This window comes from Aphis gossypii, chromosome 2, assembly GCF_020184175.1.
Source record: "Aphis gossypii isolate Hap1 chromosome 2, ASM2018417v2, whole genome shotgun sequence".
Taxonomy (NCBI): domain Eukaryota; kingdom Metazoa; phylum Arthropoda; class Insecta; order Hemiptera; family Aphididae; genus Aphis; species Aphis gossypii.
In genome coordinates this window covers 61,086,180-61,148,631 of record NC_065531.1, presented here as the reverse complement: position 1 = coordinate 61,148,631, position 62,452 = coordinate 61,086,180, and the positions used below count along the sequence as shown (strand labels likewise).

The following is a 62,452-nucleotide window of genomic DNA, read 5'->3' as shown; positions in this document are numbered from 1 at the left end:
GAAAAGTGCAAATTGTAACCAGGAATCTAATAATTACAGTTCTCTACTGTATGCCTGGTTTCGGTAAATATTATAACATCTAAATTTAAAAGGTTATTTTCACTATTTATAAACAGGACAAATTCATCAAAATGAGCATTAATGCTCCTAATATTACAACAAAAAACACTTATAAACTTATTACCTATTAATAAACTCATACCTTTTTATGAATTCCGTAAATGATTCGAAATAATTGGTTTTATAACCTAGATAATTATTTAATACATTAATATTATTCATGATATAAAGATAATTATTACAATTCGACAAATATTGTTTAACATTTTAAATTATAATAGTTTGGATAGATCTAAATCGTCCTGTACAATATATAAGCTTCAGAATTTTCATCTTTTTTTATAAATATTTTTAAATCCTTAAACCATATAAATTTGAAATTATTAGATTTTGCAAACATTCTAGTCTTAAAAAATAAATCTCTATTAAACGCTGTCAGCTCATTATTAATGAAAATATTACCATTTTCCTAGTTTTTATTCACGTGTTTAGTGTTTAGTTTCCTTTTCTTGGCGAACTCCATTAATTGTTGCTTATTTTCTAATGAGTTTAGCTTTGCAAAAATTTTTTTCGGTCTATTACTAAATTTCGAATACATCCGGAAAGCATTTAATACTGATAACTTAACGCCCAGTTTGGTAGCAATATTTTCGAAAACTTCCACACAATTCTCATTTTTTTGTTCAGGCACTCCGATTATCTCCACATTGCATATAATTGCGCCGCATTTTGTTCCAATACATTAATTTTTTTAGTCAGACTACCAATATCAACATTTAATTTGCAGTTAATTTCTTTTAGGCTTTCATTTTCTTTTTTAAATTTTTTGATAGAATTCAGGACCTCCGATAATTGTTTACCAAACATATCAAATTGATTTCTCATAAATTTTACCGACTCAGTTAAGTTTGATAAAGTTTCATTAGAGCCTACAAAAGAATCGTCCTCTAGCGTAATACTCGTGTTAATGGCCAACGACTTGCATTTTGCACAGCACCACTTCTCTTTATTTACTTTTGCCATTTTTCTGAAGTTATAGTTTCTCTCATTCCACCACATGAAAAATGTAGATAATCCTTGCTTATTATTAATATTATTATCAGTCATATTTTTTAAGTATATAGATACCTGTATTTTTGAATACTGATGGTTCTGGCTGTATAGAATTATCAGCTGCTATTGGTATAGCAATAATTTTTAATAACTACAAACAAAAAACTAGGCTAGGTATAATATTCCTTATTTTATGACAAGATGTGACAATCGCTACCTGTTTTATACATAATACATTATATTTATTTGTAATTTTGTGTTTTATAATTTATGTATGTGTTGCTTGAACAATGTTTTACCTATTGATTGATTGACAATTTTAGATTTTAATTAGAACAATGAATGTATTGATTTTACAATGATATGTTTATAAAAGTATGATTTACATTTTATAACATACCTGCTATTATATAAGTTTTTACTTGATATTACTACACGAGAAAAAAAGATTTTAGACTGTTATTTGTTAAGTATCAAAACTTTATGAATATTTTATTTTAAATAATTTCATTAGGCATTTACAATTTTAGGTTCTAAGCAGAACGATGAATGTGATACTAAATAAAAAAGTTTTAATTTAAAATGTATTAATCTATTTATTCATAATATCCACTTAATTAGTATAAACAGTATGAAAATACTATCTAATACTTAATTTATTGTAATACTATTAACATAATATTATAACATATTATTATACATTACGTGGTCTGTATCGTCCGTGCATCATGATTTCCATAATATATAGTTACTTAGGTAGTCACTATACTAATTACTAATTACTAAGTCATATTTTTTGCGACTGAATGATTAATATAGGGAATGTCTAACACTCAAACGTCAACTGTGTAATGTGTATAGTTACTGTAGATAGTGTTTAAAAGTTTATAATATATTTGGGTTATTTTGGTCTTCCGAATACTGAATACCCTGATAATCACTATTTAATCAGTAATAATGTAATAAGTATTCTGATGTTATTGTAAATATTATTTCTACCATAATTTATAATTATTAATTACCTATTGGCTAATGCCTATTTATAATTATAAACTTATATTATATTAAATATTATAATATTTTACAGAATGGACTGTTTCCTACAGTATCTCACCATGAGCCCAATTAAATTCCTATCTGGGATTTTTTTTAATATTCGAGGTTGGTAACAAAACATAATCCTTATCACGTTGGGGACACGAATTAAGATATACCTTAATAGTATATCTTAATTCGTGGTACACAGTCGAGATGGGCATGGCTCCATCCATAGTATATGATCTAAGGTTCGTGGCAAGTGGCAACACTAATACTCGCCGCCGGAATTGAGGCATTATATAGTTGGCTCGTGCGTTTATTTTATGATAATTGATAATTCCATGAAAATTATTCTGCCTGTTATCACGGGGCAGAGCTGTATTAGCCCCAGAACAATCGTAGTCTATATTAGACACTATTAGTGTATTCTATGATCGTAATTCGTAGTGTTGTGGTCGTTACTTGTTAAATAATACATTATTTTTCTTGTAATTCTTAAGTCGTAAGCTTTAACTTACAATTCGAAAATCACTAAAGCGTATATAGAACAATATTTGCAATTCGCATGACCCATGATTAATAAATTAAAAAATTTATTCAACTCTAAAAGTATATAATATTACAATAATACTGTATACTATATTAAATATTACATTACTACTATACTAGAGTATTTGATTCTAATTTTCTACGTTTATATACATATCAGCTTTTGATTTACTATGAATGTTAACTAAGAAAACATTTGTTATTTTATAGTGCATAGGTACCCAATTTACTGAGATAGGAGCTCTATAGTGAGATGATGAATTGAAGTTAAAGGTTTAATCAGGTTTATAGCAATGGGAAAAATGCAAAAAGACAAAAACAAAGAACCAACTCATGATTTATATGGAGGCCTTGGCAAAACTTCTATTCTTAATATACTTGTGCCTCGCGATATGGTTAGTGTAATTATTGGTCGAGGTGGTTCAACAATTAATGAAATTACAGAACAAACACAATCCAAGTAAAATAGAACATATTAATTAAAAAAAAAAATTTTGATTAATTTTAGGATTTTGAATTTATTAATAGCAATATTTAATTATCTTTTAGGATCAATATTAGTAAAACTAATATTGTTGGTTCTACGGAGGAAATAATAACAATCAAAGGTAATCCAGAAAATTGCACCAATGCATGTCGCACAATTTTGGAAATCTTGCAACAAAAAGCTTCCGTTGCCGATAAAAGGTAATTGAGTTTTAACTACTTTTTGTACATTTACAAATTTGTCTATATGTTTCTTAATTATATTTTTAGCGATATGACACTGAGAATTTTAATTCATGAGAATCTTATAAGTTTAATAATTGGGGAAGAGGGTAACACAATCAGGAATATAATGTCTGACACTGAAACAAAAATTAATGTATCTGGGTTAGTGAAAGTACAAACATAAAAATGTTTATGAAATATTTTAAACCGTATGAATAATTTTAGTATTTCCGACATTACAATTGCCAATATCAACTACAAAGGTGTATGTACAGTAGAAGGTTCAATAGAAAATATATCTAAAGCAGAGGCTCAAATTAGTGCAAAACTCAGACAAGGTATTAGAAATGATCTACAATTCATAGCTATAAGTATTAACATTAAACTGTTATGTGAAATAGGATATAGAGATGTTTTGTATAAAAGGTCAGAGACCACTCCTGCTATTGAAAATGAAACAGAATTTGTGTTACACATACTTGTGCCCAGCGATAAAACTCATGTTATTATTGGCGAAAAAGGTGCTATAATCAAGAAAATTACCCGAGAGACAAAAGCTTGGTAAAATGTTTTATTAATTAAAAAAAATGTTTTGTTTAAGTGTACTGCCTATTGTTTAGAATAAATTAATACCGATATTAAATTATCTTTTAGGATCAATATTAGTAAAACTAATAGTGTTGGTCCCACGGAGAAAGCAATAACAATCAAAGGTAATCCAGAAAATTGCACCAATGCATGTCGCACAATTTTGGAAATCTTGCAACAAAAAGCTTCCGTTGCCGATAAAAGGTAATTGAGTTTTAACTACTTTTTGTACATTTACAAATTTGTCTATATGTTTCTTAATTATATTTTTAGCGATATGACACTGAGAATTTTAATTCATGAGAATCTTATAAGTTTAATAATTGGGGAAGAGGGTAACACAATCAGGAATATAATGTCTGACACTGAAACAAAAATTAATGTATCTGGGTAAGTGAAAGTACAAACATAAAAATGTTTATGAAATATTTTAAACCGTATGAATAATTTTAGTATTTCCGACATTACAATTGCCAATATCAACTACAAAGGTGTATGTACAGTAGAAGGTTCAATAGAAAATATATCTAAAGCAGAGGCTCAAATTAGTGCAAAACTCAGACAAGGTATTGGAAATGATCTACAATTCATAGCTATAAGTATTAACATTAAACTGTTATGTGAAATAGGATATAGAGATGTTTTGTATAAAAGGTCAGAGACCACTCCTGCTATTGAAAATGAAACAGAATTTGTGTTACACATACTTGTGCCCAGCGATAAAACTCATGTTATTATTGGCGAAAAAGGTGCTATAATCAAGAAAATTACCCGAGAGACAAAAGCTTGGTAAAATGTTTTATTAATTAAAAAAAATGTTTTGTTAAGTGTACTGCCTATTGTTTAGAATAAATTAATACCGATATTAAATTATCTTTTAGGATCAATATTAGTAAAACTAATAGTGTTGGTCCCACGGAGAAAGCAATAACAATCAAAGGTAATCCAGAAAATTGCACCAATGCATGTCGCACAATTTTGGAAATCTTGCAACAAAAAGCTTCCGTTGCCGATAAAAGGTAATTGAGTTTTAACTACTTTTTGTACATTTACAAATTTGTCTATATGTTTCTTAATTATATTTTTAGCGATATGATACTGAGAATTTTAATTCATGAGAATCTCATAAGTTTAATAATTGGGGAAGAGGGTAACACAATCAGGAATATAATGTCTGACACTGAAACAAAAATTAATGTATCTGGGTAAGTGAAAGTACAAACATAATAATGTTTATGAAATATTTTAAACCGTATGAATAATTTTAGTATTTCCGACATTACAATTGCCAATATCAACTACAAAGGTGTATGTACAGTAGAAGGTTCAATAGAAAATATATCTAAAGCAGAGGCTCAAATTAGTGCAAAACTCAGACAAGGTATTGGAAATGATCTACAATTCATAGCTATAAGTATTAACATTAAACTGTTATGTGAAATAGGATATAGAGATGTTTTGTATAAAAGGTCAGAGACCACTCCTGCTATTGAAAATGAAACAGAATTTGTGTTACACATACTTGTGCCCAGCAATAAAACTCATGTTATTATTGGCGAAAAAGGTGCTATAATCAAGAAAATTACCCGAGAGACAAAAGCTTGGTAAAATGTTTTATTAATTAAAAAAAATGTTTTGTTTAAGTATACTGCCTATTGTTTAGAATAAATTAATACCGATATTAAATTATGTTGTAGGGTCCATATTGATAAAAATTATAGTGTTAGTCCCACGGAGAAAGCATTAACAATCAAAGGTAATCCAGAAAATTGCACCAATGCATGTCGCAAAATTTTGGAAATCTTGCAACAAAATGCGACCAACCCATGTATAAGGTAATACAAAATAATTTATAATTTTACACCTTTTATAAGGTAATATAACTAATGACTAGAGTCCGGATTTTTATGCAAAAACATATTTTTAACTAGTGTGTACTGTTTGACAAGAGTAAGAAATGTTTGTGCTTCATACCCTTTAAAATCTATCAAAAAAAGTTTTTTGTGCATATTAGGGCTTATTTTAACAAAAGAGAAAATTTCAGAATATTGTAGTTTATGGTACAAATTAAAAAATATTTTAGCACATTTTTGTTGTATTTGGTTATGTTGTAAAAATATTTTCGAGTTTTTAACTTAAAGCTTTAAAAATAAAGGATTTAAATTAATGATACAAATTTTCAAAGTTTGGTCCAAGGACAACAACTTGACATTTCCTAAAAATGTATCTTCTGGTATAAATACTGTCCTGAAAAATACTCCTATAATGTTTGTTGTCTGAAGATGTTAGTTTGTTCAGTATGTGCATGTATAAGATAATAATCACAGATCACATTGCTAACTTTATTCTTGAGTATTTGGAACAAAAAATTATTGTACATTCCTTTAAAAGCATTGTATAGTAATAATTTTTTTTCTGATGTTAATTTATTGCATATAAATAATCATAATTATTGTGCATGCTTAATTTAACAAAATAATGAATAATATAATATTTGAAACCATCCATAGAAATATATTATATCTCTAAATAGTGGACGACTGATTGGGTATGGGGAAAATTTTACTATTTATTTATAGGAAAACCTCTAAATACAGGACACACCCTAAATAACGGACATTTTTATAGCTAGATTTTGATTATTTTATCATAACCATCTAATAAGTATATTTTATTGTGAATATTGTGATGTATTTCACATTATAAAATGATCAAGATATTCCACTAATAGAGATTTGTTTTGTCAGTATTCGGCAGTAAATAAATTGGTTCTATTGAGGTTTACAATACTTCATTATTATTTAGCACAGTTGAATTAAAAAATGATACTAACCGTCAAATCACTAAAACAAGCGAAAGTAGCTAATTTTTTTTTCTTAAATGCTATTTTTAGATTCTGAACGGAGTGATGAATGTATTGATTTTACAATGATGTATGTTTTTTTTATTTGTTTTTTTTTGTGTCTGTGTACAGCAGGGGTCGCCAACCTTTTCAAACAAGTGAGCTATATTTGAAATTTTTAGTCCCAGGTGATCGACATCTAGGATAATTTAGTTTTATGAGCAATTTTATTTGGATTCATTTTATTTGTTGTAAATTCTAAATAAATTTGGAACGTAATAACGAAAATATACGGAACATATACGCGTTGCACACGTCTTGCACAAGACGACTAATTGACAATCGAGTTATAACTAACAATAATTCTGACCATTTATTGTAGCCGAGGCATTTATTTTCAAATAAAAAAAAAAATTCTGACTATTACCGATTGACCGATAATGGTAAATTCCTAGAATACAATTTAGCAATCCACATTATCCGATTATTTATTACGCGATCGACCGATAATGGTAAAATTAATTTTTATAACGATCGACATATATTCATAGAAAGATCGACCAGTCGATCGCGATCGACTGGTTGGCGACCCCTGGTGTACAGCATAACTAATCGAAATAATGCTTCAATTTCAAACTTCGGGGGTGGTTTCCGATGGAAAAGTAAATATCCTTGGTGCATTATAGAGGTAAATAGTAAACATTTTCCAACAGTTTTAAAAAAAATGGAGAAAAACAAAAAAAAAAAAAATGATGGAAAAACGGAAATTTTTACGCAAAACCAGTTTTCGACCGAATCAATTTTTTATATGGTTGTAATTCAAAAACAAATCACTGTAAATCCCAGAAATTTCCACCAAATGTTCATGTTAGTATTATCTATATACAGTTAAATTTTCAAAAAATTTTGACTTTTTTGAGTTATTTATAGACCACTGAAATTTTCGATTTTTATGAGAATTTTTTTTAAAGGGTTGGTAAAAAAATTTTGGATGACCAAAAAAACTTGAAAATTTAATACAAGGTTCCTTATGAGTTGTTCTTATTGTAGCTAAAAAAAATTAAAAATCGTAAGTCACAATTTTTTTTTTTATAAGCGTTTATAGTTCAAATTTTTACAAAATCTGTCAAAAATGAGAAAATTTGCAAGTCATTTTGAAGTTGAAAAATCATTAAATGTTTTGTGTTCATAACTAAGGATTAAAATTATAACACTTAGTTTTCCATAGGTTTTTCTTCAAGTAGCTATAAAGAAAACTCGAAGCATCATTATAGGAAAAATTTTAAGTGCGTTTGAATTTTAAATTTTTACGAAATCGCGTAACGATAACGATTTATCTTCAAACGATTTTAAATATTTGTTATTATTCAAAAAGTATAAGTCGTAGATACTTAGATACTTCAAAATATTTTGAGTATTTTTAAGCTATTTATAGACAACTGAAATTTTCAATTTTTCTGAAAATTTTTTTTTGAAGTGTCGATATTTGAAAATGTTATACAAAGTTTCTCATATGTTATTCTTATAGTGATTAAAAAATTATAAGAATACATAGTCACAATTTTTTTTTATTAGCATTTGAAGTTCAAACTTTGACAAAAATTTGTCAAAATTATGAATATTTGAAAATTATTTTGTAGGTATAATTCATAAAAATGTTTGTATAGGTAGCTAAGAGTTGAAAATTTAATACAAGATTTTTCATAAGTTTAGCTTATAATAATTATAAATATAAATTAATCATTGCATTCAAATTTAACCTACCCTAGTCCGAGGGCCACCCTATCTCCTAATGTACAGCAGAACGGTACCCAATTGCTCGCTTTTTTTGTTTTTTAAGTTTTCTAATACTTTATTGAAAATTCTCATGGTAAGAAAAATTAAAAATTAAAATGGAAGATTTTAGACTGTTTAGGTAACCTTTGCGTATTTTACAATTGGTGCGATAATCTGTGGCAGAAAAATCAAGAACACTACAATATATAATATTATGTATTAATTAGAAAACTTTAAAAAAAAAGAAAGATAAATGAGATCGGTAAAGGCGTTCTCAAATTATGACGTGACCAAGGGAAAGAGGGATTGATTTTTATATGTAAAATAATTTTTAAAAAATTACTAGTTTTGATCAAAAATTTATAGATTATCTAGGACCTAATATATTTAATTTATTAGATTTTGACGTAAAGCAGAAATAATTATACTATAAAAACAAAAATAAAAAATAAAATATTATAATATATGATAATATGAATGGTTATTGTGCAACCTATACCATAAACTTATTTCAATTGTTACTTTACTTTATAGTATGTTAATTTTTTTTCTTTTCCTCATATTTAATATATAAGAAGTACATTTGTATATATTTTTGTATGATGATTATTTCTTATAAACGGTTCACCAATTTAAAACTAAATTTTTATCTCATACAACATTTTGTTGCTTAATTGTACAGTGGTACCTCCATCACTCGAATTGGATTGTGGCGGAAAAAAATGCAAGTTATCAAAAATTCGACTTAAAAAGGTTTGAGTTATTGATGTTCCACTGTATTTGTTACTAGTTTTATAATTTACACAATCTATATTATAAACAAATCTCTAACTCTCTATCTCCAACACAAGCCTAGCTTTAAGGTTTAGATTAATCGATAAAATGTTATATATTTTTATTTGTTATGTATATATTCTTTTTCGATCAATAAAAAATAAAAAATAAAAATAATATTACAAAGAGGTAAAGTTGTAAGTTAGTGAATTAATTTGTAGGAAATATTCTCTAGAACTATTGAACCGAATTTAAAAACTTTTTCAGTTGTAGAAAGCTACATTATTCTTGAATGACATAGTCTATATTTGCTTGTGATTAATAATATTTTAGTATTTTTTAACATGAAATAACAATATTTGTCAATCGATTTCGATAAAAACTGACTGATGCATCGATTTATTGGCATGTGCTGGCTATAGGTGAACATTAATAAATGTTCTAGGTGAATATTAAAAAATATTTTTCTTTGATAGTTTTATAAAAAATCAGCGACACTATGTATCTCTTAAAATTTATATTGTATATAAATGTGAAAATGGAAATCTTTGTCATGCATATTGTCTGAAGCTATTCATTTGATTATCTTGATTTTTTTTTTTTTAAAGAATATATCGCAGAGCAGGCTTTAAGTCTATTTTTGATTTTAAAAGTTAATAAAAAGTTGAGTAATTAATTTTTTAAATAATCAAAAAATACACGCATAAAAATGTTTTTCGTCTGTGTTACCAACTACTGAAATGATTAGTTATTATTAGAAATTAGTAGGGATGGGTCAAATTGAAGTTTTCACAAACTCAAACCCGAACTTGAACATAATATTTTTCGAACTTCGAAAAATTAAAACTTAAAACTTAAAAATTTGAGTTTTAAATTATCTGCCAACACACTCATTTTTCGAACATATTAAATTACTATGCACGAAAAACTTTATGTAGTATGTTTAAATTCGAACTTAACCTTTTCTCGAGACTTCGAACTGTTCGAATTTCTTAAAGTTTGAGGTGTTTGAGGGTTCGAAGTGTTCGAGAACCCATCCTTAGAAATTAGTATTTTAGTGAATAGATGAGGTTGTATAACAGACAACAGTACAAAACATTTTCATTGTTTTTGGTTTACAGTGTATGAGTTGTTTGACTTTGATCCAGAATGAAAAGAAAAGAAAATTTGGATCGTTCACACAAAACAGAAAAATAAGAAAAATAATTTCAAAAAAATGCTGCTTTTAGATGGCCAATAAAAAAATAACGCTAGGCTGAATAGGTTAAGATTAAGTTTATATGTCGGCATTATCATCTATACACTTGAACAGAAAACCAAAAATATAATTAATCCACATGCATTACGCTATATGTTAGCATTAGGCGAACAAATTTAACACGGATGCATTTTAAATGTTCAATCAAGTGCACGGGAATTATGCTAGTGAATTATGATAATGAAGTTATACATTTTGATTAATTTATTAATTACAATCAATTTTGTTTTAGAATATTCGTAAAATTTAAAAAACATTTTGGGAATATTTTATTGAGTTTTGCTGCATATAAACACATTTCAACAATTTTAACAGCATATAAATTCAGATTCTACTGATGAATAACTAATTAGTTTTGTACAATCTATAAATTAATATAATACATTAAAAAAATTAGACTTATGTGTCTTAATAATGTGTTCTAGTGATATGATTTTGAAGATTTTAATTCATAATAATCTAATTGGTGTAATAATTGGAAAAGGCGGTAATACGATGAGGAAAATTATGTCAGAGACTGAAACAAAAATTTATGTATCTAGGTAAGTTTTAGAAAAAACATCAAATATTGATACATGTGTTAAATACTGTTAGTTGTGGGGTTGGTCAGCCTGCTACAAGGCCGGAGGGTGCATGGTACTGATGGAACGGTCGAGTCAGTCAGTCGGGTCCGGTCCATGCGTCTCTCGGTCCTCGGTAGTGAGTTGTGATGTTATTTGTAATTGGATTCTTTAATTATGAAATATAGAGTTGTTTTTATAGCATTGTTGTGTTTTATAATTTATATTTAATACATGGTTATGTTTATTAGTTAAAAATCAATAATTAAAAATTATAGCATTAGTAACGTCATAATTAACAACTTACATCATAAGAGAATATGTACTGTCAAAGGCTCGATTGAAAATATATCTAAAGCAGAAGCTCTAATTAGTGCAAAACTCAGACAAGGTATTGGAAATGATCTACAATTCATGGCTATAAGTATTAATATTCAACTGTTATGTGAAATAGGATTTAGAGATGTTTTGTATGAAACCTCAGAGACCATTCCTGCTATAGAAAATGAAACAGAGTTTGAGTTACGTATGCTTGTGCCCAGCGATAAAACTCATGTTATTATTGGCAAAAATGGTGCTGTAATCAAGAAAATTACACAAGAGACAAAAGTTCGGTAAAATGTTTTATTAATTTAAAAAATGTTTTGTTTAAGTATACTGCCTATTGTTTAGAATAAATTAATAACGATATTAAATTATGTTGTAGGATCCATATTGATAAAAATAATAGTGTTGGTCCCACGGAGAAAGCAATAACAATCAAAGGTAAACCAGAAAATTGCACCAATGCATGTCGCAAAATTTTAGAAATCTTGCAACAAAAAATGACCAATTCTCTTTTAAGGTAATATAACTGATGAAGTAATAACTAACTAATTAATTGTATAGAATCTATTAATGTCAATTTAACACGTTTACAAATTTGAATTTGGATTCATTAGTAATATGTTCTAGTGATATGATTATGAAGATCTTAATTCATAATAATCTAATTGATATAATAATTGGCGGAGAAGGCGATACAATCAGAAAAATTATGTCAGAGACTAACACAAATATTTTTATACCTAGGTAAATAAAAAACATAACTATTATTATGCTTGTAATGTATTATTGAATGTTAATCAATTTAATTCTTCAAAATAATTATAGCATAACTGATATTACAATGGATAGTTTCAATTATGAAAGAATATTTACTATTAAAGGGTCTATAGAAAATATATGTAAAGCACAGGCTCAAATTAGTGAAAAGATTAGTCAAGGATTTGGAAAAATGTCTGTGAGTATTATCAATATAGGAACATAATATTTAAAAAGTATACTACTAATAGTAAGTAATTATAATAAGTGCATATCATCAATAATTTATCATAACTTATAATCATATCAGTGGTGTCTATTAACATATTTTATAATTTATTATTATATGACTTTGATTTTATTTGTTATTAAATAAATTGTTTTATGGTGTACATCAGAGGTTCCCAAACTTTATTATACGACCCATTCTGGGAATTTTTTTAAATTTGGCAACCCACACATCAATTAATAACCTTTTTTTTAGTGGATCAGTTGCTTACAACAAAAAATATATACCTATTTTTTTTTTATTACAAAAATATAGCGCGACCCACCAAAAATATAATCCCGACCCGCAGTTAGGGAACCTCTGGTATGTATAAACATTATTTTTAAATTATGATTTAAAAGTTACCAATCTTGTTCACCTTCATTAACTAAACTAAGTTAAAATATTTATGAAAATTTTAAATTGTCATTGCCCATTGGGTTATTTTAAGTGTTAAAAATAATGGTTGATAATAAAATGATAGTTTTACTGTTTTAAATCAATTTATTTTTATAGATTCAATATAGACCAGTAAACTAAGTTAGCTTAGTAACTATGGTAAACTTAATTTTTAGGTATATGTAATTGTATATGATACGTAAAATGCAGTGAAAATACTTCTCTCGCTTTAAAGAAAGAATATTGTTGAAGAATAAATACTTACTACACACATCTTTACATGAAATGCATGTACTTTTCACTTCAAAAAGTGACTATAATGAAATCATTTAAAATGATCAATATTTAATACTCTTAAGTGTGATAGTTTATGATTTTAGAAATTCAGATATACTGATATTAGTTGTATTTGAGGCTAAAATTGTTTCTTATTATTAAATTATTTTTTAAAATAAAATCCATTTTTTATATTGTTGAAAGCACTACAAATTAATAAGAGTAAAGCCTGAGATGACAAATAAGAAGTATAAATTGCTCATAGTTGGCCTCTCATATGTCGGGAAAAGTTCTATCATTAAAAGATACTGTCAAGAAGTTTATCAGAACACTTATCAACCCACTTTAGGTACAAGTATAGTATTAAAATTAAAAGAAATGTATGATATAGAATAATTGTAAAATAACTTAATAACACATAATTAAAATATTTCTATGGTATTTAACTAATTAATAATGCTAATATATTTTTATTAGGTATGGACATTCATCCAATATTTATCAGATTTAAGAACGAAACCATCCACTTAGAAAACCGGTATATATTTTTTGTATCATAATTATCTTACGATGTTGTGTATAGTTCTATATAAGATCTTTTAGAATGTAGAATTACTAGAATTACATTTAAAAATATTCAATATTACAACAAATTTACTTTTCTAACCTAAAATATGATTTAATATTATATTCAAAACTACGATTTGGATAACTAAAAAGTATGCTCATTTAACTCATTATAATACTAAATACCTTTGGATAGCTAAACTATATCAGAAGATTAATATTTGCTTATTGATTATTAAATATTTAAAATTAAAATGTACTTTCTCTTAAATAGTTTAAACCAAATGTAATTCAAAGTTTTATTAATGAGTAACTCTATACTTTCATGTTCCATAATATTTTAGGGACATGGCTGGGACAGAAAAACATTGCACTTTAGAAAATTCGTATAGAGGAGTCCATGGTATTTGTATTGTGTATGACATTACAAATTTAAATTCTTTAATTCAATTAGATGATTGGATAAAACATATTGAAACTGTAAGTATATAAGTTTATTTATATATTTTATTAAATGTGTATTTTTTTAGTAATTGTCTTAAAATGTGTTAGTATACTGGTTGATTTTTAAATTGAATACTCATTATTATAAAATCTATTAAATTTTTTGAAAATATTGTTTTTACATAATTTCTAGTTTAAAGAACATTTTTTTTTTTGTAATGTATTGATTTCACAATGATATGTGTTTTTTTATGTGTTTGTATACACTATAACTTATTGAAATAATACTTCAATTTAAAACTTCAGGGGTGGTTTCCTGTGGAAAATTGATTATCCTTGGTGCATTATAAAGGTAAAAAGTAAGAAGCTGCTAGCAGTTTTCAAAAAAAAAATTACAGAAAAAGAAAATTTTTACACAATAACAGTTTTTGACAAAATCGATTTTTTTATGAAGTTGGTAACTCAAAAACAAATCACTGTAAATCCCAGAAATTTCCACCAAATGTTCATGTTAGTATTATCTATATACAGTTAAATTTTCAAAAAATTTTGACTTTTTTGAGTTATTTGTAGAGCACTTAAATTTTCGATTTTTATGAGAATTTTTTTCTAAAAGGTCGATAAAAAGATTTTGAATGACCAAAAAAAACTTGAAAATTTAATACAAGGTTCCTTATAAGTTGTTTTTATTGTAGCTAAAAAAAAATTAAAAATCGTTAGTCACAATTTTTTTTTTTATAAGTGTTTATAGTTCAAACTTTTACGAAATATGTCAAAATCGAGAAAATTTGCAAGTAATTTTGAAGTTGAAAAATCATAAAATTTTTTGTGTTTACCTATATCCAAGAATAAAAATTCAACATTTAGTTTTCCTTCAAAGATCTATAAAGAAAACTCAAAGCATTATTATAGGAAAAATTTTAAGTGCGTTTGAATTTCAAATTTTTACAAAATAGCGATTTACGATTTATCCTCAAACGATTTTAAATGTTTGTTATTATTCAAAAAGTCTGCCGTACATTTCTGAAAATTTCATCAGTTATGTAGATTGGAATTTTATTTACATAATCTAATTTTAAAAATAATTCACTCATTTTAAAGCTATTTATAGGCATTTGAAATGTTCATTTTTTTTTTTTATAAATGGCAATTATTTTTTTTTGGTTAAGTCATAAATCACAATCCTTAAAATTTGAATTTAGTGTAGTAGTGTTTTAAAAATTATAAGAATAAATAGGCACAATTTTTTTTATAGTGTCCGATGTTCAAATATTGACAAAATTCGTAAAATCATAAATATTTACAAGTAATTTTGTAGATAAAAATTTATAAAAAATATTGTATAAGTAGCTAAGAATAAAAAATGTTTATATTTTATATAACATATAAATAATGCATATAATATGTTCGGCTTACAATAATATTATAAAAGAAGTTGATCTTTGGTCAATTATAAAATTTTATCTAAAGTTTAAGTTTTTATAAAATCAAATATTATACTTACTATAAAGCAAATCGTTACCCAGTTAGGTAATACCCACTTGACCACCATTTTTTTAAAAATATTTTTACTTATTGAATAACAACATACGTTTTTAATTGTTTTATTTTTATATTAGGAAGCAAAATATTTTTTTGGAGTATACATATATTAATAGGACGAGTAGTTTTTAAGTTATAAGTATTTAAACAGCTTTGGTGAAAATTTGACTATAACATTTTGTGGATAACCCCACACTACTCAACTCCGCTTACCAAAGTATCAAATACTTATAACTCAAAAACTATTCTTCTGAAATTTGATTATTATGTATTAAAATATTCTGAAAAATAATCTGCTTCTGTATATGAAATTAAAAAATTATGTTGTCATTCAAATAATAAAAAACATTTTAAAAAATATTAAAAAAATGTATATTTTTAATATAAATGTTGTTTGACTAAAAATTGTGTAAAAACAATATTTTCAAAAACTTATCGAGTATTCGATACCAGAATCAACCAATATACTAAATTATTAATACATTTTATGATAATTACTAAAAAATAAGTAACTAACTTGAATGATTATAACAAAAAATATTTTAAAAAATGTTAGTAGATTTTCGAAGAATGAGTGTTGTTTGATAAAAGAATAACTCCGTATAATTCAATATACGATTTGAATCATTACTAATATAAATATGAATAAAAGTAAATAAATAATACATTATTTTTTTTAGTTTGCTGATCCGAACACAGTGAAAATTTTGATTGGTAGTAAATGTGATGATACATCAAACAGAATGATCTCAATCAAAGAAGGACAGATAGTAACTATAATTAAATATTAATACAGTAGAACCTCGATTATCCGGGTTAACACGTTAACTGCCACCTACTTTTTTCGTACATTGCCCTGAAGGCCATGTATACATTTTTGTGTACACGCCATAAATGCCAAACTTGCTTTCATGTACATTATTATGTACACTGACGTTTTTGAACTCACCATCTCCGTGTACAAAATTCTGACCCGGTACTGTTGATTTTAGATAGGAATATGAATCTCGTGGCCCTTAAGATCATTTCTATATTTTTAGCGAACATACAAAAAAATACCTATGAATGGCAATTTTCCCGTGTACAAAATAATGTACACATGGCAGTTAACCAGGGGGGGTCACATGGATAAATTAAAAAAACATGGTTATCCTAGACTTTTTATTTATTAACAATAAATAATATATATATATATATATATATATATATAATGTATGCATAATGCATATTTTATGTTATGGTAAAAGTGCGATTATCGGTAAAACCTAGGATACACAAAATAGTTTGGTCAAATCTCGAATAATTTTTGTAGTTCGGACTTTTACTAACGAGATTTCATAAATCTTAGGATAAACAACCAGTGTTGATAAATTATGTGGTATATATATATTTTTTATAATAATTATTATTATTTAACTCTACTACTCGAGGTCACTCGTATGACGTTCACGGTTGAAATTTATCAATAAACACTGATCTACAAATGATATACCAAAGGCGTTGGAACTAAACTAAATGGTCGTTTATCAACTGACGAGCAGAATGCTGAAAATTTATTTTCATCTTACTTTTCCTTCATTTATACATCTGAGGTTATTGATGTAGGTAGATCTACTCAACTATGTAGGCTTATATTTTGGATTTACAAATTAATAACATTATGTTCTCAGTAGATTACGTCTTTCGTAGCTTATCTGCATTACATGGCGTTCAGTCTATTGGTCCAGACGGTTAATCCGGAGAGTTTATTTTCCAATTAATATACAATATTATATCATACCATACCCCTCTTTTATTTGATTTTTAGCCATTCTCTAGATGAGGGTGTGTTTCTCTCTATATTAAAATGTAGTTTATAACACCAATTTTAAAATCAGGTAATGCCGCGGATATAAAAAATTATTGACCAATATCCATTCTATCACACTTATCAAATTTATTTGAATCCACAGTTTTAAACTGTATTAAACGATCAGTTAATAATATAATTATCGATGAACAACATGGATTTCGTTCCGGGCGATCTACTATCACTTGCAATCTAGTATTGAGTAACTTCATATTTGATGCCTTTCAAAAACGTTCTCAGGTTGATGTTGTCTACATTGATTTTTCTAAGGCTTTTGATTCAGTCAACCATAAAGTCCTATTGAAAGTAGGTTTAGGGGCATCCGGATTCGTTTAACCTCTACTCTCGTGGTTCAATTCATTTCTGCTCAATTGACAACATTGGGTAAAGGTGTTTGGTATTAAATCAAACGTATTCTCGTCTACCTCTGGCATACCGCAAAGAGGGCACCTATCACCTAAAATAAAAATCAGCTGAAGACTATTTATGTCAATAAAATAATGTTGATTCTTTCTCTAGGTGTTGTAAAATCTTATACAATTTTAGGTTTTATTATGCGATTTTCTAAAGATCTTAAACTTTTTAGATCACTTAAATCCTTGTATTGTGCTCTAGTTTGATCCATATTCTAATATGGATGGTCTGGAATCCTTATACGGCCGCCGGTTCAAACCATTTTGAACGTGTAAAACGTAAATTTTTTAGCTTTGTTGGCTTCTCTTTAGATATTCCTCACGAACCTCACGATTATTCTCTTGTTTCTGAAGCACTTGGGCTACATTCTCTCGGTTAACGTAGATGTATGCATAGTTTTAAGTTCTTTTATGATCTACTCAACAAAATTGATTCACATAATTACCATATATTCTTAGATTCTTACTCATAATTCGTCTGCATAACTCCATATTTATTTGCTCACAGTTTTATTTTCAGAAGTCATAGTTGCCTGTTACTTATTAATATTGTTTATTCGCTACTTATTATTTCATGTTTAATAGTCTATTTTCTTGATTCATGTTTATCTTATTTAGTTTACTTAATCACATACCTTACTGAATTTACTATTATAAATTATATCAATACAAAAGGAGTTTCCTTTGTATATATAATAAAATAAATATATAAAATATAAATCATGATTATTAAAGACCTTATTAATACGTGACTTACTCATGCAATCAATTAGTCAACTAAAAATGTACCTACTTATATGTGTCAGGTGATAAAAGTTATTAGTTATTGATTTAATTGATATAATTGAAAATAATTTTACGAATAGTATTCGTTTTATAATTGTTGCTAATAGTGCACTAAATATACTTTTAATATGTCACTTAAAGTATGTTTGTATGCTCTTTTTAATAGTGTAGTCGCAGCAAAAATTATAAAAACTCTTTGTACATCAAAAATAAAAAACATTATTAGCTGTGGTGTTACAAGTTGTGAATGTAGATTATTATAACGATTGGTAACGTCATGCGAGTGACCTCGAGTTATAAAGTCAAGTAAAGGACAAAGGAAAAAACATATTGCATAGATGTCGGAGTTTTACCGACGCTTGTTGTTTATCCTAAGATTTACCGAATTTCGTTTGTGAAAGTCCGAACTATAAATATCAATCGGGGTTGGACCAAACTATTTTGTGTATCTCAAGTTTTACTGGTATTCGTACATTAACCGTAACATATATGCGTACATTGTCTTGTTATCAAGTTATATTCCTATATCAGGGCGTATAATATTTAATAGGTAATTAGGTATTTATTTATTATACAGTCTACATATAGTTTAGTTAATTATTATTTCTATTGTTCTTAACCAATGTACAATATAATATTATGTACCTACTGCTTATGTATTTCATTTTATTACTTTTGGTACCTACCTACAAATTTTTGGAAGTGGAGCTCGGTTAATCGAGGTTTTACTGTACAACATAAACACCAAACCATTTTCAAATAATGTATTCTTCAGTTTTAAGGAACATTTCATCCTTTAATTTGACTTAAAAAATATTTTCTTCTTTATTTTAATTTTTCTTAAAGGCCATAAATGTTTTTAGGTATCAAAAAAGTATGGAATTCTTTTTTTTGAAGTGTCTTCAAAAACCAATGCAAATATAGACAAGTTATTCTACACAATGATTTCAAAAATACACGATCTCCAGAATCAACCTACAAACATTAAAGAAGAGGTAAATTATATAGGTTAGCTGGTCAGCGGTTCTCAACCTAATTATATCGAAATACCGACTTATATACAGTTTGAAAATGTTCATGTACCACTACCGTAATTTTAACATTTTTTTTATTGTTAATCCTAACCTAACCAAATAGTATTTAATATTAACAAAGATTCATTCCCACTTTTTTATAATGGTGGATTTTCTTCATGTATCACTAGTGAGCATTCCGTCTACCATAGGTTGAAAAACGCTGATATAAGTTATTATCACAAAAAAAATTTCGGGGGTGGGGGGTTCATAAAAAATTTTACAATAATCAATATTTATCGATGAATGATGATATAAATAAACCACACAACTATTAATTTTCGGGGGGGGGGGGAATGAACCCTCCTGTATACGTGCCTGTAAGTTATTGTTGTTTTAATAGCATTAAATACAGTAGTGTTTGCATTAGTTGTCAAATATATTTTAATATTAATATTTAATTCGAATTGCTGGAAGATTTTTAATTATCTTATATTGAATCACAAAAATCAATCTATATTAAATATTTATATTTAAATACACTAATTTATTAGAAATTGAAATCCTTAAAGGAATAGAAATGAAATATTCAATTATCAGCTATGTGTAAATCAATCATAAATGTAATTTTGTATTATATGTTTGTATAGTTAGACAGTATAAATGTCATACACAAACCCATGTTAGATTCTGATATAAAACCAAATACAATACTGGAACAGTGTCCTATAATTAAAAAGGAATTAGTGAAATTACCCGAGGTCCCGAACATACAATCACAGTTCCATGACCAAGAGCCCAAAGAGGTACCAATATTTTTACTATTCATACTTATAAAATGATTTAATTACTATCTTAACTTGTTAAATAAAATACATTTTTTTTGTTCTATTAAAAGCACAACCAATTGATAAAAATAAACTCTGACGTAACAGATGAGAGTTATAAATTAATTATAGTTGGCCCCTCGGGTGTTGGAAAAAGTTCTATAATTAAAAGGTTCTTCAAAGGTGTGTACAGTGAAGATGATTCTAGTGCAACAATAATAGGTACAGTATTAAAATTAAAAAAAAAATTTATGATAATATAGAATAGTTGTATAATATCTAGGACCCGGATTTATATGTTCTAAAAACCTAAGGAATACCTATGCATTTATATTCTTACTTTTTAGGAATATGCCCTATAAAATAAAAACTATGCAAAAATAAATCGATTAAAAAAGTATTTTATTTACAATATTTTTTAGATAGGTATTTACATAAAATGATATTATTTTTTATATTATATTTTTTGAAGTTATTTGAACATATTTTTATTTTTTTAAGTTTTTTTCAGATTTTCGAATGAAAAAAGAGAACGACTTCATCAAATTACACATACTAAAAATATAATTATAAATCCTACGTTATTTTAACTAAAATTAGCAAAATATTACATATTGTGTATTAAAAAACGTATATATGTATTTAAAACCCATATAGTATAAATACAATAAAAAATCGTAAATATGCAATAAAAAATGGTAAAATACAGAAATATGCAGTACATGTCAAAAAATGACAAAATATGCATAAATATACAAAATAAAAATTTATATTTCAGATCTACTGACTTTAATTCAAACTTGTAGCTTACCTAGCAATGTTTTGAACTATTAAAAAAAAACATGTAAATGCATAAAAATCCGGGCCCTAAATTAATAACATATAATTAAAATATTTCTCAGATATTTAATTAATATAGGTAACTAATGACTGTTAATGACTTCCACTATGTGTATTTTAATAGGTATTGACTTTCAACAGTCTGTTGTGAAGTTTAAAAACAAATTCATCAAATTACAATTTTGGTAAATATTTTAATTTAATATATATTATATCAAATGGCACACAGAATGCTGAATGCATGGTATATAACGTACATATTTTGTTGCATCTATTTTGGGTTCCGACCCTTTTCATGATATGAATAGCAATTTCATTCAGTTCACGAATCGGAACTTTATTTTTTACACATCGCGTAATTACACAATTTGTTTAACTTTCTATACAACTTTTCACTAAATAGACACGGATATAGTAGTACGAACTTGTTTTGTATATATACCCATGACGAAACAAATAAATGTGTATAAGATTTATTAATTGAAACAATTTGTTGTAACAAACTAATAACCATAATATGATACCTTATCGATATACTGCGCATTTTCTTCATGTGTACGTACAGCTGATTACGAACAAGTTTTGTACTATCTGTATCCGTGTCCGTTTTGTCTTGTAAAGTTATCCGCATTGTGCAATTACATGATGTATAAAAAATAATGTTATGTTTCTTGGATTGGATGAAATTTCTATCCGTTTTACAAAACTGATTAAAAAGCATGGTATATGGGTCATAACACTGTTAGTTTATTAAAAATGCTTTTTATTATCTTGCTATTTCAATTTAAAAATGAGTCAGTGCTGTCATATTTCTTATTGTTTCAGGGACACAGCTGGAACAGAGAAATATCGTTCTTTAACCACCTCATATTATAGAGGAGCCCATGGTGTATTCATTGTCTATGATGTTACAGATGTAAAATCTTTTCATTCACTACGTAACTGGATTGACGATGTTATAACTGTCAGTATTATATAGTAATTAAGTTACATTTAGTTCATAAATAATAAATTTTTTTTTAGTTTGCTGATCCAACTATAGTGAAAATTTTGGTTGGTAATAAATGTGATGATACATTAAACAGAGAGATCTCAATCGAACATGGTCTAAGGGTAATTATTATTAAATATTAATACAGTACACTCATCAAACTATTTTCAAATAATCTATTTTCCAGTTTTAAAGAAAATTTCATACTTCGGCTTAAAAAATATTTCCTTCACTATTTTAATTTTTCTTAAAGGCCATACATGTTTTTAGGAATCAGAAAAGTATGGAATTCATTTTTTTGAAGCGTCTTCAAAAACCAATGCAAATATAGATAAGTTATTCTACACAATGATTTCAAAAATACATGATCTCCAGAGGCAAGCTACAAACAATATGATTTTAGAACTTTATAAACCCCAAGAACAGCCAACACAAAATTCTCAGTCTACTCAGAATGTGATAAAACTGGTAAGTCCCAAGTATATAATATATACTGTGTATTATAAATAATGAATTTTATTAAAAAAATTCTATTGTTAAAGAATTATATATTTTTACTTTCTAAGAAAAACTAAAAGTAACTTTTTTTAAATACCAATTAAATATTATATTAGTTCTAATGATATTAAATAAACTTTATAACTAAACTTAACATAGCAACATTCAAAACGCATTTTTTGTTAGTTAATCAAAATATTTATCCCAGTCACCATTACACTTCATAATTTAGTATTCTAATAATTTCAACCTAAGCACATCAAGTTATTTCCAAAAGAGGTCACTGGCATAATATCAGATAGATTTTACATCTTCCAAATATTTTAAAATAAAAATTTTTAAGAATTAGATACTTATGCGTAATAGTTAAAAAACGTTTAGATTAACAGTAAGAAATGTCTAAAATATAAAGTATATTTGTGTTAAATTTGGTTGTCTAATGCTAATATTTAGCATAATGCGTGTAGATGAATTATATTTTTGATTTTCTGTTTTTAAGTATAGATTATAGATGATATTTTCGACATATTAACTTAATATAGCTGTCCAGCGTAGCGTTGCTTTTTTTTTTATTGACCATTAGTAACAAGTCAAACAATGCATTAAGTGTGAACCAAAAACAACGAAAACGTTTTTTACTGTTATACTACATTATTTATTCAGTAAAATACTAATTTCTAATAATAATTTATCATTGCCGTAGCTGGTAACATGAATGAAAAAATCTTTATGCGCGTATTTTTTGATTATTTAAAAAGTTAATTACCCGACTTTTCATTATAACTTATAGAATCAAAAATATGCTTAAAATCTACTCCGTGACGTACTCTTTTGTTTAAAATATTTACCTCTTTATTATGTTAGTATAATTATTCTGGTAAATCTATTCTAGATAAATATATAAATTTACCATGATCTCAATATTTATAGAATAATTTTATTTTTGTTGAATTATTTTTTTAGTTTTATTTTAAATTGAAATATTTTTAAGATTAATAAATCTTTTTTATTTAACAAATAAAAAAAAAATATTAAAAACTTATGAAAAACTTATGAAAAAAGGTTTTATATGTGAAACCGAAAGATCTAAATCTAAATGGAGGTCATAAAAATTATGATTTAATTATGGTCGTCGTGAACTATTCGTTTTTTATTATTTATCCATAGATATAGATAATTTGATTTTTTTGCCATTGATTATCGCTCAACAAAGTACCTTCTACAAAGCATTAGGAAACTTAAAAGAATTTATGAATTCGGTAAAGGTGTCCTCAAGTTATGCTTTGACCAAGAAAATAGAGATTCATTTTTTAAATATTATATAGATATGAGGTATTACGGCCAAATACAATACCAAAAAACAATTGTTTAAAAAGTTTCCATTATAAAAGTTTACATTAGTATGTGTTCTTCTAATTTCCATTTATTATTGACTAAAATAAATGAGAGTATACATTAATCAGATGAATTTGGTGTATTTAATAAAAGTATGTTAATAGAACCTCAAAAATTGTGAAATTTGAATTTAAACATTTAAAAAAACCTATTATAATTAAATCAATGAATACATGAATTATATATACTTAAAATGTATTTATTTATATTGCAGAAATCTACCACTTTTGAAAATGCTAAAACGATGGAAAAGAAGGACAATGATAGTTGCAGTTGTTAATGTAAGAAATATAAAATTGTTTTAAAAATTACATATTTTGTATGGTAATAACATTTTTACAAATATGAATTGATTTTTGTTTTATAATAAAATGAGTCATGCTCATATTTGAACTCTGAATGATTGATATTATTGATATTATAAATTTGTGTATTCTATAATCTATATATTATAATTAAAATAAGTAAATATACTATTTTTAATTTTATAGTATGAAGAGTTATCTTTCTATATAAATAACTGATGTATATGTGCTTGTAGTTGTCCATTTAACGGTCCAACCTCACCGTTGAATGATACAACAGAAAAACTTGGCTTGAATTCGTAATTGTTCTTGGCAATTATTAACCGTCTTGTGTCACCGATATGGGATATGATAATAATTGGGATGTCAAATTATATCAGCGATGATTATACCTATTGTAAGTATATATTTTCGCGAGTCCGGGAGTCCCTCTCTCTACAGTATGTGTAGTTTATAGTTCATGATATGGCGGTAGATACCTACCTATATATCTCTTTGTAATGAATACTATCGCCAATAGTCGAGATCCGCGATATTATTATATACACGGCTATCCGTCTTAATGACAATATGCCAGTCAGTTTCTCTTTCAAATTGTCTTCATTCGAACATAGTACTACCGTCCATGGCTAAGTATAATATACCGCTTACCTATAATATCATTATCTGAATAAAATACTTTTTAAAATTAAAATAAGTTACAGTCCATTTTTAATTATCGAACTATTCAAGTACTCATTTATTTATTATTATTATTATTATTATTATTTTTTTTTTGTACAATATAGTAAATTATTAATTACAGTTTTTGACATAAAACATTAAACTTTCCTATTCTCCTATACATAAGTACCTACAACTAATAGTAGAGGAAAATACAAAACTGTTGTTTTCGAGTGGTGTGGCATCTTATTACATTGAATAAAAAATAATTTTAGTGGTATGTGTTGAGCGCAATACAGCAACGATTTGAGTTGTAGTCAATCATAATATACATATTATTATAGGTCATATTTTAGTATACGATGTTATTGAAAACAATATGTATATGTATAATTGTATTTTAAGCAATACGTTCATCAACCACATCTTATAAATCTTATGATGAGGTAGTCTTTTTATCGAAAAATTGTTTTTTTCTTTTTAAATAAAACTGTACAGGTATTATAGTATTTGAAAGTGACATAATTTAAAGTTTAAAAGCATGCTTTGTTTTTAATTTTCAAATTCATAGGTATATTAGTAAACCCCCTCTCTCTTTGTAATTATTCGTTTCTAACTTTGGATCGGTCTTTTCTCCAAAACCATTTTTTTTTTTTTTTTTGAACCGTTGTGGTGTCGTTCAATAGATGTGCGAAATGTACGTGCTGTGTGCGTGCAAGAAAGATTAGGTCGTATATATAATATATAATACACAAAATGTCAAGAGTCCCGAGTCCGCGTTTACCTACACTCGAGTGTAGGTATATTATATACCTATATACGTATATATTATTATGTTGCATGCCCGGCAGCTGTAACGCTTGTGCGGTAAATGTCTTGTTTTTGTTGAAGCGGGGTTGAAGTAGAAATAATAAAATCAATAAAACGAGGCCTTCAGAATGCGAAGTAAAGGTCCGGGCAAAATATGCGTTTACCCCCTGTTACACGTATATACGCGTAATTATATACTCAAGCGTGTGCGCTCGCACACAAAATTATATTTGCACGCGTATGTCTCGTAAACGTTGGGAACAAATCGCGCACCGTTCGCGTCTCGACGGGGCGCGTATACTGAGCGTAATACGCGTATAATAATACTTTCGTATCGTCGGTACAACCGTGGGTACACATTACCGAGTTATTATTGTGGTATAGATACGCGTCTGCGTATAAAGTATAATGACTCGATGATGATGATGTACCTATACGCTCCCTCGTTCGCATAATATTCTATTACACATACTTTTGTCGTTCAGTCATAATATTGTATATACTGCACGCTACGACATAGGTGCGATGATAGATAGACAATATTTTCGGAGGGGGTTTTGGTACATTGAGTTTAATACACAATGTTAATTTTAAAATCGTTTTATCTTTAATTTCGGGGGGTGTTTGAAACCCGAAATCCCCCCTTATCCTTATGCTCTTAGTGATAGGAGGTATCTACGTGTATAATTGGTATATTGACAGAACCGGATCAATATAGTGAGTGGTCCTGTGCTATCCCATTTTTGAGGCTTCTAATTTTCACAAATGAAAAATGACAATGCGTACCTAATTATCGTTTACGCGTATTGATATTCTGCAGGAAGCATTTTTTTGGGAACCCTGAGCTATAGCCCTCTTATCCCCACTTTAATCCGGCTCTATATATTGATAAACGACGTTTCTAAAGTAATTTATTACAGCAATTATTAAAAACATAATTTCGTGTATGCGTACAAGTTTTGGCCTTGTATTTATAAAAAAAAAGACTTTTTTGAATTTTAACCCATACTTTTTGAGTTTGAATTTAAATGACTTTGGTTTTTTAAACAAATTTGTCTTATAAAGTTTTTTCTATGAAAAAATTGATTTTTCTTTTTAATTATTAAATTAAATTTTTAATTTTTACTAAAAAGCTATAATAATAATAACCTAACGAATCTACACACATTTAGACATAATTCCATATTTTTATTTTTTACACTTAAGTTTTGTAGCAATTTATTTATGTATTTGTTAATTATAATAAAGTATAACATTTATCTTATAAATTGCTCAACGTTGTTCTCGTTGTTTACAACGCATCTTTCACCTCGACTGATCACTTAATTTTTTCGAAAGTATTTGATTTTCTGTATGCTGTGCAATGATTATTTTATTCTTAAATTCTTGAAGATTATTTTGAAGATCAGAATAAACGACTATCTCAGATATTCCCATAAAAACATAATGGTATTAGATCAGGTGACTTAGGAGGCCATACTACTGGCCCATGTGTGCCAATTCATTTACGATTAAAAGTTTGTTTCAAATATAATATTGTCGTACAATTATTGCATTATGAACAGATTGAAAACCATTAAAATAATTGTGAAATGTTTCGATAAGAAGTCAAGATATCTCAAACCAGTTAATTATGTTAAGTATGTAAAGTATAAGAAAATAAATGTATACATTTAATAAGTAATAATAAGTATAATAACCGAATAGGTGTGGTGTATTACAACATTATTACTAATTAAGTTATAAATTAAATTATGTTAGAAATGTAGGTATGTATTAATAGGTAGTTAAGCGTATTAAATTTAATATTATTTAATTAAAACATAATAATAGGTATGAACCTAAATCTAGAAAATCAAAAGTAGGTACTTACCTACGTATACAGTATTTTACCATCTCTTTTGCAATAATAATAAATATTAATATTATTTTATTTACAAATATTAAAACTTAATAAATCACTATTGGGTGTATCTAAGAGTTTTATACTTTTTAGTTAAGTACCGCCTATGAATTTATTAATAAGAACACTGTTCGGAAAAAATATTAATTAGGACAATTTATTTGAAATCTTTTGGTGCCAATAGGCAATAACTATATTATATAAAATTTACACAAATTATATTATTGGCACCCCATGTCAATAATTAACATAATAGATATCATATAATTTAATATAGTTATTGCCATATATTAGATTATTTAAATGAAAAACACTAAAGTATTTAAAATTTTATAAGTAAATTGTAAATGTTTTTAAGATTCAAAATCAATTGAAAATTACTGTTTGCAACCATTTACATATATGAGTAAATGCTTATTTTCATAGCAGCACTTGTCACGATTTTAAGAAATGTCTTACTTTTTTTAAAGTTTTGTTCGCAGTCGGGTTTTTGAATAAAATGTTGTTATTTTACCAGTCTAAGAGCAATAATAACATTTGACGTAAATATAAATAGGACAGTGTGGCTGATTATTTAAAAAATAAATATACAGGCTTGGCATTCGTGTAACATTGCCTTATACCTACTATGTTTCGTTACGGATTTTCGTTCCTCGGGCTCATGTGTTACGATCCTTAAGGATCATTCGATTCTTACGCGTATAGAAGTTTCGCTTCAAAAATTGTTTTGTCGTGCATGCGTGGAAAATTTTTTAAACAATTTAAATTTTTACAATAAAAAGTCCTAAACGCAGTAAAAAACACCGAATTAAATTCAAGATTATGCGTTTGAAATACTTTGTATTACCTTTGTTACTGAATACATCAGTGTATATAAGACTGCTTGGTGGTTCATATCCCTTTATCTCCAATAATGCAGAAATTCAAAAACTAATTTTCAAAATATTAAAATATTGAAGTACCTATAGCTAAATTTCGAAGACGATATTTCCAAATTCTAGACATGTTTTGTACTACTTTTAAAAAGATTTAAGGAGTATCTTGTGGAGATTTAACTTCATGTACAAGCTGTCAGTGATCATTCTAATTATTATGTAACCTTATAGATTTAGAAGATATTTATTTATTTATTATAATTAAACGCGCGAGCTAATTTACAAAAGTTGTGAGGAAAAAAACCACAAAAATATTATACAGTATACTCAGTTACTCAGTTTAGATGTTTTGAAAGGTATATAATATAAATTTAAGTGATTAAATATTAATAAATTGCTTGGAAATAAATTAAAAGAAATAATAGAGTTACCTACAAAAAGATCAATATTAAAATTATTTACATATGTTGCATGGTTCTAATTAAAGGAAAGTTTTTACTATATAATGTACATTGGAATGACACATAAAAAGTGTTTGCCTGTCGAGTCGCGTGACCAAGAAGTAAAAAATTTTTACAACAGGTCTAGACAGTAAATAAAGCCTTTCAATAACTTGTACATAAAAACATATCCTGTTTTATCTTTCTAACTTGTTGAGTGCCTATGAGAGATATGTTAATTAAAAAATGTTTATAATCACTAATCAACATCAACATTTATAATTCGTAAAAATAGTTTGAATACTAAATGCAATATATTATATCTATTTCATATTTTTGTAAAACTTTTTTTAGGTACTATTATAGTCAGTACCTATAAACATACTATACTTAATATAAAATATAAACCTCTGAACATAATAGTGTACACGATGTACCTGTAATATATTAATATCATGAACTTAATAACAAACATATGATATTATCACATGCCTATATGTATTGATAAGCTGTCTATCGTATTCGTATTTCATAATTGGTACCTATATAAGTTGGTGTAATGTTATGTGATATTCACTCGTGTACTCGAGCAAAACACCATAGGTATAAAAAACATGTGTACCTACGGTTTATACAGTTATTCAGTGCCTTGTTTTAAGGGAATATGTGTTGGTCCTCTTCTTTAATAATTGAACTTTGTGTTGTTTTTTTTTTATGTTTTCGAGTGAACAAGTGTTTCTATAACAATTTAATGTTGCAGTTAAACTACAGGCAAAAGGTAAAATAAAAAATGAATATTACACCGTTCGGTAAAAAAATTCCAAGAAGACGGCTCACAGGTAGAATGGAGAACATTTCACATGAAAAAAAAAATTAATCGTCTATCCCCCCCCCTTTCTCCCATTTCGTCAAGCTTCAGATAGGTTTTGCGATCGCAGTGCTGTACGTATGCACAACACCATCGTCGTTGTTATTATTCGCATATATACGTCACGGACGCGGCTGCAAAGCGCATGGACCAGTCTATATATAATACATATATAATACGGCCGTGCCGGGTTGCTGCGTTCCCATGGCGACGGGACGATCGGCGGCGGCGACGAGTACGATGACGACGACGTGATCATTACATATTAGTCAACATGCCAACAGGCAAGTGACCGGACACGTAAATACACGCTCGCGCGAGTCAGACGACCCGCATATTATACGCTCGTCCACAAAACACAATACTATCGACATACTCCTGCAGTGCATCATCGTTGACATCGGTATTCGTTGTGGAACCCGTCGTTTGGTTTCCGGGAAAATCTGTTGTGAAATAATTTCAGCGTTACATCCGTGTCCAGCGATTCGGAAACGGAACGCAGTAGCCCGGCCGACTTGTCACGGCCGCTTCAGACGCCTCCGGCGCGTTATCGTGTTGTGTTATTGTACTTAGGATTTTGGTCTCCCAAAACGATGTCTTCCTCGACAGTATCTTCAGATTAGCAACCGACCTTCAGCAATTTTCAGGTAAGTAATTATATTACTAGTAGATTACGCTAAAACTATAAACTATACTGTATAATATATACATAGGTAATATTGTGTTATACAAATGAGCTGCGATCTATATGATATGTACAATGTTTCATGTGTTGTCGTGGAAAATATTATTGTTGTTGTTGTTGAGTTTTATTTCAACAGGTTATGTTATTGTATTTTGGTCCGTTTACGTATGTATTATTATGTGCATGCACATTGCACCGCGTTCCCCAGAAAATTATTGACGAATAACACTTGTGTTGTTATAGTAATAGGTATATGGATTCATTTGGGCTATTTTATAACCAGCTATTGTATGACTATATAATAGTATAAAAAAATGATATATATGACGTGATTTTTCTAATACCGTAATTAATCCTCTTTTGCATTGAATAACTGAAACATTGAAATTTTCAAAACGCTTATAAGATAAAATTAAAAGAAACATTTATAAACAATAGAGTAGACAGATAATTATTATAGGTTTATTCAAGCAGTACGTGTATAATATTTCTGAAAGGAGTAATTTATAGCCCGAAGGGTAAACATATTTTATTATGAGTTATGACGCATTCAATTCATATATGTAGTGAAATTGCCTACACAATGCGCCGTCTTAAGATTTCTTGTTTGTATTTACCAGATTTACTCACTACTACAACACTAGCATTATAAATTTAATATTTATATTGAAATATAATTTATTTAATAGAACTTTGATATTATATTAGCAAATATCATGTAAGAAAGAAAAAAAAATCACTGTAACATTAAATAACAACAGTTAAATAATAATATTACAATAAACAATAATAAAACAAATTAAAAACATTGCTTAACCAAAAATATATCATATAATAAGACATACTTGACATTTGTTGACTTGACTTGAGTTCATATTGAATTAAAATTTGTACATGCAATTAATGCTGTTTCAAATATAAGCCAGAATATTTTTATATTTTAGATTCTGAGCTGAACGATGAATGTATTGATTTTACAATGATGTACATATAGAATATTTTTCTATCTGTAATCACTAGGGCACGGGTTTTTATGCAATAAAAAAGTCAAAATATGTAAATATTTATTTTATATTTTTGGTAAAATATGTATTAAAAAACGTAAAATATTTGAAAAAAAATTACAAATTTACAAAAAAATCGGTAGCTTACATTAATTTTATTCAATTTAATTTATCTAATTGTCTATACATTGTTGTATTCTTCAAAACAACTGGATACAACGTACATTTGGAGATTTTTAAATTTAAATGTACGGTGGTTAGGTCTCAAAATCGATTTGTAGCGGCTGAAGGAGCGTTCAACGTGGACCGAGGTTAATGGGGCATATTTCATACTACATAATGTGTCAGATGGTGTTAATTCAATATCATTTGACGTATTTTCATTTGTATTTTGAAGGTATTGAATCATCAGTTTTTGGCTTTTGAGGGCAATTAAAATGATACAGTTTACAACTTAAAATGTGATTTGTGATAGCTAATTTAATTTAATTTAGTTGGTACTTTGAGGATGTTAAAAGTAACAATTTTCCAATACTTTTCTTATCAATCGTAAAAAAAAAACAAAATAATGGATAAATGGGAATCTTTATAACAAACAAGTTTTAAATTAAATTTATTAGTTTATTTTGCTTTAAAGTAAATTTTAGTGAAATTTCATGGTATAATTTTTAAAATATTTTGACTATTTTTGAGTTATTTATAGACTTTTTAAATTTCTTTTTTATAAATGCTGGTCATAAATTTATGAATAGATAAAAAAACTTGAAAATTTAATACAAGGTTCTTTAAAATATTTTAAACTTTTACTAAGTAAAAAATTTTACTAGAAATTAAAATTAATATTTTATAACCGTATTTAGTTAAAAATTTTACGACAATGTACATTTCACCTTTATAATAACTATTTCCAAATAAACGATTTTTGTTTTTTATTTTAACTCAAAAATAAATAATCATAGATAATTGATATTTTTATCAAATGTTTGTATAATCATCTTCTATACTTGGTTTAATTTTCAAAATATTTTTACATTTTGAACTATCTATAAGCATGGACATTTTTTATCTTTTTATAGGTGTCATCAATAAAAATTATTCACCTGGAAAACATTTTTGAAAATTTGATTTAAGTTCTACATATGTTGTTTTTTGTTATATACATATAAAATTGTTAAAAATACATGGGCTTAATTTTTGTTTTTATGTATTTGTTTCAAATGTGTACAAAATTATTAAAATTTAAAAAATACAACTTTTGTAATAAAAAGTTTATAAAATCTTCAGTTGGTATATCTAAGGCATAAAAATTTAATATAATGTTTCTCGGAAGAAGTACATACTGAAATTAAAAGATCAATAAAATGTGTTAACACAATTATTTTTTATATTTATTTATTGTAGTTCAAATTTAAAAAAAATTATGTATTTTAACATTGAATCTTAAGTTATTTTGTTATAATTCAAAAATATTATTCACGGGGATTTAAAATTTTTATGTATATTTTGTATTTCACTATACGCAATGAATTTTCAAAATATTTAGATTCACACTGTTAAACGTGGTTTCAATATATTTACTTTGAATTTCAGAAGTTAAGTAATTAAATAATTTAATTTAATTTTTCTGAAGTATATAATTCAAATTTAATTACGATTTTTCAAAGTTAATAAGTAAATACCCATGACCTGGAATTCGATTTTATTACATTTTCTGTAAATTACTAATAAAGTTATTTCAGAAATTAAAAATTGATTAACTCAATAATGAATTTAATTATGAGCTGAACAAATTTTGTGTGTACATTATTATTTTTTAATTCCTATAATTGTATTATATTATATATATTGTATTAGAAACTACGATAACGTTGTATATCGTTTTAAAAAGGTAATTATAAACTTGTATTATTTATTAGCTACAAAAATAACATTCTTATATTCGAAAACATCAAAATAGTACCTATTATTACCTAAATATTACTAAATGCTTCATATAATTATGCTTCTAATATTTACTTAAAATTATGATATATTTTTTCCCATTTACTTTATAAAATGTACTGTAAAGATTTAGTTTGTAAATATAAAGAGGTCATATATGCTACAAAACATTATGTTCATAATTATTATTCAAATTAGTATATATTTTAATTATTTAAAAAATAAAATATTGATTTTAAATGTTAGGATAGATATGTGCACATAATGAATATACTATTAATCATAACTTAATCAAACAACTTATATGCATACAAGAAAAAATTGTTATATTAATAAATACATTGAAAATTTGAACGTCAAGTCAGGTAGTTAAAACAATTTTTGTATAAATATATCGCTTACACTTGACATACATAATATAGACTTTAATAAATAATGTTAACTAGGTGAGCATCACGTATGGCTGTTGTTAGTGGTGCAACTATTTTTTTTTTCACACCATAAAAAATATTTTGATGGTGGGTTTAAAAAAAAAATGATACATTTAATAGTTTACTAAAATTGAATGGACTAATCTGAGCCTACAGTAACTCATGTTTAAAGGACCATTAGTGGCATACATATTTTAAAACAAAAGTAGAATTCTATTTCATTTTATTGTTTTTAATATAATAGGACTTCAAATAGATTATCATTATTTTTTAAATAATTCATAAGAATTCTATTTGATTCGGAAACTTAAATACATTATATTATATTATGTAAATAATAATATACTTTATAGTATTAAATCATTTTTTCAATTATAATTTGTATAATATAACATGTGAATAGAGTAAAATTCAGGGAACGGGGTGTATAATTTTGAAATTGTTGAATATTTTTCTATATAGTTTATATTATATAATAATATATATAATATTTGATCCTATTTTCACTTGAAATGTTGAATTGTATACACTATACATAATGTATTGTATAGATGATACCTAAAATAAATAAATATTTTTATATTTGTCAATGCATTATAGTATTTAATTGTAAATGTATACTAATTGTATTTAAAAAAGAGTGGAATTAGTTGATAATCATAATTTATTACTGAAGGTAAATGATAAGATTATATATTTGATGGAATTTACGTTATGGTTTTATATTCATTTTAACGTTTATTGTAAGTGTCCCAAGTCATAAATCACGCATATATTTAAATATTTTTTTTATAATCAGAGTGTAGAATTTATTATTCTGCACTAGAATTCTGCTACCTATTAAATATGTTGGTTACTCATACTAGTCACTTTAATCTCTACTCTTATTCTATTTTACAGTAAATGTGTTTGAGGGCCGATGATATTTAAAAAAAAAAAAATAAATTTGCGTGCTGCGATGCTGTAATTATAATGATTTCTTTAATTTAAGTGTAAGCGCATTTTTCGTAACATATACTTATATAGGTACCTATTTATTATAAATATATTATATTATATCAAACTGTATCGAGTCCCTTTGAATTTTCTTTGCCCTTGACCAACAGACCGTACGCAATAATACCGAAAACACATTACACGGACTCATTTCCATTATAAACGACCCAATGAAAACGAGCAATTTAAATGCTTTGTAAATGACTGGTTTTCAGCCAACAACTTGGTGGCTGTTATTACAATGTATTATACTGTCAAACTGCCGGTTGCACGTTCTTGAAACAATTTTCTTTTTATCAAAGTCTTTTGGGACGAATAGACACTTAAGTGTTAAGTGTTAATAAATGTTCATGCATATACCTACTAATTTACTTCAATGATTTCGTAGACCTTTGCCTAACAAAAAGTTTCCGTCAAAAACTGTTATAATATCATCATTCATCATCTCCGCTTTTATATTAATATGTTGTAGTACTGCAGTAAAACGGAAAATTTTCACTTGAATATTAATTAATTTTAAATGGTTTAATAATATAAATTATAATTTATAATAAACTTAAGTACCAGGACATTAGATACTATTAATTTTAGAGAATTATAACGATATGCTACACATCATTAAAATCTTTAAAATTATTTTTTATAACTTACGAGGTTATTTGAAATATTTAATATATTATACTAGGTAGTATAATTTCCTTTGAGAATACTGCAGATGTCTATATCGATCCAAAGTAATATAGACATAAGATAAACAATAGTTTTCAACTAAACTATAGGGTTAAATTTTGAATTTCCTAGGAATAATAAGAATTTCCTGTTATCCTTGAGTACTTAACAACAGTTTGAAATTGATCTAATTTTTCAATGCAAATTATTTATTTTAAGCATTGAAAGCGTCGAAATAAATGCTAATTTAGTAAAATAGTTATAATGTAATGTTAGTAATTTTAATATTGTATTTTTAAATCATGTGTGATGTGACCAAGAAACTCAAGAAACTTAACTTTTATTAATAATTATTATTGTTACACAAATACACAATTAAAACTTTCTTAATATATTATTATATTTTATAAAATTCAATAATAAAAATCTTGAAGTTTAAATTAAAACTAATATGAGAATCTACATATACTCAATAATTAAAATAATATATTATATAAGTTGTATGATTTTTCATTTATGTTAAAATACCAAATTTTATATTATATAATTTTTACGTGAGTGTAAGTGTGACATAATATAAATATAATGATGATAGTTGTAATAGATACGCAATAATAATTATAATAAAATATTAATTTAGTTAATAACATAATAATGTGTAAAAACAATATCGTTTTAGTTATTGAATATTTTTTTTTATTCAATAAAAATTAACTAAATAGATTTATTAAGTATCTCTGAAGGCTTTTATTCTGAGAAGACTTATGGATCGCTTAAGCAGCATAATTATTTTGATTATACACTCAATACTCATAAAACACTAAAAATGTAAACTTTAAACAAATATTAAAATGTGCTTATACCTATATATTATGCATTATTCATATTATTATACATTTCATTTGAATAGTTCAATGTTTAGCCCAATATAGAATAATATAATGTTTCAATTGGTTTTGAAATAATTAGTTATCTATACATCTATTTGGACCATGATTTTATAAATTCTAATATTTGGTTTATTTTATATACTGTAAATATTTAAGTTGAATCGACTATAAAACAAAATAAAATTTAAACATTTTTAGTTAATGTATAAATTAATTATATTACAGAACAATTAAAAAAAAAGTCTCAATTTTATTTATTTAGAAGATTTTTAAAGATTTTTATTGATATTTAAAATTATTTTCTAGCCCTGTTATGCGACCTAAACTTTTTTGAAACTTATATAAAATTAAAAATTAAACCTATTTTAATTAATTGTAAAATAATGTATCGATCTAACCTCCTATATTTAGATCTTTAAAGATCATTACTGTTGTAGAGCTGTAGCATAAACTATAAACCGCATAAACATTAAACATGCCGCGAATCGTGGTCAAACTGGCAAACGTAGGATTTTCTCGCGGTGAATCCAGAGCAACAAAGCCGGATTATATAGGTTCGATACTGTCCTGGAATAAATTTATTGTCAATCCATCCAGCAAAAACGCAATTATGATAAAGCGTCTTATGAACTTGTATAATTTAAGTCGTTGAGATTAGTCGTTGCTGAAAACTGTAATAAAAAAAAAATACATTATCAATAAAATAAAATATATAATTAATATAATATATTAATAATAATTTAAAAAATAATAATAAAAAAAAAAATACATTATCAATAAAATAAAATATATAATTAATATAATATATTAATAATAATTTAAAAAATAATAATAAAAAAAAAAATACATTATCAATAAAATAAAATATATAATTAATATAATATATTAATAATAATTTAAAAAATAATAATAAAAAAAAAAATACATTATCAATAAAATAAAATATATAATTAATATAATATTTTTTTTTTTATCTTTATTATATAAATATTATATAATATTATAATATTATTAATATTTTTTTTTTTATCTTTATTATATAAATATTATATAATATTATAATATTATTAATATTTTTTTTTTTTTTTTTATTTATTTTTTTTTTTATAATATATTATATTATTTTTTTATTAATATTATTTATATAATTAATTATGCTGTTTTAAAGTCTTTTGGTGAAAAAATAACTATTATTTAAGTATATGTTTTACAATAGTATATTAAATTGAGTTAAAGGTACGAGTTTATTATATTATGTTTTAAGTTAAAAGACATATTAAAGATTGGTCTGAAAAATTAATTTACTAGATGTTTAAATAATATATAATAATGTATTAATGTTCAATAATAATATTGATAAAAGAGTTTAAAAAAAATATTTCATTCGATAAGTGGTATATTATTTTGATTCCACAATCATGGTAAAGGTTTGTTTTGAGGTTCAAATAATTGATTAAGGTTAGCATGAAAACCTACTCACCCACTTTCATGAAAAACAAATCTCACAATCTATAAAGAGAGAGAGAGACTAGAGAGAATTAGGTTAATTTTAAATTATATAGACCATGGTAAGAAGACGCATGACATACCTTGTTATTTTTTGACCGTGACATTTATTTTTAGCTTTCCATACTCTCTTTCTCTCTGTGGAACTGTCATGGGATTTTGTATTATAAAAACATCATAAATACAGATAAGAGAATGTTTGTTATTGTAGTGGGGTACTGCTAGCCAACTGGATTAAGAACCACGTTGAAAACATATCAAAGCCCACATCAACATATTTTTGTAATAAATATTTACAAATAATAGTATAAATTTTTATAATGAAATTGTAAAATTAATTTTATGAAATACTTTAATACATCCACTAACAAAATATTATTATATGGTTTATTATTTTATATTGAATCATGGCATTTTATTAAACGATTAAAAGATTTTTTTTTTCAAATGTATGTTTTATATACTGCAGTATACTTATAGTATTATGTATGTATAATCCTCCAAAATAGTATCTTTAAAACTGAACAATCGCTATAATAAAATAAATTGTTCATTATTCAAAAACTTAAAAGTTATGGACTTCTAGATATTTAAAAATATCGATAATTTTACTTAGTTTTTGTTCTCATACTCAATTAAGAAATAATAGCACCTAGATTTAATTTAATTGAACACTCGCAAAATATTATACCATCATCTGTGTTCTTTCCCTCTTTCTTCCTATCGATTTTAAGTCGATTTATTAACAAAATGGACCGAAATAAGAATTAATTTCCACTAATGTGTTTTTTACCTATAACCTACAGGATTATGAAATTGTTAAGTAATTTCTTTGGATAGCTCAAATATGTATATGAAGTTCTACCGAACCGATTTGCTTGATTTTTGTTTAAAACTCAAGTGTTTGGTGTTTTGATTAACTATTTAACGAGAAAAGTTCAACAAATTTATTAATTAAAAATATTAATTTTCTGTGCAACTACATAGGATAGCTTACCGTGTGCACACACAAATACTCATAACTCCCACACAATCTACCGCTACGTAGTTGTCGTCAGCGTGGATTTATTAGGTATTACTAACTAAATTTATTTAAATTTATTATTAACATTTGCGTGTTCTCGATATTTATAAATATTATTAAATCATTTACATTTATAAGAGTTAAATTACTTTCTAATTGATGCCATTTATATAAACACTAAATAATTATCATAATTATTCATTTTTATATTTATTTATATAAATATAATTTATTATAATTATATTTATTATATATATTTATTATAATTTATATATATATATACACACTACACAGTACACGCTTTTATGTTATGTATTTTATATATTAAAATTTCCCGCTCAGTTACAGATTACAGACGGTTATAGATGGTAATTGAGCTAGTATGATATATGTATTATGATATAATATCATCATTCATACTTTACTAAACGAAAATCTTCTTATTAGAATACTATATAAATGTAATAAAAGAAATAATTTATCATTGCATTTAAATTGTTTATAAAAATGTGCTGTTTCTATTGCGTATAGTAAAATAATTTTCGAAAGAGTTGGTACATAATAGATTATTCTCTGTTAAAAGTACAAAATTGTTATCATTTGGATATTAAGTATGGGATAATGTCATAGTGGACGACTATTATAGGTAATTATAAGACAATATAAAAAACTCTATATTAATTAATTGTTAAAAATTAAGTATACAAAATTCAATTTAGTAATTCGGTTACTATATACTTTTTGATTTCATCCTACACACAGTTTTAGGTACTTGTCAGTTGCCACTAACTAATAAATGTTAATATCGTAACTATTAATTAAATTATTTGTTAAATCCTGGTCCGTCAATCAGGACGAGATGGCAATAGTGATGTATATTACTAAATACTAAGAGTGTGTAGTGTATAAATATTAAATTATAACAATAGAAATAACAGGGCAAAATTAAATTGTATTAATTGGAAGAACAGATAGACGTATTGGATCGATTGGATGGTTGACGCATGACGATGCTGCGACGGTGGATTAGGTATAGACGTTAATTATAGAATAGTATAGAACTATAAAACTATGAAATAGATTATAGAATAGTCTATTCTATAATTAATGGTATAGTGTTTCGGTCGGTCGGCCCGACAGTCACATCATATTGATATAATACCACTATATCGTAATCGTAATAATAATAAAATAATATCGAAAATAATACGAGTGTTATACCCTTAAATAGTGATATAATAATACATTTTATTACGAGTAACAACCATATCAATAATAATGGCCCAAAATTATTATAATTTATTTTGTCAATTGACGTACGAGGCCTTTAAATGTGTACGGAACTCGGTGCGACGGCACTGCATGAATTGACTACAAGAAGTTGGCCTCAAAAAAATAATAAAAATAACAATAATGCATGTATAGGGTACAGGAATTTATTTAAAAATAAATCAATAATAAGACACTGACAATAGTTCGATATAGACAGCAGTATTCATTGCATGCACTATTTTGTTCAGATTCGATTACGCACTAGGTTTTATTTACAATTGATCTCGTTGCGACTATACTTCTTTATATAGGTATATATATAGAGTATATATATGTATACACACACCTTAAATGTGATTTTTCATCCCTTTCGGCACATAGTCGATCGTAGTACGCGAACGAATAATATTCGAGATACGCGCACAAAGTAATTGCATTTCTCCACTTTGTCCGTTTTTTCAGATTTTTTTTTCTTTTTGTCTACTGAAACAAATTTCCAGAACGTCGAATTACGGGTATTTCATATCGTATGTCAAAAGTATTTTTTGATAAATGATAGTAAGAGTAACCACTGGTCCATTAATTATACATCCTACCTATTTTAGTAGTAACGAATTTTTTTTTCTTCAAAATACTTGCTTAGAGTTTTCATTCATCGCTACAAATTTAGACAATCTACACAAACACGATACAAAAAAAAATGCACATTGCGCAACGCCATGAAATATTTTAATTGATGTAATTAATTATAATTTTTTTACGTTTAAAAATATCTTTAAATCTTGTACAGCAATGAAAGGTGCTATTAATGAATTAAGTACTTATAAGTTATAGTTTAAGTAAAGTGGGACATTGATGCGTGTTGTATTTAGACATAGAAAATTTAGCTCAATGAAACGTAGATAGGTACTGAAAAGTCTCAGGTCTTAATATTTTGGAGTACAAAATAAATCAGTAATTAAATAAAGAAGCAGGGTAATACTTAAAAACTAGTATTATGTAATCATACGTATCTACATGTAATTTTATTTATTTAATAAGTTTTACTGAAGACCAGTGACTCCCAACCTTTTAATCATCAAGTACCACTTGACATTTTTATGATCAATAATCGTATCACTTTAATTCTAAAAGTTAAGTTATTAAAGAGAATTTCAATTTTTTTCTATACGATATGTCGTTTATTAATAATTCTTAATAATATTTTATGTGCATAAATATAAAATATCCTAATTTTTAAATCTATTATTTAAATTTAAATTTTTAAATGCTTAATGTGAAATTTGTTGTTGTTTATTTTTTACATAACATTAAACCTAGGCCTACTTCTATATTTACTTTTACTATTTAATTTTCAAGTACCGTAGTTTAGAAATTCCACTTTATACTAATAAGTTGTGACAATAAGTTAAGACTTTACATCTATTCATATAAATATTATATATTTAACATTTATATACAAATTAAATTTTTGTATAGGTACGAATATAATACATATATATTTATTAATAATAATGAATAATGGCGTAATACTATAATAATGGTAATGAAATCAAAAGAATAAAATACAGAAATGAAATAACTTTAAACAATTTAAAGTTTAGTTATATAAATTAAATCTAAAAAAATATTTCTTACATTTTTTTTCAATTAAGATGATGATCTAAGAACTCCAAGTTTGAGACATCTATTGTTTTAATTCATTACACTGTACTAACTACTAAGATTAGATAATATAATGACGATTGTAAAAAATCTTTGTTAGTATCAACTATTAATACAATCACTGAAGATGTCATGAGGGTATTTTATATTCTACCGTGAGATAGTTGTTTCGTACAAACCATGGTTCATTTTTGATTATTCTAAAAACTTTGGATTAAAAAACCATAACGCAATTTATGTACACTGTACTAAACAAATTCATGTTCTTTTGTGTTTTTATAGTGTATTATTAAAAGAAGTATACAATAATTCAATAAATACAAATTTATTTTATTAAAAAAAAAAAAAAAATTATTTTACGCTCGCTGTTCAATAATATGAATAATTTGTAATTTTATTAAAACAATAAATATTATATAGTGTGTGAAATGCGCGTACCCACCTAATATAATTAGTGTTGTTTTATATACCTATTATAATTATGCGTTAGCTTGAGATGGAAATGACAATACGCCTCGTTGATGAACTTCATTCTTCTCTCATATACCAGTAAAATTTGTTTTATAGAACACAAGCCAAAATTAATTACAGTTCATTTACTCGTGATTGTAACAGCAATATTGGAGAGGTTGCATTTATTTTAAGTGATTAACTTGATATAAATATAATAACAAGTATATTAATAACGTACATTTTTAATCACTTCTAAAAGACTAATTCTGGGAGACTTATTTTAAACATATTTTTTCTAAATTAATAAATACTATTATTACTCCATTAGTGTCGAATAATGTAACAACTCCAGAATTTTAATTATTATAGTATTGTTTTAACTGTGTACTTATATAAAATATACTATACAAATTTATAGTAAATTTCAATTATGTTTTAACTAAGTACAGTTGTAGTGGCCATCATACGAATAAAAATCAATATAAATGAGACAAAAATGATAGAATTTATTTACGTGTCGAGCTAATTACTTGGCCACCTCAATATTTATTGAGGTAAAATAGATAAATATTTATTATATTATTATACAATAGATATTATGTATCTATTTAAATCTTAAAGAATATGAAGTTATTTATTTACTAGTATATTGAAAGAAAGATTTAGTTAGTTTCACCTTAACGAAAATTATTGTGTAGTGCGTTGAGAAACTTTATCCTCAACTGTAGTGCCTCGGTGGGCACATTAATACCTATATATAGGTATATAAGATAAAAACTAATAAATCCGAAAACTTCAAATTGGCAACTATAACTTTTAAACTAAGTTCGTCCTACAATTTCTGATAAAGATTCTATAATCATTAATCAACTGCGGAGTATTATTATAAATTATAAACTAGGTAGCTATTTCTATAGAGAAAAAAAGGAGGAAATCGATAAAATAAGTTTATTATTTTAGGTACAACATATATTTCGAGTAATCTTTTTACCTATTATATTTATAATACTTGCATTTTAATTACAGTAAGTCAAATACCTATTTTATTTTATTTTTTTTATTACATATAATTTTGAACTATTGAATGCATTATATTAAATGATATAAATAGTTTAATTTATTAAAATAAATATACATACAATTACCATAAATGCAATACATATAAATGTAGTTTAGTTTAAAGTATTACATATATAATTATATAATATATATATTATTTTAATTTATAATAACCCAGTATCGACTATAATATTTTATCACTATTATTGTTTATTATGGTATATTCCAGAGACCTGATAATGACACAATAGTCATATACAATTTACAATTGGTATTAAATTTATTGAAACATAATTGAATTTGGTATTCTGGGACACGATTTATTTGAGTACAACAGCAAGTTTATACTAAACAATCAATTGTTATTGTTAAAGCTTTTACGTATTAAATAATAACTATTTTAATAGGTTATAACTTATATGTTGGTATTTAATTGTATAGGTGTAAATGAATCCATGTGTGATATGTATTATAGTACAAACGAAACTTACATTTCTAATTGAGCTTCAATATTTTAAAAATGTAATTAAGTATAAAAATACTTAACATAGAGTATCTTTAATTTTATAATATACTAATAATAAACTATATAGTAACTATTTATACTATACTAAAATACTATATTTACTATAAAATATTTTTATACCCTCCTATTATGATTTACAGATCATTATTTTTCCCATAATCAAATACTATTAAGTTATATAAATTTATTTAAGTTTTGTAATATTATATACGATGTACATTGTACACAATAGTCACAATATCATCATAAATAGATATTTTATATTCAACTATAGCATTTACATTTTATTCCACAATACATGCATTCAAAAATTATCTCAAATGTTTTAAAATTAAATATGTTAAGTAAAAATATAGTATTATAGAAGGTTCATATTTTTAATTTTAAGACGTGTGCTGCAAAATTATAAAATCAAATTGCCTGTTTCAATAAAAAAGGTTTATTTTCTGTTCAGTTATTGGAGCACTAGATAGGGCAGAAATTACAATACTCAAGTTTATCTTATATGTTTAAACAATTATATGCTTTTCATTTTACTAAGAGAATAATGATAAAATCAAAAATATTTAAAATAAATATTAGAACCATAATTAATCATCAAAGTATAAACAGTCATTAATTTTTTTTTGTGTGTATTTTACTGTATAAGTACTTTTAAAAGACAGAAATCGATAAAAATGTCATAAAATATAATGAAAAAACTAATAAATGGCCAAACAAACTAAAACACAAATTATCTCAAAACTTAACAGTTTTAAATTGAAAAAAAAATTATCCATGTTCTTAACTTCGTATTTAAAAGCATGTTGGCCGTTAAGGAGGAATAAATAAAATAATTCATAAGTTGAATATTATTTTATTATTGTTGTTAAGCATTTGTATTAGATATGTACATCAGTACATATCAATGAAATTTATTTGGTTTACTATCGAATAGAGTATAATGTATTATGTATTACATAAAATCTTTTTTTTCCTACATTTTTATTTTTGGATATTTTAATGGTTGTATTTATATAATATTTAAATAGTATAACTGCGCAAAAATAATAACTCTTAAATGATAATACTCAGATCTGAGTATCTTTACTTATAGACTATACTATATTTGCTGACTATCACTGCCATAACTTCAAAATTTTTACCCAAAATTAAAATTATCTAAAACTCACCTCGTCCGAGCATGGAGGTCTAAGAAAGAGTGCGTTCTTACTAAAATTATTTTTATACATATTTAAAAAATAGTATTACATAATTCAAAATTAAATGATGATATAGAAATATTTAAAAAAATAGTCTAATATTATAAACTATTATAAGAAAAACATTGCATCATTTCGGGCCCCTTAAGGGAACTGATTCAGGCGCGCTCACACAATCTGATTCCTCTTAGTTACGCCGCTGCTGTTAATGCGTTTTATATCATAAATGTATAATATATTATAATGACAGTCATCTCGTACTCGGGGTATTTGAAGAACTCAAGTATGAGTACTATAATACAGTATTCATATACATCTATGTTAATATATTAATGTTTTTTCACATATTTTATTTATTTCAATGAAATTATCAAGTAGTTATAACTTTTTCTTAGTCGTAGGTACCTCACATTATAAATTATAATTATTGTATAAAAGTTTTATTTTTAATTTTAGTTCGAAGAATTCAATAAAAGTAATCAATAATGATATATTATGACATCGATTATATCGAGTATTTTGATAAAAAAAATAACTTTGGTAATGTACTAAGAAACTATCAATTTCCACTGAAGTTTAGAAAATGCTATAGGTTAATGTGAACATATTATTATAATATATTGGTTATTGTTACATAAGATCAACGTGTTTATGTTATATTACAAAAGGTGACCAGATAAAGTTGTAGGAAAACTCTTTGTACTGATATTATAATGCACTGGTTTATTTTACCTCTAAATTTTTTTTTCGATTTTAGATAGGCCAAATAAAATGCGTAAGCATTAAATTATTATAGATACTTTATGCTAACGTCGCAAATAATGCATATTATTTAGAATCTAATGTGCCTAGAATATAGAACCTAATCTAATAAAATCTATTTTTTATTGCATTATTTATGCAATAATAATTGAAAATAAAAATATATAGTTAATATTCAATGTAACAATTTGTATTGTAAAATATAATATATATATTGTATGCAAACGATAAATTTTACTACTTTTATTTGAACTTATGCACTGCTAAATAAAACCGAAGTAGTCAATAGGGTGCCTCCGGATTTTTAGAAAATGACTAAGGGTACCGTGAGTCAAAAATGGTTGGGAACTTCTGATTTAGATATAAGCGACAAATATGTATTTTGGGTATAATGATTTTTCAATCGAAAAAAGCGTGTGTTCTGTACAAAATCAATTTATTTTTTATTTAAAAATGTTCACCATATTTAATGTAAATATTTTATTTATTGCGTATACAGTGATGCGGCAATGTAGCTCTTCATATCGGATGTCTGGTTTAGATCGGCGAACAAACGTAGACATACAAATTTTGAGTGCTGCTAGTAAAGCGATTGCAGAAAAATGCTTTTGGAACGCATGCAAAGCATTATCTTTTGGATTGTTTCTGATGGCTGTCGGAGCCATAATGGCCATTATTGGTATGTATATTTATTTTAACAATACAAATAAAATATTTATTAAAAATTGAAATTATTTATTCACTTATTGTAATAAATAATGTGAACAATATAATATTGTGTATTATTTACAGAATCTTTTTAAATAAAATGCGGAATAATGAATTCGATTCTCTAGTGGATGGTTATAATAATTATTGAAATGTTTTGAAGAATTAGTTACATAATACATTCGATTAGATAACATATATATATACAATCTATATAAAAGAATAAAAGAATATATAATTTATTAAAATTTATAAATTTGATGATACATGTATAAAAATTATAAAATAAACGTTTAAAAATAAATATATTTACATAATATATTTATTATAGGAAAAATTGATGTTTTCAATATCGAGAACCAGGTGGTCCAAAAGTACATGGCTTTATACATAAAATAAATGATAATTTCAAAATCAGTTTAGTGGTGTTGGGGGAATTACGATTTAGTATGCGTTAGTAACATTAGTACTACAAAGAGGCAACTGACCTATTAAATATGTATGTATAACCAATGTACTAAATAGTAGAGACATATTAATCACTATCTAAAAACTAGCAAGAATAGTGAAACTTAAATAGAAATTATATTGATATAATTTTAATCAAATAAATGAATCAATATTTATTTCTAAATTTTAATTCCGTTAATAATATTTGTTTGATTACGTAAAAACAAACTAATTAAAGGTTTAAGCTATATTCGGATGGATTTATTATACATTTTAAGTATATATAATATAAAAACACCAGTGAAAAATGTTTTTCTTAGATACTATCACTTTCATTGAAATATCTAAGTAATAAAAATAGCATAAAACTACAACGGTTGATCCGTATAATCCTTACGTTAAATCTCTTCTCATTTTCCACCCTATTTATTATCTATACTAACGTATTAGTTTTTTTTAATATTTAATGTTGAAAAATATTTTATATTTATTAAGATAAATAAATATAATATATTGTATAGTGATATATTATATAGTTGATGCTTATTATCGTATAATATTATATACTGTTAAATTATCGCAGCAGTGACCTGCATTTGGGTTTTATTTATATTTAATAATAGATTTTTAAAAGTACTCTCAATGTGCAAATGCCCTATTAACAGTTTAAAGTACCATAAAAATATTGTAATAAATATTTATATGATATTTTTACTCTAAGCGTGATGCTTAATTATATTTGATATTTTTATTAATTGAGATTCGTTGCATTTTTATAAGAATAATATATTAATATATTTTTCAAAAAAAAAAAAAAGATATATTTTAAGATAAGATTTTATTAATTTTGTTAATAGTCATATGATATACATTTACTATCTACAGCGTATTTATAAATTTAAATAAAATAATAATAACCTATACAATATTGCACATACATTTATTTAGGAGCAAATTATAAGTAATATATTATATATATTATATTAAATTATTATTATTTTTATATTAAATTATATTATATTATTTTATATTATACCAACAAACGAATTATAAATCAAACTACCTAATATTTGTTTGGTTTAATAATTTTTACTGAATTATGATTTGTGTATTGAACTATTAACAGGTTATTAATGAAAATTTGTTATTCGCCATTTTAATTTCTATATTTAAAAAAATATTTGTGTTAATTTATTCTGCTTAAAAGTAAATCGTAATAAAAAATGTTCTTCATTATAAGTAGAGCATACCTACATTTATAATTGATTTATATCACGCTGGTGGAATATAATATTATTTAATACAATATGTAGGTACCAGTTACCTACCTCACACTGACTTTCATCGTACTTATAGCTTAATCGATTGATAGATATGAGTTATTTTTTACTCATGTTATGCTTGTAAAATAAAAATACCTACCATTCACACACAATTCTAAACTAGGTTGAGTTGTACACTATACGTAGGCATGCAATTGATGAATTATTCGTATAACCTGAATTATTATATTATTTATTTTTGTTCAGCATAAAAGCAACTTAGTGAACATTTATTTTCCAATAGTTATTTTTATAATTATATAATAACTTAAAAGTATGTTTTAATGTAAAATCATGTTTTTTTGTCTTTCAGTTTAATTTATGTATTTATATGTATGTTGTACGTATAATAATTTTAAAAGCCAACAATAAAAAATTAACAATATTTGTATAGAATTATTTAGTTGTTTATTATTTGAAGGTTTTCTTTTAAGTCTTCAGTAATGAATGATTAAATGATAAATAAATGGTTTTAAATAAATTTTAGTTTTCTGAAATATTTATATTTGAATTTCTTATTTTGAATGGTTCGAATATTGGTTAAATTACATTTATGTATAAATTATTCAGTAGGTACGTTAGTTTAGCTTAAGTTTTGAAATTAGCTATAAATAAGACTTGATATTTTTTATACCATTTATAAATTTAATTAAATATATTGTTTCAAAATTATAAATTATTATAATATTTAACAAAAGTTAACTTTAATCCGATTACATGAGTTGTTTAATAAAATTTCCTTCGGGCTAAAAATACTTGTAAAACTATAGAGACTAGAGAGTTACGTGAAATGAATCAACATTTTCATGCATAAACTTTAATGATTCTGAACCTAACAAAACAAAACAAAATCAAGTAACTAAAATTTAAAACTTGTTCAATTAACTTCTATTCAAAGTTCAATTAAAAGAGTATAATATAAACCTTTATAAAAGGTAAAACTCAACATTTATAAGTTTTTCTATAAAAGGATTAATAATTTTGAAAACTAGGATACTTTACTGAATGATTTATAAAATTCATTATTAAATAAGTTTAATATCATTCTGAATGTAGGTAAATGTAGAAACCCCATTTGTTTACTGAGCTACCTACCTTTCTATTTATTAAAATTGGTAAAACGATTTTGGCCTTCTTTCATACAATATAAGGTCACTTATGAGTTATGATCCTTACAGTATCTTAGTACTATACTGTATATATTATATAGTATTATAGCTATACAATTAAAGTTTGAGACGTTATATACAATTTTTTATTATTATTATTATAAATTCTTAAAATGTATAATATATATTATGAGTTACTTCGATCTTGATTATTAAAAACACCATGATTTCACTATCCATTATGCTATTTATGGTTTATAATTATGAATAATAATATGGTGTATATTAGAACTGAATCTTACAAAATTGTATTTTTATTACTTTTTTTCTTTCTTTTAATATTTGGACTATGTGAGGTGTGATTTTTCAGAAATATTTGATATGTTAATTTAATATGAGATTCTTCTAACAACAATATTTGTACAAAAGTGTATTGGATTAATTAATTGAAAATAAATTTAATAATCCAATAAACTTACTGATAAAATATTTATTATATTTTATTATAAATTTTATAAAAACAAGGCACTTATACCGAATATATTAATTGAAAATTTCGTACATCATAAATTGTAATTTAATACCAAAAATATTGTACTTATTTTAAATCATATTGCTATCAGTATTTAGTATTAAACTTCATCAAAAGTTAAGTCCCGATTTTTTTTTAATTTACATACTTTTTAGTATTTACTTGTATTTATTAACTTTGATTTAACCTGCTTGCAAATTGAATGGGATTTTTTTGTTGTACATAATCTAAACTCGGTACACGATTTGAAATATATTTTATTTTCAATTTTGATGAATTGTTTATAGGATATTATGCTGAACAGCTTTCATCAGATGATATTGTCACAAAAACTGACAGTGGAAATTCGAGTACATCCATACGAACAACAAAAACAACAAAAAAATCATCTCATATATATAAATTGTCATATGCTGGACCAATTGTGATGGGCGTTGGAGGTAAATATTGAGTATCATTATTATGTGTGTCACAGAACATAATTAATCAAATAATTAATACCGACTAAAAATTATTATTACTATTATTATGAAAACCATAAAAGTACATATCTACAGAATTATGATACTAAAATGTTAAAATATAATTAATGTAAAGATTAATCGTACAGTAATTTAACTTATACTATGCTTGATCGGTTATCACAGATCACCGTGTACGGTATATTACACATTTTATCAGTTCAGAACAATGATAGAAAATATTTTTAGAATATTTTTATTTTAACAAAAAGAAAAAGAAAACTTAAAAAATATGATTACTTGATAATAAAAGTAGAGAAAGTTTTAACGTTTTATTTTTTTGTACTGGGTTACCCTTAAAACAGTTGTGTATTTTTCAATTCCGACAATCTCAAAGTATCATCTGTATTATATTAAATATGCTGGGTATTTCAAACTTTTGTAGTACTTTTTTATTACTTCTAAAATATAAAAACGTTAAAAATAATATTACCCTGCGTTTTTAATAATTTATATTAAAAAATTTAAATTTAAATATATACACATTATAAACGGTTCAAACTTGTATATAATAAAATTGCAGTCATCTAGTGTCAGAAATTATTAAATTAGTAATAATATTAAGCCTTTTTATTTGAAATAATAATATTTACAATTAATACTACCTATATATATTTTAATATAATAAAAAAATCAAAAAAATAATAACAAGATCCTTTATTACTTAACACTTAGCACTGAATGAGATAAATAATTTATAAGTATATACAACACATGTCTGTACAAATATAAAAATAAATATCTGATTAATTAAGTACTTAAAGTTTTTGTAATCCGTAAAGTTATTTTTCCCAGTCATAAAAAAACACCGGTAGTATTTTTCATAAAAAACAAAATGAACGTGTGTCGTAAATAAACCGTTTTCCAACGTTGTTTGGGCTTATTTTTAAATATACGACACCTGTGATCGGTGTCTCGCATGTACAGATAGATTTCGTCATCGTACGAAGAAAAAACATAATAGGTATTACCTATATATACCTTATTTTTAGGTATTTCAGGTATATCTTATATTATTTACCGTGTATAGTTTTTTACTCTGAGCCTTCAGCTCAACTTTTTAACGTCAGATCGGAGATATCTGCAAATCACCGAAAACGCCAGTAAAAAATTGGTTACACGTTAGTGGGTGAAATCGGAAATCTTTAAAAGACTACGTTTATCGCGATGTGTCACCAAAAAAGCATTTTGGTGTTAAAAATCAGAGTGTGTCGCCGCATTTATTTGGATTCAAGTCGAAACGCCGTTGAGAATCACCGGTGTAATGACGGAGGTTTTTCGTTTCAGGGTTCATCGTGGTGGCGGCGTGCGTGATGACGTTCGAGGCTCGCGATCGGGCGGCGAAATTCATGTCCAACCAATTGAAAATAATGGGCGGCGGGGTCGGCGCCGGCGGTGCCGTGTCGGGTCATCGCGGCCACGGCCGACAGACGCCATCGGCCGGTTACCTGTCCAGGGGCGACAGCGGCCGGAGCAGCTATCAGAACCCGAGCGAAGGTGGACGGCACAAGATGAACAAGAGCCCGTCGGCGCCCAACCTGGCGGCGGCCGCGGCCGCGTCGAGCCGCGGGTCGGGGGCCGCCGGACAGTCGGGCGCCGGCAGGCTGCCCCTGCGGCACAAGCACGCCGTGCACGTGCTGTCGTCGACCGGCGGCCGGGCGCTGCTCAGTCCGCACGCGCTGCGCCGGCAGGCCATGTCGATGGACACGCAGGACTACAACCCGCTGTTCTCGCCGCCCCGATCCCGTCACAGCAGTTCTGGCCTGTTGACGTACAGCAACAGCAACTGCAGCAACATCTTTGGCAATTTCAACTGCAACAACGGCAACAAGCAAGGCGGCGGTATCGGCGAGGGCAGCAGGGAGTCGATCAACGACCCGATGAGGACTTCGTCGTCCAGGGGATCTCGGGGATCGATGGTGCTGGACCTGCACGTGCCCAACGAGTGTCCGGTGACGATGCGGGTGCGGGACAGGAGCCGCCGGTCGGACACGGCCAAGCGGCACGTGCTGCGCCGGCAAACGCCCGTCGAGCTGGACGACACGATAATAGCGTACGCGACCTCGGCCATGGCGGCGGACCATCACCGACAGCGGGCCAAGCGGTGCACCACTCAGCGGTCCGCGACTTGCGACGTGCCGCACGCGATCAAGTCGAAGCGCAGGCGACAGGACTCGAGTTGCTCGGACGTGGTGGCGGCACGTCGGAGGTCGGGTTCGCCGGTGTGCGGCGGCGGCGGCGGCGGTGGCGGCGGTGGCGGTTGGCGTTCGTCGGCCAACGACGTCGTCGACGCCGCCGAGTGGGCCCGGACCGCGAACCGCAACACCGCCGGAGGAGGTTCGGCCGCGTCGTCGCCGCAACGGTCGGCCGACCGTGGTCAGACGACCGGTGCGACACCGGCGCGACCGCAGTCTCCGCCGCCGGCGGCCACCGACGCGCCGGACGGCAGCAAAATGTCACTGTCCAGGACGTGTTCCGACATCATGTCCATCGACAAGTCGTTCGAAGAGTCCAACTACAGTAGTTCGTAGATAGATGATTTCGTAAGTGATCTCGGTCCGGACACGCGTATTATAATATTATTGTTGTTATAGAGTATACCATAATATTATAAAATAATATTGTGTCGTGCTATAGGCGACATAAAACGACGACGCGGCAAACGTATTTTATGCTTTAGGGTTGACGGTATTCGATTCGGATACCGTGGTATTGCCCACTTCGGTATGTTAAACGGTACATCGGTACTGTGCGGTATACGGTTCGAGTGGTATTTGAGCGATAATAACCAGTTAACCGGTATATCGAAAAACCGTCAACCCTAAATGATTATACTTTCGCCGTTGTGTAATAATTTATGTATACTTCGTCGTGCTGCATGCCATAATATTATGTAGGTAAACTTAAATCGGCCGGTTTACACGTATATAATATTATATACCAGCTGACATCTGATATAATTGATTATCGTTGTGTAGTGTATATTTTATATATATATATATATTTTTTTTTTTAAAACCCATAATAACATCGTTGAGTCGTTCTAAACGACTATATAGGTATGTGTACAGTCTCCAAACATCGATTTACTTACCGGGTGATTTATTTTTATTTCAGAAATTTTTGAAGTTTTAGAAAAAATTGTTTTCTCAATACAACTTAAAATCGTTAAAAAAATGCTTTTAAAAATATATCTCTTATTATTTTTTATCGTTATAATTTTGTTATATTTTTCTATTGACAATATCTGTTTTTATTTTTTATTCCAAAGCAGTATACTTTTTAGAGTACTTCGCGATGCATTAAAATCGAATTTTAAGCGAGTAGGTAGTTAGTTATATCTTGAAATAATTTGTACATAATTTGATTTTGTTAGATCTAAATATATCAAATAATATTTTGCTTCGGAATATCAAATTTAAAAATATGTTGTCATTCAAAAGAGTAAAATACTTAAAAAATGATAATGATATAAAGTAGTATAATATATAATTTTTTTCGCAGAAATGTTATTTAACGATTTCAGATTGTACAGAAGAAATATTTTTAAAAACTTTAGTATTTCCAAAATAATGAGTGTCTTATGTTGAATGAATCAACCGGTATTATTTAGATACTACGTAGTTATAATTCAAAAGACGGGTTATACTTATATAATATATCACTACCACAAGTTTAACTTACTTGAAAGCAATTTTATTACAGCATATTATTGTGACAAGTTTAATGGATTTAAGAAAGATTAGGTGTATATTATATTAGCTTAAATATATTATTTGGATAATTCAAATGGAGAAAAGTATTTGGTTAGCTGCATGCATGCGTATACAATAATTATTAATGGTTTTTTAATTCAACTTCGAATTTCATATTACTGAGGCGAGTTACTGGTTTTTAGGTTCTTAGAATCCATAAAATAATAATAAAACTCTCGTCAAGTAATCAATAGCCTAAAATATAAAAAAAAATGTTTGAGGTGTTTTCGTATTGCCGTGATTTAATAGTTTAGCAGCAGCAATAGTTTAGGAGCTGTAGTAATATGAAAAAGAGTAAAAATGGGGTGTTGTTTTGTATGATTTAAGTATAAATCATGTTTTTTGAAGATGCCAATTATTTTAAAACTCTCTGAAACAAATTTTAATTGGAATTTTGTTTCAAATAATATTTTAAGACGTTGATAATTAATGTGTTATTTGAACATCGATTTATGATTATAATTTATTTGAAATTCCATAAAAATAATCTTATACTATGTAGTGTAAAAAATATATACAATCTTTTATTTAGTTTAGTTATTATTTAACTGCCAATGAACGATTTCAGTTTTATTATTAACTTTATGTGAAATTAACACATATTGATTAAAACATTTTACTGTATCGATCAACTTTTTAATTTAAATGTTACCACTAATATCTCTAGACATGTACGAGTAATACTCTATAATACCTTTACACTATTTTGTAATTTTTTAACTGGGTATAACAGAATTTTATCTGAATTCAATGCCTTGAAATATGTAAAAAAAAATCTTAATCGGTACTTAATAACAATAGCAATCATTGATTAATATCAATCTGCATTATAGTTCGATTAATTATCAAATTAATTCCAAATTGTAAAGTTAAGACTTAACTACTTAAACATCTATTTATCATTTGATACCATGTAATACCATAATGTAAATGTTATGTTTTAAACCATTTTATACGAAATAGGTATATAATAGTTCGGCATATATATTCGGAATTTATCTTCGATCAGTTGAATTATCATATAATTATGTTATTGATCGCGTGTAAAATTGTTTTGCATAATGGATTGGAACTAACAGATTCGACGACGGTATTAATAAATACATTTTCTGTGCATCAATCAAATTGGAATGGTTAAATTGGTTACGTCATTAACTGTGAGGTAGAGAAACCCCAATTTCATACCACCCGCAAAGGGAACGTGATACTATTTCAAACATAATTACATTCAGATAATCAGGTTACTGTCATTTCTATTCAAATATCGCTCTCAGGAGAAAAAAAAACCCAACATCTAATGTCTTGAGGCTTTTGAAATTCTGATAAACGGCATACGCGAAAAACTGTAGCGTGATTGTTCGTGAATAAAATCTCTTATTGTAATATTGTGCTTAAATTTTGTACCGTACACAAACAAAATGTATTATTATTTGCATTTTTTTTTTTTTAAATAACGAATGAAAAAATAAGATATATATATATATATATATATTATAAGTACAAGTTTACAAGTTAACTGTTGCCTAATTCAATGAGTCTTTTATCTTTTAAAACACGAAATAACAATAATTGTAGTGAGATACACTACAGGTTTTAACCATTAAACAATGTATTTAGATTATTATGAGTTAATGTGGGATCTTCACACTTTAATTAATAATTAATAAATAAATAATATGATTCATTTTCTACAAATCATTATTCATATTACTTAAAAATATATTATCTCATAATATTATATTGTGTTTTTCTGTTTGGTGGAGTATAATATCTTTGTCGTAGATAAAAAATTTCATTATTTGAACTTATTAATATAAACATTGAATATTTGAATTGATATATAATATAAAATAAAATTAGGTACCTACCTAGAAATGTTCTTATCGAATTGATCCACGTTATCTTCCAAAAATATTTAAATACACCATATTTAATATTTGAAAACTATTAATAAATTTTTAGTACAAATTATATTAGTATTTAGTATTATAATACATTTTTTTTTAACATTAGAATTAAAATAATAACATTTGATACATTTATAATATAGTCATGCATATCATACTTATTTATATAATTTAATGAAAAGATAAAATGTTCATAATCTGCTCACAAAATTTTTACATCTATCGAAATTATATATTATTTAATTTGAGCTATCATTATTTACCATACCTGTTTTATATAGCTATTACACTACATTCATTTACAAACTTAAATTGAAATACCTTAGATTGTTATCACGAAAAATATTCATCAATATTTCGATTTATCGGCTATTATTATAATCATAACCCTAAAATAACCGAATTAAAAAACACGATCGTAATTAAACATTTAATATCGTTAAAAACATTTTATTATTATTAATAATCATATCAGATTATGAACAGATCATAATTTTTATAATTTAAAATTTTATTATTAAATTATATTGCAAAATTTTGAATGTTGATATTTAGCACAACTGTACCTACTAAAGCAATAATCAATAGTCCTATACTCCTATAATATTTTCCGAAATTCGTATTTTCATTGTAACAATGGTTTCGTGTACATGATAATAAATTGGAATACGCCCTAATATTCCGACAAAGTACAAACAATGAATTTGAAATTTGATCGATAACACATTTTAATGATAATGTCTTGTAATTATTAACACACAGAATGCATAATAAATTTAGAGGCATCAGCAACTCTATATTAATTATATTAACTATTTATCATTACATTTCAAAACCATACAAAAGTCCAACTAAACATTTATTAACTTAAATGAGAAATTAAAATCTATAGTAGTCTCACAGTCGCATGATTTAATGATACTGAATAAATAACCATTTCTGCTCTGAAATATTCTTTTGTTCTTAATACATTTATATAATATTATCATTATTATACGCAGATAAAAGTACCTACAACAATTAATTTATAATATTTTAATTTTTAAGTATACTATGTTTTCTTTGTATTCTCTATTTAACTTCTTCTCTTTTTTAGCTAGTTTGAAAACATTATACTATGTTGTAAAATATCTGTAAGTCTGTAAGTTCTATAAATTATTAATTTAGAATCGAAATCGACTAACACAATATTGACTTCATAATTTTCTAGACATTCAACTTAATATAAATGTTTATTTATGTACGCACAGTGGATACCTATATTATTTTTTTAAGAGTTAGGTAACTTCCATTATTACGTATTTGACTTCATATGTCTTTTGATATTTGGGACTTACTCCCGTGTATGTATTTTACATTTATTACAAACGATTTTATTTTAAATATTTATTAAGCTATCATTCTATAATGCATAAAAATATGAACTTTATATATAATTTAGTTAATAGTTAAAATTATATACTTATTACTAATGTAGTTAATATACTATCATTAATACTTATAATATATATATCAACATATAAAACAATATATTGTGTTAAGAATTTGTTAAGTACTGAAGTAAGATTTGATTAAGTATTAAACAGGATTTAGATCACGTTTAAAATGAGAAAAAATAAATAGGTAGATTTATATCATGAACAATAATTTTTTAAAAAAATATTTATTCTATTACTCATTTTTAATAATAAACATGAATAAATAATTAATTACCATATTGTTGTTTCGTTATAACATAAAGAAGGTAGATTCGCGGAAGAGCAATGATAAAAAAAGAGAAAAAAATAATAATAGGTATATGAAAATTAAGACCGAAAATATTTTATATGTTTTAATAATAACATGTGCATAATATTATAATATTACATTTGTATGACTAATTAGTATATATTTGTTAAGAACTCGATAAAACATTTAACATTATTCGTTTTATTTGTGTTTTAATATTTAATATTTATATTACAATCTACAATAAATGAATACAACTATAAAATAACTAAAGATTAATGAGATATCCCTTAATGTCTAAACTGCATATAGCATAACTAGATAAAATATAAAATATTTACCATATAGGTTAGTATTCCAAACGGTAATAAAATTATGTTAGAAATACATCAAATAAATAAATAATTAATAAAAATTTCGAAAACCAACGCTCAATAAAAAAATCTAGCAATGATAATTAATTATTATACTTAAACTAATATTAAGTTACGATGAATTTGGAGTAAATTATATCTATATCATATTATCATATTGAGTACGAGTATAATTTTTTGTTTCTTTTTTCTAAGAAATATTGTTTGTATTGGTTTTAATACGTAACAAAGACAATAAGTATGTACCGACATATTAATATCAAATCTTAGTTATTCCTTTATAAAATAATATATACCTAAGGCTTAATTTAAAATTTTAAACTCCTACATTCAGTAAATTAATAATTATGAATTGTAAGTACATAAGTACATATCAAACATAATATATATAAAAAGAGTAATGTACTGTGTTTTATATTTTTTTTTTTTGTAATTTTTAGATATCTTCATTTGTCATAAATACCATACATAAATACATATAAATAACGAGTGTTCGTAGGTGTATGTACCTATAATAATATGTTATAAATATTATGTATAATACGAATCGTATACTAAGAACATAAATGTTTTATTGTGCTGAACAAAAAAAGATCTGATATTAGTTGTAATTTATATATGAACGAAAAATATATATTATATTATAATATATGTACTTGAATATTTTTTAATCAATTTTTTTTTTAATATATTATATCAAGTCATAATTTTATAATATACTGTACCGTTATGTTCATGGTTTAAAATAAATGTTAATTCATACTATTGTAATAATTTTATTTCTGTGTTTTATTGTTTCCAAAATGTTCAAAATGAACCACTACAACTATACCCATACGAAACAAAAATATGATTTTACTGCAGTTGAAGATAAGAAAAACATTTTTCCACAACTTATTACAAAGGTAAAAACAACTGGAGTTCGTGAATACGATTACTTTACATTAGTTAAAAATCAACTTAAAACCTCTACACTTTAACATTATAGACTTCAAAAAAAATTAATTAGTATGACCGGAGGTAATGGAGACTTAACTTTCTTCCTACAAAAATAAAAAAAAACTACAAAATGTGCATTGTGCAGCTCTATTATAAAAAGTCTAAGTTCTAGAAAAACGATATTGTAATTTACCTATTAAAATAAGACCCAATTTCAGTCAACGCGATTTTAATCTCTAGAGGATTCAATTAAACTATTTTTAAACGCTCACTAGGGAGTATTTGGTTTTTTTTTTTTCAGTGAATTACAAAGTTAATCTCTGATTTCTTCTTAAAACAATCACTCTGTAACAAAAATATGTAAAATTGAAATTGTGTTTAGAACTCGATCCATTAATCAGATAAGTGTGTATCAAATTATTATGATTTTAATGATGAATTTTAATTAATTTATGTTACCTATACAAAATGTTTAAATACTTTTTATAGACGTATGAGATAAATAATTATTAAAAATAGTCGATTTCATTTTTAAAATTTAATTTTAGAATTTATACACATGCTTAACTCAAGACTAAGATGTAATTATAGAAATATACGTTATTATACGATAATATCTAAATACAGCATGATTCACGGAACTACCCATTCATTTTTTCTTCAATAAAATACATTTATTCAAAATGTGAATTTTAAAATTTTTTTAAAAAAAAAACTTTTAGATCATATTTTAAAATTTTAAGATTTTTTATACTACTTAATGAACGTCCTATGAAGATACAAACTTTGTTTTTCAAATGAAAAACCTCCTTACCTACTGTAAATTATTTAGCAGATGATTTTTATCAACACTTTAGCATATCAAAATCAAAATTCAAACGAGTAGTTTTTGAATTATTTAACTTAGTGTAATTTAAGAATAATAGGTCTATGCGATAATTGTTTTGAGAGAAAATACGGGATTTAAGTGATATTAAAAATAAATATTATCTTATTTACTAATATTTATAATTTTTCAAGGTATTTCAACTTTCCGTGTAGGTATAATAATTATTTTTAGAACCAATCATATAACATAATATATTTTATACTTTTATAAAACCATTTTTAAGGCTATTATTCATTATCCTTAGTATAAATATTTAAAAATACATTTCCATAATGTTTCCATTTAATTTTGTATTCTTTTATATTTATCATGATAAATAATAATAAGTTCAAAAAAAATTTAAAAACTATAGCTATACACACTCGTAAAATAATAATTGAACGTGTATTAAATCAACACACCTACATATTATTATTATTATAGAAGATAAAACATAATCCGTTGGTTCGTATTAAAGAAAAAAAAACAAAAGCGTATTTTTTTTTCGAGAAAAACAAATATATATTTTTTTTTTTTGTGCCCCCCGCAAGGAGTGGTGGCTGTAAGCTCACGTCCATAGAACCTAATGGCTAATCCGACACTTTTTGTGTGTGCGTCTGCGCATGCGTCGTATAAGCATGTATAGCCGGAAAAGCAATAACCGTTCGGTCAACGCCACTGCCGGACGCTCGCAAAAGTGTGTGCGAATTTCACACGACAACATTAATAATGTTGTTACACACGAGCTTTTTAAAAGCGAGACCGTTGCAGGGCCAGTGGCGGCCAACGTCCGCGAGTCGCACAATCACCGTCGCTCATTGCAATGTTTTGCTACTCACGTTGTCACGGCTGCACTCTCACACACCCACACTTATAGTATAGGTGCTTGTTCGATCGTCAAACTTAAAATATTATAATACAGGGTGAATTTTTTTTTTCATCCCCCTTTATCAGTTTTTGAATTTTCAGTTATTTACCATCACGATTGGGAAACAGACGGGAAGTCTTTTGCACAATAATGTTTCATAGTAGTTATAATATAATAATATGTAAAGTGCAATTAAATTTGAAAAAAAAAAAATCAGTTCTACCGATAATATTAACGTTTAACGGTCATTGTAAATACCTACCTCGTAAACTTATTTGAAATATTTTATTCTCTTGTTATAATATGCGTACTATATGAACTATACAATTATACAAATATTGTTCAAATTTCGAATTCAAAACCCTCTGCTTAAAATGAATGCGAAAAAAAATATAACCGTTTAGTGGCAAAAATTTGTTACGATAATCACCGTATAACTATTATAACAACCAGTCCTTGAACTATTTTTTTTCAATTTTACTCAGTTTTTACATTCGACATCAGAGAAAACTTTAAAATTATATAATGTTCTCGTTTGGCGTACTTAAGTAATGTTATATAACTATTATAATGATATTTTGATTTGATATCAGAAACATTTTTTTTTCTTAAATGTATGAAATTATTCTCTCAAATCTCCCGAACATTCCATTTTTTAATAGGTCATAAACTTTAAATATTCAAATTTTGAAAACTGTGACAAACTTTGTTCGCTGAAATACCATTAAGTGGGTATACGCTATACATAAATTAATAACAACTGTTCCCTTCTCATAAATGGTAATCAAGGATTAATTTTTAAAATAACTAATTAGTATAACAGTACTATTATACCATAATTTATTAGGATTCTACTATTTTAGAATAACATTAATATGATTTCTGTGTTTTATTTTAATCCTTATAATTGTTACAATAAGGTCCAAACATTGATCTTATAATTCGTATATACTCGAGCTTAATAATTCAATTTGCCAAAATTAACTGCATACAATTATACAATTGAATATTATAAAAAATAT

At 26.2% G+C, this 62,452-nt stretch overlaps 2 protein-coding genes across 16 annotated transcripts; both read left to right on the top strand.

Annotated features, from left to right (window-relative positions):
- The first annotated feature begins 2,446 nt into the window (after positions 1–2,446).
- On the top strand, positions 2,447–24,893 carry LOC114120371 (uncharacterized). 15 transcript variants are annotated; one of them, XM_050199970.1, is made up of 31 exons: positions 2,539–2,760; positions 2,911–3,160; positions 3,250–3,387; positions 3,457–3,573; positions 3,637–3,749; positions 3,813–3,972; positions 4,066–4,203; positions 4,273–4,389; positions 4,453–4,788; positions 4,881–5,018; positions 5,088–5,204; positions 5,268–5,380; positions 5,444–5,603; positions 5,697–5,834; positions 11,075–11,191; positions 11,488–11,823; positions 11,916–12,053; positions 12,164–12,280; positions 12,362–12,491; positions 13,440–13,584; positions 13,713–13,773; positions 14,147–14,282; positions 16,469–16,558; positions 19,700–19,831; positions 20,500–20,655; positions 20,748–20,898; positions 21,641–21,701; positions 22,342–22,480; positions 22,540–22,629; positions 22,778–22,975; positions 24,615–24,893. In XM_050199970.1, exons 2-31 carry the CDS (start codon positions 2,994–2,996, stop codon positions 24,678–24,680), a joined length of 4,215 nt encoding a protein of 1,404 aa, XP_050055927.1. In that variant the 5' UTR covers positions 2,539–2,760; positions 2,911–2,993; the 3' UTR covers positions 24,681–24,893. The 15 variants fall into 15 exon arrangements, with proteins under 15 accessions (XP_050055925.1, XP_050055938.1, XP_050055924.1 ...); XM_050199969.1 differs by having other exon boundaries at positions 3,637–3,972; positions 4,453–4,565; positions 4,629–4,788; XM_050199971.1 differs by having other exon boundaries at positions 3,637–3,972; positions 11,488–11,600; positions 11,664–11,823.
- A 4,994-nt stretch (positions 24,894–29,887) lies between these two features.
- Positions 29,888–54,000, top strand: LOC114120390 (uncharacterized). Its single transcript, XM_027982275.2, has 4 exons — positions 29,888–30,911; positions 46,849–47,028; positions 50,758–50,910; positions 52,279–54,000. Exons 2-4 carry the CDS (start codon positions 46,851–46,853, stop codon positions 53,520–53,522), a joined length of 1,575 nt encoding a protein of 524 aa, XP_027838076.2. The 5' UTR covers positions 29,888–30,911; positions 46,849–46,850; the 3' UTR covers positions 53,523–54,000.
- Positions 54,001–62,452: the final 8,452 nt, after the last annotated feature.

What these genes read in the sequence shown, in the direction of transcription:
- LOC114120371 (XM_050199968.1), top strand. Translation starts at nt 2,994, where the DNA reads ATGGGAAAAATGCAAAAAGACAAAAACAAAGAACCAACTCATGATTTA. An exon ending in ACCCGAGAGACAAAAGCTTG is followed by an intron (nt 5,604 to 5,696) that starts GTAAAATGTTTT and finishes ATTATGTTGTAG; the next exon opens with GGTCCATATTGATAAAAATT. An exon ending in TTCATCAAATTACAATTTTG is followed by an intron (nt 21,702 to 22,341) that starts GTAAATATTTTA and finishes TTATTGTTTCAG; the next exon opens with GGACACAGCTGGAACAGAGA.
- LOC114120390 (XM_027982275.2), top strand. Translation starts at nt 46,851, where the DNA reads ATGCGGCAATGTAGCTCTTCATATCGGATGTCTGGTTTAGATCGGCGA. An exon ending in AGCCATAATGGCCATTATTG is followed by an intron (nt 47,029 to 50,757) that starts GTATGTATATTT and finishes AATTGTTTATAG; the next exon opens with GATATTATGCTGAACAGCTT. An exon ending in AATTGTGATGGGCGTTGGAG is followed by an intron (nt 50,911 to 52,278) that starts GTAAATATTGAG and finishes TTTTCGTTTCAG; the next exon opens with GGTTCATCGTGGTGGCGGCG.